This window comes from Excalfactoria chinensis, chromosome 3 (genome assembly GCF_039878825.1).
Source record: "Excalfactoria chinensis isolate bCotChi1 chromosome 3, bCotChi1.hap2, whole genome shotgun sequence".
NCBI classification, from domain to species: domain Eukaryota; kingdom Metazoa; phylum Chordata; class Aves; order Galliformes; family Phasianidae; genus Excalfactoria; species Excalfactoria chinensis.
In genome coordinates, this window is record NC_092827.1 from 76200491 (window position 1) to 76271143 (window position 70653).

A 70653-nucleotide genomic window follows, 5' to 3' on the forward strand; every position below is an offset into this window, starting at 1 on the left:
ATGTGATTGATTGCAACTTCCTTCGGCTGGGTTTTATAACCTGCATGGTAGAGTGGGCAGGATTTTATGAGAGATTGGGTGAGCCTGGGATGATCACGAGTGGTTTGTGGGAAGGGGTGGGAGGGGGAAATGTTGCAAAGAGGTCTTCAGTCATCTGTGGGAAGTGGTGTCTGGGGATGGGGAGGTTCCCTGCCTCAGACCCTAATTGCTGGGGAAGAGGAACGGTTGTTGTTTGGGTGCCTATACATTTCACTCCTTTCTGTTGCCAGAACAACTACAGTTGGCCAGTAGTGGTTCCCCAGCTTTTCACCCTAAAGGAAGAATCCATCTCCCAGATCTCCCCGTTTCATTGGAGAGAGACATTTGGGTCTTGTCATGCAGATCTGAGTGGAAGTTGGGGGAGTGCTTGCTGGCGCCGTGCCTCTGCAGCAATAATCCCCTGCTTCCTGGAGGGAGACGAGAGGTTTTTCCTACCTTTGAAGGAGAAAGAGGCTTCTGGGTTCTGGTCAAGCTTCTTGTGAGCAAAAACAGGTTTTGCCTTGAGGCATATCCACGCTGCCATCCCCGTGTCCCCACAGTTTCATCCGTCAGACTGTGAGCAGGAGGGAGTCACTCCTTGATCACACATCACTTGTTTTTTTGCTGTCTTTCTCCTTGATGTGGAGCACCAGCAACTTCTGAAAGTCGTGTGGGGCACGGGTGCAAACCACAGCTGCTGTTGCTGAGGTGTGGGGAGAGCCTCGTGCTCTTCTGTCCTGTAGCACACTGCATTTGTAGAGTTTGGCCTTTGCTGCAACTCTGAAAAGCGGTGTAAGGTGATGGAAGGGACTCGGTGGACCCGTGGCACATAGAATAGGTGTTTGGTGGGTTCCTCTGGACTGAAATCCCATTTGCCCATCCTTGCAGAGGGCCACACATGCTGACTGTCCAACTTCTGATTCAGTTGTTGCACTGCCATATTTGTTGTTCAAGTCAATATCATTAACAACCACTTGACTTGAGGGGAGCAATAGGCATGCTTTTTGTTCAGTTTTATTTTTGTTTGCTAGTTACAGAAGTGTTGAGTCCAAGTTCAAATCATACCTCCTTCAGCAAGCAACATGTGTCCAGCACCTGGGACAGACATCAAGTGACCAACCTAAAACAATAGAACAGCTTTCCTGAAATCAGCCTTTGGCTCTTCTACCCATAGCCATGAAAAACACCCACTCCCAGCGCTGTGAGTGTAGTATATGAACTCTGGGACAAATGATAACAAACGAGCCCAAATGAAACCTTCCCTCCAGGAAATGATTTAATAGGTAAGGCCGCCCCATCAGATTTCTTCTGGGACTGTGATGTAAGTGTAAGGTGAAGTACTAATGCAACAGTCGTGTGTGTGTATTCCTACCAGCTCTGTTAGATGAAGATGTATGAGTTGGGGTGACATTAGGTCCCTTAGGGTGACATTATGTGCACTTCGGGCAGGAAAAAAGCTGCTCTGGCATCTTGATGTCTCCGTAGACGTTAAAGCAATGCTGCTGCTAACTGATGAGCTGTCCTGTTACCTTCACTTCTCACAGCCTCAGCTGCTTGCTGCAAAAGGATCACACGAGGATCCAGTGAGAGACAGGAAGATGGGCAGTGGGACAAGGGGAGTGACTCCTCTCAACCTGACACAATAACAGACTATGAGAGAAGCTCCCAGCGTACCAAATGAACTCGTGAGGACAAACCAAGGGATGGTGCTGCCCCTCAAACATTTTTCTTTCATTCTTTCCAGGAGCTGAGGATCTCTGGGCAAACTCGGAGTGATAGAGGCGAGTGAAACTGCCAGTGGGTGGTGCATGGGCATCTCTAATGCTCGCAACCGCGAGCCTCGTGCTGCCCATGCCCGCTGCATGTATTCTATTTAAACCACAGCAGAGGGAGCGTTGGCAAAGCGTCTCGGCAGAGCAACCTTTTGTTATACCTGCAGCTGCTCCCTTCCCTGTCAGCACAACGGAAGCAAAAATAATCCCAATAACGGGGATCATGCAGTTTGTCAGTTCGCTGCCTTGTGATGGTGCTGCTGCCCACGTGGCCGTAGCCTGGTGGTGACTCTCCCGCCGTTGTGGCTTCTTGCAGGGAAGGAAGCACCCGGAATAGCCCCAGAATCGCTGGGCTCTGCTCACCTTGCTGCCTCTCCCAGCAGCCTGCTCTGTTACGGCCTTCTTTCCACTTCCTCACGCTGCTCCTGGGCTGAGCGCCGAGGGACCGTATTTGAAATCAGAGCGAGCAGCGTGTTAAGAAATAGCTCTGGCACTCAACTGTTTAAAATTACTCTTTGTTTCCCTGACTTCTCTCCTAATTTAGACTATCCAAACCCAGATTTCCCCCCAGACTTGCCCATGAGATGAAGTTCTAAGAAAATATTGTTTTGTTTCATTTGCTTTTTAACGTCCACATTTCTCACATTTCCCGTTCCAGTTTCAAAGTGGGGCTGAGCTCCCCCCACGGGCAGCATTCGGGCTGTTATTTTGGGGACCTGAGAGAGGGGAGGAAAATAAACAAAGCTCAGGGAACGTGTTTCTTGGAATTCCCCCTTTTCGGCCACAGGTTCTGTGAGGAGAGCTGGTGAGGTTACCTACATCCTTCTCTTTTCAGGTCAGAGGAATGGGACGGAGGGTATTACTAGCATGGGATGAGGCATTAAAGAGATGGACGCCTACATTTAGGCTCCTACGTTTGTATTTTGAGCCCCTCAGTACGGGCTGGATTGCGTGCCCTCTGAAGTCCATGCCAACGCTCCCCCTGAATCCAACCTGCAAGATGGAGTCCTCAATGATGGCCGGGTTCTGCAAAGTTCTCCACGTCTCACAGCTCCGAGCGTGCCATCACTCAGCCTCTCTGCGAACCACACGCCTTACTGATGTGCCTAAACGTGGAGCTCCTGCTTTTCGGTGTTCCATATTTAAACTCCTGCCCCTCGATTCCATCTTCCTTCCCATCTCAGGGGCTGTAGACGTGATGAGGATCCCACGGCTCCCAGTGCAGCGCGGCACAGACACGCGTTTGCTTTTTTTGGTGAGCGCTGCAGATCCTGTGGCAATGTCAGCATCTCCTGTCCCCGTATTTATTACGGTGTAACTCTAACACGGGAGGCACATGAGTGCCCACTCTCGTGCCAGGATTCGTGCAAGTGCATGACCATTTGCACAACCCTTCACACGCACCGCTCTCCTGGTAACAAGATGTTGGCAGGTGGGAAGATCACAGGATCCAGACGAAACCTAAGATGCCGTGAGCAATCCCGTAGTGGTAATTTTAGAAGCTGTGTTCTGTACATTATTTACAGTACATGGTAGCTTTAAGGGGGTAAGGCTCTCCCTCTGCACTGCTGGATTTAATCTTTTCCGTTGGGTTTCTGTGTGGGACTTTCCGAAGTGCAGTAGCTTTGGGGATTTCATCCATCCAGAGGGAGGGGGGAAACTGCAGCTTGTCTGCAGCAGAGCTACATTCATTCATAAATTGCTCACCCAATGGGAGAGGAAAAAAAAATAAGGCCCCCAGGACCCTCATGTACCACACAAAGAGGAAGCTGCTTTCTGCTGGCCCATGAGCAGAGGGCTGGCGGGAGGCAAGGCTGCTCACAGAGCACTATGGGGATGCCAGAAGCGGCCCCTGTCTCCGAGATCTCCCATCTGGCATTACCTTCAGCAACTAAACATCCCCTACACTCCTCTGGGGGATGCTTGCAGCCTCCCTATCTCTTGGAGGCTGTTTTTTGGCAATCGCGGTCCAAATACGGGAAACTCCAGTTGTTTTGGACGGATATTTGTTTCTTCAGAGACTCTTTGCAACAATTAGTTTAAAAAATAAGAGAGAGAGAGGAGAGAGCAAATGAGAAAGGATTCTTTTGCAATGCTTGAACAGCAGCCACCTCTCCTCTGTGGTCCCTAAAGGCCTAGGTCCTACTGCAGGCTGGGTTTGTCCCCAGGGGTGGAGAAGCTCAGGGGGTGGCCGCACTCGTGGCACCGCAGCCTGCACGGGGCACATGGGGCTGGAGCTGATGGGGCCGGGCAGAGCCCTCGCTCATCTCCCGGCCTTCCACGGGATGGACGCATCCCCCTGTCCCGTCCCAAGGGGAACACCTGATTCGTCTTTAAGTATGAACAAAGTGGAGAACGGGGCTGAGGTCCGCCGAAATCAAAGACTCATTTTTTGTAGGTTTTTTGTTGTTGTTGTTGTTAGCTCCGCGTGTTCCTCTCAGCCAGCAGGTGCCTCTATAGAGCCAACGCTTCGCCTGTATCGCAGAGCTGTGGCACGGCGCTGGAATACCTGCTGCTTCCCAGCGATAACACGGCCTTGTCTTTCACCGTGCCTCCCCCATCGTGCAGCCCCGGCCCCGGGTGCCCGCCCTGCGGAGGGTGGCGGCAGGAGGGACATTTCGGCGTGCCGACACGCGCGTGGTGCTGCTATATCACGTGCAGGGCAACGCCGCGGGGACGCGAGCGAAGGAGCTCGGCCGCGGAACGCTGCGGTAACCCCGCAGACGGAGCTGCCTTTTTGCCCTTCAAACGCCTTCCCAGCAAGCGGGACGGGGGGTTTGCCTCGTGGAACGCCGCGGGCGTGCGGTGCGGGCAGGCCCTCCACCTAGCGACTATCTTTGGATAAAGGGGATTCAACCCGGCCGAGGCGCCCCCTCCCCTTTAGCACATAGGTGCCGAGAAATCACCGTATCTGAACGGCGGAGGCCTTCGGGGGGGGCCGGACGGCGGCTGGGACGGCCGATCGTCCCCCGCCGCCCCCTCCCCGCAAACGGCCCCGCTGGACTTTGGAGCGATTCCCACGGACGAGGTGAATTTTGACCCGAACGCGCATCCCTCGGCGGCGGCGGCGGCGGGGGGGAGGGAGGCGGCGCGGGTAAGAGGGGCGGCACGGGAGCCCCGGGAACCGCGGTCCCGAGCGAGGCGGGCGGGGAGAACGGCGGAGGGGGCCGCAACCCCCCGCGCTCAGTCGCCTCTTCGCCCGGCGTGTAACAGGGATGGGTGGAGAGGAGGGAGGGGACCGCCGAGGAGGGTGGGACTTCTCCGGAGCGTCTCTCCCCGCGGCCGCGCCGAGCAGTTGCAGAGCGCCGGCAGCGGGCGGTGGGGCGGGCGCTGCGCGGGGAGGGGGCGCTGCGCGGAGCCGCCGCTGGAGAGCGCGGAGCGCGGCTGCCGCGGTGCCGGGGGCGAGGAGCGCACGCCGCGCCGGCGGGGGACAGCGCGCCGCGGGAGGAGCCGTGCGCGGCACCGGGACCTGCTGTTGGCTTGCCGCCGTGCTTTATCCTCTCGTTTCATTTATTTTTTCCCCACCTATACTTTGATCCGCTGGGATTTTTTTTTCCCTCCCTTTCCTGCAGAGCCTCCCCCCGCCCCGTTCCCTCCCTCTCTGGCCACTTGGGAATTTTTTTTTTTCCTTATTTTTTTCATTTTTTTTTTTTCCTCTTGCTATTCCGATTTTCAAAGCGGTGGACGCAGAGAGAGAGGCAGAGAGGGCAGGAGGCAGGCGATCCGCTCGCCCCCTCCGCCACCGTCACCCCGACGTGCGGAGCGGGCTCGGGCTCAGCCCCTTCCTTCCCCCGGGGGAGGCGACCCCGGCTCGCCGCGAAGAGGGGGCGCGGCGAAAGAGATGCATTGAAACTTTCCGCGCAAACTTCGTGGCGAGTGCGCGAAGCCGAGAGCGAGCGCGGCGCGGGTGCCTGCCTGCCCCGGCGCCGGGAGAGCGGCCGCGCACGGGCGCCGCTGTGGAGCTCGGATTGCCCGGCGGCGGGGGCCGGGCGGCGGCGGGGCGGCCGCGGAGCCTGCGCTCGGCCCTGCGGAGCGCCCACCGAGAGCGGCAGCGGGGGCCGGCGGAGAGCCGGCCGTATGGAGGGGTGAAAGCGGAGACCCCGAAGAGGAGACCCCCTTGCCCCGGAGCCCCTCGCGGCGCCCGAGAAGCGGCGGGCGCGGAGGAGGAGCGGGCGAGAGCGCGGCAGCGGGGCGGCGGCGGCGGCGCGGCGGCGAGGCGGAGCGCGGCGGGCCCCGCTCCGCGGCGTGCGCCGGCAACCATGAACTTTCTGCTCACTTGGATCCACTGGGGGCTGGCGGCGCTGCTCTATCTGCAGAGCGCGGAGGTAAGCGGCGGGGCCGGCGGCGGGACGGGGCTTTGTGCGGGAGAGACTTTTCCCCTCCTTCCCTTCTCCCTTTCCACCCCCTCACCGTCCCCCCGCTTTCCCTCGGCCTCCCACCTGCCCGCCGCTCCGGCCGCGGGGCCGGGGCGGGCGCCGGCGGCGCGCACACACGTGTGCGGGTGCGTGTGCGGGGCTGCGGCAGGGGGCGAGCGGCCGGGAGCCGCGCGCGGAGTGCCCGCGCACGTGTGCGCGCATTGCACGCCCCCGGCGCGGGGCTCCCCGCGGAGTGGCCGTGGGGCCGCGGGGCCGTGGGGCCGGGCGCGGGGCAGGGAGGCAGCGCGCTGCCTTCTTGCATCAGCCTCGCCTCCCGTCCTCCGGTCTCCTGACATTGCAAAAGGGTGTTCGGCCGTATTTGCCTTGGGTCCCGGCTCGGGTTCGTGCCGCCGAGCGGAGTTCAAAATACCTCGCTGGAAAAACAAATAAAGATCAAAGAGGACAAAATGGATCCTGATTTTTTTCCAGATTGATTTTTTTTTCCGCCCCCCCTCCAAATTCCATATCTCTGGCACCGTGATTACAAAACCCCGCGTTTTTTCCCTTCTCTTCCTCCTTGGTCACTTTTACTTTTGCCTCATTGTCATTCCTGAGCGATTAGAGACCAACTCTTCCTCCTTTTTCTTTCTCTTTTTTGTTTCTAAAAGGCGGCGCGGTGTGCAGACCTGCCCTATAAATCTGTCTGTTTCTAGAGTCCGGAGGGCTGTGTTGCCAAGAGATATTAAGGGGTTTAGACAGAGTGCCCACGTGAAAGTGGCCGTGCGCCGGGTAGGCATGGATTAGGTTTAAGGCTGTAAGAGGCCAACGCTCCCCGCATCGCTCCTCTGCTCTTGCAGGGAATGTGGGCCACATCATCTCCCACAGACATGAAAATAAAGGTCGCCTGCAAGCTGCTCGCTTGTTCACATTGTTTGTTCAGCACGGATGCTGGAAGGTAACTCCCCAATTAGGAGCCATTTCAGCTGGAACCGGAGGCAGGCTCCGCACGCTTTGTTTCTCGCCTGTTATATCTCCACTTTCCCCGGTGACAGCTGCACGTTGGGCAGTGCTGGATGGGAACCAAGGCTCAGCTCCCATCCGAGTGTGTCACGGAGCTGCGCCGTGCAGCCTGGCGGCCACGTCTGCCTCATGGGACAATTCTTTCCACCCTCCAAGAGTTTTTCCACCGTCACCTAAGACGGGACTTCTCAGCCCTCTGGTTCCTCCATAAACTTAGAGTAGCGTCTCTTCCCTGGCTGTGGGTTAGACAACTCCGTGTCCGGTGATAAAATCCTTCAACCCTCCCCTTGCTCCTTCTCCCCTCCCCTTCCTCTTCCCTGGAGACGAAGCTGCAGATCAGGTAGGGTCTGGGTCTGTCCGTGCGCAGGGGCCGTGCGAAAGCCCGTTCTGTGTCAGAGGATGGTGTGATGCAAAAAGAAAGGGGGAAAAATTATGGTGTGGTGTGGGAAACGCGGAGCGGTGGGAGGTGTTGTAGGGTAGATCCGCGTGGGACTGTGGGATGCACAGATAGCGGAGTGATGCGGGCTGTGGAAGCGCTCAGACAGACGGACGGTGAGGTCTGTCCTTCAGTTCTGTCCTTATTTGTCTGTGGGCCGCTCGGGCGCCACGGTGATGGTCGGGATGTTGGGAATGCCAGCGGGTCTCACGTAGGCAGCCTGATGGTGGCTCTGGGCACGGCGGAAAGCGCCACTCTTCACGTTGTGCTTCGGTGATAATATTTAGCGGTGCTTTAATCAGGCTGTCGTACTGAATGAAACCTAGCTAGCTAGCCAGGCGCATTGGGAAGGACTAAGGAAGAGCCGTGGAGAGGCTGGGCAGGAAGGCAGGGTCAGGCGCGTGTCGGGCGGCTTTCCCAAGGGCAAAGGAGGAGGGACGTGGGAAGCTCGGTGCTCCTCTGCCTAAGAGACGGCTCCTCACCGAGGGGTTGGCACGCTTGCTCCCGGGACGGTGGGGAGTGTGTCACGGTGTGGGCTGGGCGGTGCCGATGCTACAGGTGTCTGCCTCCACGTGTGGCCACAGCCCTTCTGTGCGGGAGAGGGAGGAAGAGGCGGTTTTGCAGTGCCACCCTCCCAGCCGCTCGCCAGCACCGAGCTCCCACGGGCTCCAGGAGGTCACGGTGGTGTCCCCGTCTCCTAGAGATAAGGGGGACGGCAGCTCCTTCCCCGTCGGCCTTTGTCCGGCTGTAGTGATGGCAGGTCCCTGCCGATGGGGCCCCGGGAACCCATCCTTTCCCTGAGACGCGGAGGGACCTGGCTCTACCAGCTGTATTGCCACGGGGAACAGGCAGCGCTCAGACACACAGGGAGGGAGAGCGCGCCTGTGACCAGACTGCTAATGATCACACACCCACCCGCCGCGCTGCCTTCAGCCTGCTTCCGCGCCAGGCCGCGCCAAGAGCTCCGCAGCCCCTCAGCTGTCCGTGCACAGCGGTCACCTTCCCCACTGCACTCCTGTGGGGAAGGAGGAGGGCCCCTCTGACAGCAGGGGAGTCCGTGCTGACACCGCAGAGGGGCTCGCCGATGCCTGAGCAACCCAAGTGGGGTCTCTTGTCCGTCCCGCTGGGTCCGTATCAGGGTGCCTGCGCTGTGCAGGCAGTTGGTGGGATTACCGACCTCTGGCTGTGTGCACAATGGGGAGGGAGCGCAGCGAGAGCCCCCTGCTTAAGTAGAAACCGCTGAGAAGAATTTCTAGCGCCTAAGACGAAAAGTGCATTAACTCCTGTCCCAGAGTCCCTCTCAGAGTGGATGGATTGTTTGTTCCAGTCCTAAACAGTTACAAAGCTCTTTTAATGAGGCTGCACAGATTAGGGGGAGGGGAAGGGAGAGAAAGAGTGCTGGTGGTGTTGGCGAGGGGGGCGATGGCTGGGGAGGAACAGCGTCATTAACCTTTTCTCTCCCTTTAGAGAATAACTTGCTCCATACTGGAACTGGGAGGAAAGGGGGAACGGGAAGGTGCAGGTACAGAGGTGTGAAACACAATTATTTCTTCGGGAGGGTTTTTGCCCTGCTTCGGGACGTGCATTCATTGTGACCTGCAAGGGGCACAAAAAGGAGCTTCCCACTCTTGAGACCAGGGCTTGTTTCCACACCTCTGTGACATGCTGAAAATCTATTGGAAAGAAACCGTGTTACAGAGCTGTTGGGTAATTCCAACAGACAGCAGAGGAGAGCGTGACCTTCAGGCTCCCACCGAAGGGCACGCTAGGCCCGCTTGTCCCTCGGAGTGCTTTTGGTTTCCCATTGCCCTTTGTGATATACAGCAGTCTGGTTTAGAGTGAGGCAGAATCCCCTGTTAGATAGGCTTTGCGAGCATTACTGAAAGGCACTGCCCAAAGGACAGAGAAGTTTCTTGCCCTGATGAGCTGACTGTGTGTTAGTGATAGTTCTGGGTGTCTGTGGAGAAGTCTGCTTTGAGCTCTGCCAAGGGGGCACAGCAGCCTCACTGCCCTGCTCTGGGCAGGCTCCGTATCCGTGTCATTTCACATCTACAGGTGGAATTGTGACCAAGGTGTAGGTGATGGCTGGAAGAGTGCTGGCTCCTGCACTGGTACACCCTGGGCAGGGAGAGGTGCTGGCCACGTGTAGATCAGCAGCGAAAGTGTGCGGCTTCTGTCTGCTTCCCAACAGCCATGCACCACGTGTGTGTGTGCGTGCAGGGAGGCAGGGGGCTTGGCAGCGGGCTGAGCAGCCTCACGCCAAGAATGGACAGCATGACCCTCAAGGTGTCTCAGAGCTAATTCTGCTCGGTCCACCACAGTCACCTGGTGTGTGAACCAGCAAGCCCTCAGCAAAAGGTCTTGGGGGCATTGTGACTTGGATAGACTGACCTGGCTCGTGATTGCTTTCCTGCTCTATGATGTGAATTGAGGCTTTTCTGCCCTTGAAGCGGTTTTCTTTTGACCCATAGATCTTCAGGAGCTGAGCCGCTCCGGAAGGCCGCTGCAGCCTCTGCTGCCTCCATTTTGTTTGTGCTGTTGCAGTGACCTTCACACTTCAGGGATGAAGCTGTTCCTAGGAACCTGCTTTTTGAACTGTTATCGCAGCACCGAGGTTAGGCACACAGGCTCTCCCCGCAGGGATCCAACAGTGGGGTGTCTCAGGCCTGGACCAGTACGCTGAGCTCAGGTGCGGAGGGTTGTGAACAGAAAGGAGAAGCGAGGAGTTTGGTCAGGGGGTCCTTAAACAAAGGGAACTGTGCACAGACACAAAGGAATGGCTGCGAGAGGGGCTCTGCCGGCTCACTTTCCTCCTCCTCTTCAAAGCTGACACTCCAGGCTGTGCACGGGGCTTCTGAGAAGGCCGTAGATGGCAAAATCCCATTGTGAACCTGGGTGGACTTTGCCTGGTCCGTTCAGTCCTGTCTCCAGCTGTGAGATCAGAAGGCCTTTTTGTAGGCTTAAATACAGCAGATTGCTGATGAAGCAGTGTTTTGTGTGTGCCTGCTTGCTGAAATGCAGCAGGTCGTGGGGCGGATGGCGTCACGCAGGTGGCAACATACCATGCAGAAGTGAAGAAACCCGAGCGTTTTGGTTCAGGTTCAGAACAGAACAGCAGGGGGAAACCTGACTTGGCTGGAAAGTTACGTCAGAGCTCCAGCCCTGGCGCAGAGCAGGAAGAGTGGAGTTTTTGTTACACCTGGAATGACAAAAAAAACACTTCCTTAGCAAAGCGGTGCAACTCTGCTCCATCTCGGTCTGGGGGTGGATCGCCTATTGCTGATCCCGCTTAGGAAATGCCCCTTGTCCCAACAGGGCAGCGAGTGCAGAGCTCGGGCCTTGTTCAGCGTTGGGGCTGGGCCCGTTAGGTGACAGTGCCAAGTGTCATACCAGCCTGTATCACAAGGGAGAGGAGGGACGCTGTGGGGTATCGCTGCACGTGGTGCCCTCGCAGCTCATCGCCTGACACGGGGCCGGGCAGCGACACCTCTGCAGCCCCCGACAGCCGGCCGTGGGTGACATTGAGAGGGGCGCAGCCGCCCTTTGGCGCCCGACAGCCCTTCTGCCACCCCCCCCCCGGGTCAGCTCTATGGCGGGGAGGCCTGGAGGAGACAGGGAGGCCGGCTGCTGGCCCAGGCCCCGCAGCAGCCCGGCGGTGCGCTCGTTCCTTTCGGCTCCCGCGGGGAGAACAAAAGGTCTCTCTGAGCCGCTGACTCGGACGGCCTCGCCCCGGGGCTCCCCGGTGGTGGCGGCGGGCCCGGAACCCCCACCCCCACCCTCCCTTCCCCGCGGTCCGGCGTGACGGCTCCGCGTCGTGACCCGTTCTCTGTTCTCTTCGCAGTTGTCGAAGGCTGCTCCGGCCCTGGGGGATGGGGAGCGGAAGCCCAACGAAGGTAAGCGCGGGGCGGCTTCTCTCGGGGGCGGGGGGCTCGGGGGGAAGGAGGCCCCGGCGGCCAACACCGCCACCTCCCGGGGAGCGGCGTGGGGCGCGGGGCGGGGGCGCCGCCATTAAGCCCCGCGCGGTGCTGGGCCCGAGGAAGCCGCGGGGCAGCGGCCGGGCGGCCTTGGAGCCGGGGCGGGCGGCGGGGCCGGCCCAGCCCTCCTCACGCCTCCCATAACTGCGAGAAGTGCGTGCGTGCGCTCGGGCACACACGCGCGCTCATTTATATATATATATATATTTATATACGCACACAAAGAGCTGAGTTGCTGCGAACAGCCTCCTAGGAATTCGCCACTGTGCCGTAGGAAGGGATTTGTCATCTTCACCGCCTGCCTCTTCCCTGCAGGCGCTGGGGGTGCCGGACCAGCCGGGACTGATCCCAAACAAAGGCCCCAGCAGCACCCAGCACGGGGCTGTGGGCCTGGGGGAGAAGGGGAGCAGCTCAGGCCCTCCTGATAGGGCCACCTACTCCCGTTCAGCCTTATTGCTGTGTGCAGAGCCAGGCTTGAAAAATACACCTTTATACTCTGGTGTGAGGCACAGAGGGGTCAGATCCCGAAGGTTCTGCTTAATGGCAGCGCAGCAGAGACCTGCTGGGGAAGTGTGCTGCTTTTTGTGTCGCTCCGGCTGCGTCAGGGCCAAAACAAGCCCTCTGCATCACTGATCTGTGCGTGTGGATAGGGGTGTGTGTGTGGGCCGGAAGAGTGGGCAGCTGCTGGGTCAGTGGGAGATGCCCCCTGCACGTCCCCTGCCCCACGTGTTGCAGCCGGTTGGCTTTCACAGCCTTTAGGCCAGCAGTAGGGTGGCAGGCAGTCCTGTTCTTAGGAATAAAATGGCAAGATGGCTGTTGTCAGAGCCCTGTCACATAGGGATGTGATCAGTAAAATAACTGCTCTGTCTCCTCCAAGAAGGAAATGCAAGCTTTCTTAGGTGGTACAGGTTTCTGGTGCATTCCAAATTACAGTCTGACTGTGGACATCGGAACCTTCAGGCTGTGGTGATCATCAGCTGCTCTCAGGCCATCCTGGCTGCGTTTTCCTCACTGCCTCCATGGCTGAGCAGAGCCCTCTCTGGTGTGGCTGTGGTGAAGGGTCTCCCCATGGGCTGTGACCTCCAGCGTTATTCCAGCCGGAGGTCAGCAGAGGGCTCTAGCAGTGTGGGCCTAGATTGGCTTTTTTTAATTTGTCGCACTCGATCTCAATTTCTGTAACTTTATTAGCGTGACAGACTGCGAGTGTGTTGCCAGAGATTTGTGGCAGCCTGGTCGGGATAGGTGTCCATTTTGCATGGCCGAAATGTCTGATTTGCTGGCGGGCTGCCGTGTGTTGTGCTTGACCCTTGCTCCTGCTGAAGTCAACAGAAGAAGGTTCAGTGACTTCAGAGGGATCAAGATGGAGCCTGCTGTGAGGCTTATTTTGGTAACCGGTCGCTCTGCTGTTGGTAGAAAAGAAGCAGTATCCTCTTCTGGCCATTTGTTGTGACCAGCTACCTTCCTGGGGACGGGATGAGTTGAGCGGGGTGTCACTCCCTGGCACAGGAAGGCGGATGGGAGCAGGAGAGAAGCTGGTCTAGCAATGTGAGCAGTAAGACTTCGGTGGTATTGCTTTGTGCTATTCCCAGCCCTGCAATGCAAATACATCAGTGAGCAAGAAGTTAGGACTCTTGGCATTACCTTCTTGGCTCTGATTCTGTCCTGCTGGATGACCTTGGAGGTCTGCTCTCAGTACCTCAGTTTATCCTGTCTGAAGAGGAGCCGTCGATGTGCCTCTGTTGCAGAAGGACAGTCCCGCAGCGCCTTTTTCCACCTGTGTTCATGGGGCCTTTAGGGTTGGCAGGAAAGGTGACTTTGTGTCTTTGGCCATTTTGTGCTCGCTCCAAGATGTCAAGCTGCAACAGGTTTTTGTTTGGGATGAACTTACTCTGGTTGGAGAGTGTAATTTTAGCTTCACCCCCCTACCCTTTTGTGCTCCAGAGAGCTTTCCACATGTTTTGTGGCACAGGAAGTTGTAGAGGAGTCAGACAAACACTCTTTGTTTGTTCCACGAGCAAAGATTTTCTGGTATAAATAAAGGAAACCACCAGCACTTGTGGCTGCACTTTTATTTTTAAAAGAACAGTGTGTCTATATTGCTGCAGAGCCATTCATGGAAAAGGAGGCAAAATGATCATAGCTCCTTTTCTAGCCTACCTTGTTCCCACTCATCTGCTGCAGATTTGGGCTCAGTCCCACCTGCCACGGCCATGTCTGCCCTGAAGAGTTAATGTGGGCCCTTGGCTGGGTTTTAACCCTTCTTTCCTCTCCATTCACAAAGATGAACCTCTGACTCAAATCTGGAGGTGTGTTTCAGGGTAGGGGTGTGTGTTAAACGCGGGATTAACTTTTAACGTGGGCTGAGGCCCGAATTGTGGGAGGGGAGCAGGCCAAACGGCGTTAGTCCTTCAGTGACCTTCCCGTTTTTCCCCGTCAAAAACAGGCGTCCTTCCGTCCCCAACACAACCAATGGAAAGGAGGCATGGACTGAATCAGCTTGGCAAAGTGTGGAATATGACTCCCGGTGCATAGGAGTAAGCGTTGCAGGGGCAGGGCTTTGAGAGATGACTGTACCTCAGTCATGTGCTCTGCTGTAGCTGTGCAAATGGACTGTGAAGCGTTGCACAGCCTACGTGTGAATTGCTCCGGTGTGCAGCAGAATCAGGGCAGTGCACCTTTTGCTGCAGGAGGTCTGACTGGCAGCCGGAGAAGGAGTCCCCGCTTCCTCTTCAGAGGCTGATTCAGGCTTTGGAAAATCATCGTGCATTAATGGAAAGGCAGAAACTCCCGCGTTGTTCATGGGAGGCGTTTGGTCCCGTCCCATCTCCCAGATCTCAAGTGCAGCTAGCAGGGTGCAGCCAAGAAACTAAAAACTCCGCAAAAAAGAGGCAAATGTGGCGTTCTGTGGCCAAGCCGTAGTGCAGATCCGATGGTATAATCCAGCTGCTTGCACAGTGTAAACATTCAGAGTGCATAGCAGACCTGAATCAGTTTCACTTTAGTTTTCTGCTTGGTTTTGATTTCTGCCTCTTTGTGTCTCAGCCAAATTCAGCCAGCAGCCTTTGATCTGCACAGGTAACCTTCACTTCCCCTCCCTCCTTTCTCTCCTCCTTCCCCGTGCAGTCAGTCTGCAAGCGTTTCTATCCAGAGCTGTGCCTTTATTGCCAGGGTTCCCAGATCCTTTCTGCTGGCACAGTGTGAATAATGAGCAGTGCAGTTCAGTGGCCGTCATTGTGCCCGCGGAATTTCCCACATATTAAATTGTTCAACTTGTTGGAACATAGGCAGTGAGTAGGGTCACTCCAAAGGGGAGCAGGAAGGAGGTAGCGTGGACGCGATGGAAGGAGGACAGACAAGAGGCATGCTGCAGTCCCAGGAAGAAGGAAGAGGGAGGGAAGGACGGGGAACAGAAGCACGCTGTCTTTTAGGCTAGGAATACCAGCAAGCAATCAGTGCCTGCCAGGCTACATTTTCTTTTCATAAGCCACTTTCTCTTTTAATAGTAGCTCACGCTCGCTGACACTTCAGGCTCCCTGGATGGGAGCTCCTCCCTTCTTGTACCCGCTCTCAGCACCGTGGCACTGTCAGCTCCGCATGACCTAGAATTAACTTGCAACAATTAACTGTGGGCTCTGAGCTCCAAGCCCTGCAGCTTTTGCTTTTCTTTTTTTTTCTTTCCTGTGGCAAAGTAACCTTTATGCCAGTTTGTCACAAGTTCAGGGCGCTTTAGAAACGCTTAGCAGAGACCATTTTTTTTCCATGATGCAAGCACTTGCGCTTATCACTCAGTTATCAATGCTGGTGCTGTAGGACTCTGTATACTGTACAGGTGGATCATTATAGTGCGTAACAGCGTGGGGCAGCTGCTCCCTCTTTGTGCGTACTGAACCATTTGAGCCATCTCCCTTTGCCTGTATGCTGGTGGAGCTCTAGGAGGCCCGGGGGGCTCCAGGTACCCACTGTTTGCAGAAGTGTGCTAGCAGCTGGGTTTTGTGCATGTGTGCTTATCTCTCCTATCTCTCATCTCTTTAAATCTCTCCAACCCTTGACCAAGCAGCAAGACGAAGCTTTGGCAAGAGACTGGGAAACATTGAGAAACGCTTGTGAAATCGGCGCAGATCGCAAGCAGTCAGTATTTGCTCCATTCAGAGGAAAGGCAGGGGATAATGGCAGATCCACCCCGTTTCCCCTCCCACATGGCCTTATTGCGGTTCGGTAGCCAAGTATGTGGTCTAGTTAATCCTGGGGGTGCTGTGGTGCTGCTTTGAGTCTCCCGGTGGGTGGCTCAGTTCCTTGTTTCGGGAAAGCGGTCGATGTAGAGACACGGGGGCTGTGACCTGCCTGCGTGTGGCAGGTGATGCTGAAGGTGGCCTCTTGGGGTGGGTGTTACGCATGGGCGAAAGAGGTGTCTGTTGGGAAGAAAGAAGCCACGTGGATGCGTTGTTCAGAACCATCTCTTCATTCTCAGGAGGATTTCTAGGCCAAGGTCTGTGAGAGGGATGCTTCTGCCTCTGGCTTATATACCCCTGCCTTCTAAAGCCCTCTGAGGCATCAACTGGCTGTTTTGAAAGGGGGTAAAAGATGAACCAATGGGGGTTCTTAATTCACATCATTTGCAGTGGCCTCTGATGCTTTTTGGCTGAGCTGATATGTTTGGTGGCAGCATATCTGAGCGTATCAGGGATGGCAGGAGAGAAGGCACCTGTGGGATGCATGGTGTCGGAGAGAGCCAGTCCAGTCAGTAAAGCTCTCTGGTCCGTCATGTCTCTGCCTTAAAGCAGTGGCAGGGAGAGGCTGTCTCCTCTTCCCCACTTCATTTGGGGTGTGGGTGGGAGGGTGTGTGGGTGTGTGTGTAGGGCAGAGACAAAGAAAGGACTGAGGCCTGCAAGACTGTTAGTGAAGAGCATAGGGTAGATGTGTTGCAACCGTCTGGCTTGTTTTAAGGGGTAAAGAACTAGACATTCTTGAGCTGAGTTTTCATTAACTTATTCCCTCCATTCCTCCCTGTAGTTATCAAATTCCTGGAAGTCTACGAACGCAGCTTCTGCAGGACAATTGAGACCCTGGTGGACATTTTCCAGGAGTACCCTGATGAGGTGGAGTACATATTCAGGCCATCCTGTGTGCCTCTGATGAGATGTGCGGGTTGCTGCGGCGATGAGGGCCTAGAATGTGTCCCTGTGGATGTGTACAACGTCACGATGGAGGTGAGGGACCAACCTGCAAGCTGGCATGCTTGGGTGGAGTAAGCAAGTCACCCATCTCAGCCACTCTAAGTCCCAGCTCCCAGCTAACCCAGAGGAAGAGCAGCCTACCCTAGGGAACTGGAAATTGTCAGATCAAAAGAGCTTACCTCTTTCCTGATCCCTGCATCCAGTATTACACCCTACAGAGGTGAAAAGTGAGCTTCCTGTCTGTATGCAAAGCTAAGAAGAGAATCTGTTTTTCAGTGACTCTGACCCTCATTAGTGCTCGAATACACAAGCTAGGACTATGCAAAGGAGGCACTTACCTTAGAGAATGCAAAGGAACATTGCTGATGCTGTTAGCTCTGAGGCCCTAGAGAAGATGCTCCCCAGGCCCTTGCTCTACCTTAACTCTGCATTTGATCCACACAGCTGTTGCTTTCAAGGCAGCTGTGTAGTGCAAAAGGGGAAAGCCTGCCAGTACTCTCTCCTGGAGGGCATGTGAGGTCAGCCTTTACCAACAGAGCAGAGGATTTGGGTCATTAGCTACATTGGCACAGCAGGGGTGGGAAGGGTCTCTAAGAAACGCTGCTTCATTGTCAAGTGGGAAAGCCTTTCTGCCTCTGGGTGTACTCCTCCTTTATTTGGAGGCTGCTGAATTTATTTGGCCAGACAGACTGGCCGTGATAGTGAAGGCTGGGCACATGGGGAAGGCTTAGAGACGCTGCTTAGAGAGCTTTGTCACTGCCTTTGTCAACCTGGATCCCAGCTTGTACCTGGCATGGTGCTTGCACCAAGTACGCTTTACTTGTAGTTCTCACACATATGTTTGTCTCTCACCCTCTTGAATGGGCCCTGTAAATATTGCCATCAGTTTTTTAAATGGATGAGAGAGACATGCAGGACTGTATGATTACTAGCCAGTGCTTTTCACTTGTGACCTTAGCTGTGTTTGAACTCCAGGAGAGAATCTGTCTGTGTCCTTCTGTGGTTCCCCTGTGTTGCTTTTCCTCTTGCAGGCTCCAGCTTGGGTCAGAGCTTACTAGCACGGCGTAACTAAGGATGGTTTTCTTACCATTCCATGCTGAATTACAGGTTTCGACTGGCATGCCCACATGCTTGTAAAGGATCAGAGGTTCTTTAGTGGCTAACTCTAGAGGTAGTGGTCCAGCCAGGTTCTGGACTGAGAGATTGTGACAGTACATGCAGAGTTTCTAATACAGTTTCCCTGGAGGAACACTAAGCTGGGGGCTGAGCGAAGTCCGGGTCTGCAGGGGTGTTTTAAGCACAGAGCACCAGATTTATTCTGTGTGTCATCTCCGAGAGAAAGCGAGATGTCAGCTGGGAGTGAGTGGTGGCTTAGGGAAAATTAGTTGGACATGGAACATTTGCTTTGGGCCTTTGCTTTAGGCTGAAGCCTGCCTCTGTCTGAGAGCAGGCTGGATGTTCCATCACTGTCTTCCTAGTATTGACCAGGGCTGACTGCTCAGGGAGACTTGCTGTGGTGTTACGCCCTCTCCCATGCCTGTCTCCAAGGCAGTCCACCAGTTCTGGCACCTTGCATGCATGAGCAAACAGAGCTTTGGCACGAGACTGGTGTTGTCGCTTGCTTGTGATCAAAGGCTTTCCCTGATTGGAAGAACAGGGCCTCAGAGCCTGTTCAAACTCTGCCATGCTTTTCCCAGGAGCACCTGGAATGCAAATGCTTTTGCTACTCAGTGGACTGATTTGGGGCCGTGAATATAAATAGTGGATGGGCAGTGACCCTCTCTGTTTCTTTCATTCCAGATCGCAAGAATTAAACCCCATCAGAGTCAGCACATAGCGCACATGAGCTTCTTACAGCACAGTAAATGTGACTGCAGGTGAGAATGGAGCAGCACTGGTTCCTCTTGCAGTTAACTTATTCCGAGCCTTTCCTTTTGTTTTGCCATTGTGTTGAGACTGTTGTCTCCACAGTTGGTTTGCAGTGGGATGACAGAGCCTGGAAAAAGAGCTCCTTTGCTTGCGAGGCTCCTCCATCTCTAGATATGACAGGTGGACAATGCTAGCCTGCGGCCTGGGGTCTTCCAGCCTTGGTGAGGTGCAACAGGAGAGCAGTCACTATGAAGACTGCTTAACTTGTGCCACAGGCATCCTGCAGTGGCAGCTGTACATGTCCTTCCTGGGACTTGAGGAATTTGGAGATAATGCTGGAAGTGTATATGGTAAACTCCCTTTTAATGATGCCTTTGTTCTCTCTTCTCCTACAGACCAAAGAAAGATGTCAAAAATAAGCAAGAAAAGTAAGTGACGAGCTTTTTCACCCTTCTCTTTTGGTGGTTGGTTGGCATTTCTTCTCCCTAACACCCCTTGCCCTTTTCCTTGATTGGTTGGAGATACTCACTTTGAGAAGGTGTTTTTGGAAATGGCGTATGGTAGTGCATGGGGCAACACTCTGAATCCGTTCCAGGTGGGCACAGAAACCCAGATCTGACGGTCCTTCCTACATACCCCAGACCTGGAGCTTGCATGACCCACAACCATGGCAATCATTCCTAATGCTTTACCCCGAGTCAGGGAAGTCCCGTCGTGTGTGTCCTACCAGAATGGATTCAAGGTGCAGCCCCCATTCTCCCTTGCCTCCTCCTGGGGTATTTCTGGTTACTGCATATCGCTGCCTTTCTTTATTAATTTTTTTTCTTGCTGCTTGAGTGAGGACTTACTCGCTTCTTTCATGGCAGCCTGGGTAGGAGCTCTGCTGGCTACAGGGAGAGGTGGCAGTGGAGGCCTGGTGGAGGCAGGACTGATGCCATGCACGATGCGATGCTGTTTTTGGTTGGGTGGGTGCCTGGGAGGGCGTAAAGGAGGTGGATGTCCTGACTGGGACTTGGTGGAGACTTTCAAGAGAGTTTTTTTGAGCTGATGGATTTGCTCTGGTGACCTGAAGAAGGTTAAGGCACAACCTTCCCTTTCCTTCCTTCCCAAAGTAAAAAAGTTGTGGAAAGGAGATTAAAAAAAATAAAAAGCTCTCGCCCTGCAGTAGTTGCAGGGACGATCACAAAACGTGGAACAGCACGGACAAAAAAGGGACCTCTCTGGACAAGAGGGTCAGCTGGACTGCGCATGGCTGGGATAGTGCCTCTGCTGTTTAGAGGTGCGGAGTTGGAGAGGAAAGGGGTAAATACTGGGAGATGAGGCTGAAACAGAGAGCAAGTGAAAGAGAAGGAACGTCATTCACCCCTTTCCTGGTGGTTGTGGATTTCTAGCTGCCTTCCAGCCTCTCCTCCTCCCCCTGGAAAACTGCTCGTGGCTGCATCAGGCTGCGTGCAGCCAACGCTCCCCTGTATGCAGGGCCGTGTTGGGGACGGTCATCTGCGTGGCTCCATGGTTTGAAGGTGTGTGAGTTGGGTCTGTGTGAGCTCTGGTGAGGATGGGGTGTGGGTGAAGCAGCCAGCCCAGACTGCGTTGCATTCCCTTTCCTCTTCTAACAGCACCTTGACTGCTCTTTGCTGGTTCTGCACTCCCTGGGGAAGGAAGGGAAGGGATGGGAGAGATTGGTACGCTTTGATTTGTTCTGGTTTGAAAGTCCTGTTATATATCTCCAGCCTTCAGATTGATTTTCCTCTTCCTCACCACTTCCCTGTGTCTCCTGACATGTAGGGCAGCAGCTGGGAGTGAGCTGATGCTCTGATACACGTCCCATCAAGAAGACTGAAGCAGGCCTAAGAAACACCTGCGGTGGTGTTCCTTTCTGTCCCCCTGCTCCCCTTTGGCTGCCCCTTCCCAAGATGGGCTGCCCTCAGGCAGAGTGTGGAAGGAGGGAGGCTGCTGGGCTGCTGTAGGGCTCACATGTCTAACAAACCCTGGTGCTTGCCCCAGGGCCTTCTCACATGCCTGTCCTTTGTTGCTATGCTGATGTAGTTCAAGGAGCAACCAAGGCTCCAGCCTCCCCCTGCTCTGTGCTTTCACTGGGCTACAGAGATCCATGGTTAGTGTCCAGGCTTGCATGTCCCAGCCCCTTCCTGTCTCGGCTCCTGCCTGAAAAATCAGGAGCAGCAGGTGAATTTTTAAGAGGGTGCTTTGGCTCCGTCCGCTTGTCTGTCTGTCAGATCTATGTGGAAAGCAAAAGTAGGGAAGGGCTGGATGGAGGAGGAAAGAAAGGAAAATCTGAAAGCTGCTTGCAGTTATCATCTCCTGGGTGTCCTGATTGGGCCAGACCTCCCTATTCATCCTCAGTTGCTCATCATGGAAGATGCTGATGGCGTGTGAGCAGAAAGTGAAGTCTTCCTGAGCCCACCAAGCCACAGGCAGTGGTAGGGTGGATGAGCAGAGTTTTCAGGCTGCATTCCCCAGCTCCCATGCAGCAGCACTGCTCAGATCAGGCCTCAAACCTTGTCCCCAGCGTAGTGAGCCCAGGGCCCCATTGCTTCCATCCCATGGCAGGATGGTTGCCATCCCTGCAGTGGGGCTGCTGGGTGTCCCCTCCTTGCCATCAGATCATGGCAGTTTCTTTTTCTCCATGTCAGCCACTGTGAGCCTGAGCTTGTCTCCAGAGCTGGTTGTCTGTGCTCGCTGCAGTTGCATGATGCTTTCACCAGACTTCCTGATTCCTTCCCCTCTCCACCGCCCTGCTGCCCCTCCTCAGAGGTGTGGGTACCCACAGAGGCCCGTGGATGCCGGCAGCCCTACACGGAGGTGGCCTCAGTGCACGCTGTGTCCCTGGCGCTGGCTTGGCTGCGGGCAGGCTGGTGGCGGTGCTGCAAGAGGGCCAGAGTGTGTGTGTGCGAGGTGGAGGTCTGTGCTTTGCTCCGGGACTTGCCTTCCAATCCTGCCTCATGTGCTTTCCCCTCCCAGCAAGGCACATGGCTGTGTTTTTTTTTCTCTTCTTCCTTGCGTTTTCTTCTGTTTTCTCTCTTGCTCTCCCTCTCTCTTTCCTTCTCTCTCTCTTTCTCTGTTTTTTTTTTGTTTTGTTTTTCTTCCAGAAAATCAAAGCGAGGAAAGGGGAAGGGTCAAAAGAGAAAGCGCAAGAAAGGCCGGTACAAACCACCCAGCTTGTACGTTTGTGTCCTCTGCTTGTAGACTCTCTTCCCTCCCTTTCCCCAACCAGTCCGCCTGCTTGCTGCTCACTCAAAATCACACCCTCCCCCCCAGTCACTGGTGGGCTGCAGGTCCTGCAGGGGCAATGCTGGCGGTGGCACCGCTCTGGCACTAAGGGTGTCTCAGGGAAGGTGGCTTTGGCTTGCTCGACTCTCTCTAACCATCACCGGTGACCATTTCCCCTGGGCACAGAAGCGCAGGCAGGTGCCCCATTCCTCTTTGCCACTCCTTTGGCTATAGCTCTGTCCCGCGCACTGTCCCCTACTTGCCTTGTGCCCTCGCTGCGACGGCTGGTGAAAGACGAGCTGGTGCCTGCCATGCATGTGTGTGTGTGCGTGCGTGCGTGTGTGCGTGTGTGTCTGGTGGAGTCACAAGCGGAGAGGAGAGGTGGGACGGTGGGAAGCCGGAGAGGGGGTGCCGGGGAACTTGGGGGGGGCTCTCTGTCTCTCTCTGCTGAATTTGGTGGCTTCTCTCCCTGCCTCTTTCCACCTGTCTCCGTCTCTTTCGCTCTCTCTCTCACGGTGGTTCACAAAATCCTGCATTGTAAATTCACAGTCCTTCAGAGCAGGCTCCTAGGTGGCAAGGTGGAGATGGGGCTCACAGAAAGGAAGGCAGTACAGACTGCAGGTGTAAGCACACGATGCTGGAGCCCAGCTGCTTTCCAGCGGGGACAGACCCTGCGTATTTAACTCATTTAGCCTCTGGCTTCTTTCTACTCCAACAGCCCACTTCAGAGAATGCCTCCCATTGACATCTCAATAGCTGGTTGGGACATCTCACCTTCCCATCCTTGCTTCTCCCTTCTTACTCCCTGCGGTGTATGTCAAAGGATCCAATGCAGCATTTGTGAATACTGTGCAGAGAGCCTGTTTTCTTTCTCTTTACGCTAATGCAAGGGGATGCTGTCCTGACCATGTCCTGGGGCTGCTGGGGTGCTGCTGGAAACCCATCAGCCCTTGACACTCCAGTGGGCAGCATGGGGGCTGCGGGAGGGGGCAAGGGGATTGCTTTGATGTTTAGGGTGTTGCATGTGTATTTTCTTTCTGCTGAAGCGCTGTAGCTTAGACATCTTTCCTTTTGCCTTTTTGCAGTCACTGTGAGCCTTGCTCAGAGAGGAGAAAGCACTTGTTTGTACAAGATCCCCAGACCTGTAAATGTTCCTGCAAATTCACAGACTCACGTTGCAAGTCGAGGCAGCTTGAGTTAAACGAGCGCACTTGCAGGTTTGTGTCCTGAAGGATGAAAGAGAAACACACAGAGAGAAAGAGAGAGAAAGAAAGAGGGGGGAGCTTGCTTCCTGCTGACTTCTGGCAACAGTGCTATGTGATCACTTCTTTTCTCTGTCCTACATGGGCCAGAGGGCAGAGGGAGGACTGAGAGGAGGACAGCGATTCTCCGTGCCAGGGGGCGGTTGTGCGTTTCTGATATGCTGTCAGGACTTGGATGGGGATGGGTGTTCATACCTAACATATCCTTTCCCCTCGAACAAGCTTGGAGTTCATACTGCTGCAGTAGCTATGGGGAGGGTCTGTAGCCTTCTGTACATTATCTGTGTGCAGTTCTAAGAGTACCATTATACAAAGCCAAATCATTCTTATCTGGCTAAGGTTTCACCACCCCTATCTTCCAAGCCCTTTCTGTGTGGCTTGTGGACACTCTGTTGCGTGCAGAGGGAGGAAGGCCAGGCCACACTCTCATTCACCTCTTTGTTCTTAAAAGCCAGGGAGAGGACCTTGTCCTCTTGCCCTGCCCTCAAAAGTTCTTTTTTCATGTCTCAGCCAGAGTCGTGGTTTGAGGGGTGAGGGGTTGCATTCAGGGCTGTGGTGTGGGATACAGCGAGGTTAAGCCTGTTGTAGGTGAAGGCATGCAGAAGTCTCTGTTTCAGACATGCGAGTTGGTAGATGGAAAAAGACACTGTGTGGTTAGTGTCTACTCAGAGATCCACTGTGAGTGTATTGCCTGGTTACTACCTGTCATGCTCCCATCTGTAACGTAGATGTGTAGAAATTGATCCCTGGTTCTCACCTGAGCTCTTTGGTGAGCTTAGCAGGATCTCTTGACTTGCTCTATCTATGTGTGCATCTCTGGTGTGTCATCATTCCACCTGTTGAAGAGAGAGGCGTAAAGATGGAGTTGCTAATGAGCCCTTGGCTGTGACTCCAAACTGAGTTCGCAGAAGTCTAGGAGCTTCCTCTTGTCGGGGAATATTACAGGAACAGTGACTGGATGATGAAAGATAAGGGAGAGAGATCCATGGTCCTTTGTTGGCTACATCCTGATGGAGAAGGCATCCATTTGCCTGCCTGGAATTGGCTAGGTGACTAGGGCTGCTTCAGGCAGCACATGCCAAAGCCAGGGAGGCATCTAGCGTTGCATGAGCAGTCCGAACTGTTCTTCATTACAAAGAAGTTTTCTGGGGTGCTGCAGTCGGAGGGGGAAAATAATTGATGGAGGGGCCAGAATACAGCAGCTTCTGGAGTTTCCCTCCTGCCAGTGATTATAGCCCCCAAAGAACGAGACCAGACTTTACCTTGTTATTTTCCACCTGCTCTTGCACCCTATCCCTAGAGTAACTGGAAATTACCTTGCAGAGTTTAAAGAGTGAGAAATAGTACAAAGTACAAAGAAAAACAAACAGTACCCCAAATAACTTGTGACGGCAGAAGGGATTTTCTTGTGTCTTTTACTAGTCCCTGTGTTTGGTGGGATGATTGGCACTCAGGCAGGTTTCCAGAGCTGGTCTGTTGGCCGGAAAGATAGCAAGGAGTCCTAAGAATGGGTAGGTTATCTCTTTCCAGACAAAAGGCTGGTTGAGTCAAAGTTCCTCCTGCTACATCTCCTTGTAAAGTTAGAATTGGGTCCTAGAAGGGAGGGCAGTTTTTTATTTCTCCCACTGCTTCTTCAGGCTGCTGCTGCTGCTGCTCTTTGGTGCTAACCCCTGCTCATGGCAGCCACTGAAATGAGAGGCACTTTCTTTTCAGCGGAACTCTTGCTTGCATGAGGCTTTGTTGTCTGCATTGCTTCCAACCCAAATAGCAGGCTTAGGTGGGGAGCTGGGGGAGTGTGTCTTTCCGCATGCGTTGCTTGGCTTTGTTTTTGTGTGTCTGTGTGTACCTATGTGTGCATGTTGTGAGAGGGTGCAAACAAGACACTCAACTCAGCTTGTGAACCAGAAGACCTTTGATCCTACCCCTAAATTTCCCTCTGTACCAGTGCTCCCCCCACACCTAGGTGAGCCTGGGGGAATAGAATTCATCGACCCACTCACGGGTTGAGATTCTCTGCTGCTCTGCCCCAACTACACAGCACTTCACCCCACCAGTGACGTCATGCCATGTCTTAACACCATGTGCTCTTAAAACATCAGCCACTTCCCTTTCTCCCCTCCCTTGCCCTGCTTGCTTCCCCACCACAAACATTAACCTCTTGTCTTTTTCTTTCCTTGCCTCTCCTCTCTGACAGATGTGAAAAACCGAGACGGTGAGCAGCGGAAAAGAAGGGGGAACAGCCCTGTTTCTGGAGCCTGATTTCTCGCCTGGACAGAAAAATACAAAACAAAACACTAATCCAAATGAACCCTAAAAATGAAGGATCGGTAGAGCACAGCACTTTCAGTACGGACGATGGACTCCGGAAGGAACATTCCCCAAGGCACCCGCCGCACAGAATTCACCTTTGGGTTTTGAACTGTTTTATTTTATTTTATTTTATTTTATTTTGTTGTTTTTTTGTTTTTTTGTTTCATGCTGCTAAATAACAGAGCCAGGAAGACTATAGGGGTGTATTTGATGGGTTTTCCCATGCATACATATATATGTGTGTATACATGCATATACATATATATATATGTATATATATTTTAACCACATCTATATATACATATATGTATATCTTAACCACACACACACACACACACACACACATATATATATATTTTATATATATATATATATATATACTGATTATTTTTTTTTAACATTGCTAATGTTATTGGTGTCTTCACTGGATAATACTCGACTGCTGTGGACACAAGCGGGCTACTTGGGGCATAAGAAACAAGCTAAGACTGGACTTGAGTAGAAGCGCTGGGTGTAAACTTCTTAACTCTAACTGACCTGTGCGGCCTCCGCTGTTTCTCTATAGAGTGTGCTGTACCACAAACCACCTTCTCCTTGCCTGGGACAGGGAGGAGAGGTGACGGAGAGGATGGGCAGGGAGTTCCAAAGAGCGGCATCCTAGGGTGCGATGGGTCAAAGGCCAAGGAAATGGCCATCTGCGTGATCAAGGATTCCTCCTCCCCTCTCTTCCCCCAACCTTCGCCCTTACTCGTCTCATAACCTGCCTGCCTTGCTGGGACACGGGATGTCAGTGTACATTTTGCGTTGACTTTATTCGCTATAGAAACTTTGCCAGAGAGAACATGCTGGCTTCTCTTAAGGATGGTGGGCAGCTGATGCGCACTAACTTTCCCTTCAAGAAAGTATCACAGGAGTCTAGATTTACCCGCCCTTGGTGGCTGCAAAAGGACACAAGGCCTGCAGTGTGATGAAGCAAGAATGGGGACCGGTGCCTAGCCACAAAATTGTTCAGCACTGTCTGCTTTCTTCATGCACAGAGCTGCCACTCAAGAGCATCCAAGATGCTTACGGAACATTTCTGGAAAGGGATATTAATCAAAAGTATATACACAGTAGGGGTGTGTGTGTGTGTAGGTGAATGTGTGCATTTGTGTCTGTGTGCATGTATGTTGTGTTTTTCTCTCTTTTTTATATATATATATTTATTTTTTATACATATATATATATAAAAAATAATATATATGTATGCCAAGATGGAAGGGGGGGACAAAGAAAGCAACTTTTGCTGCCTTCCGTTCGCACATCCGGTGCGAATGACCTTTGGGAACGTCAAGGTTCTTTTAATGACGTAGCGTAATTACCAGGCTCCTTTTTCCACTTCTTGGTCTGGGAATCAAATATGAAGGCAGCTGGAATCCCTAAGCCGTGCCTGAGAATCTTGGCTATGTGTGTAACTGCGATATACTCTGCGGTGTATGTGGAACCCACCTTACACACGCGCACACGCACACACACCCCTGAAAGCGTGTTTGTACATCTATGTGGATATATATAATCTAGTTCTGTGATTAAAATTATTAATAATAATAATCATCATCAAAAAGGTACTCGGTCTGTGTCAGAAATCTGCCAAACATCATCCGCAATTGAATTTTCAACGCCTGATAATGTACAACACGGAAAGCTTCCAAAAAGAGACAAGACAGTCTAAGAACAGACTCACAACAAGTGACTACTAACCACTAGGAACTCCCCATCCGAGTGATGACTTTCAGGAGAACACACGGGTGGGTGCTTGCATCTGCAATGTATAATACTCATGCTGCATCGTGCGCAAGACAGAGGCTTCCGATGGGGGGGAGGGAAGAGAAAGTGTTTTATATACTTATTTAATATCCCTTTTTAAATTAGAAATTAAACAGATAATTTAATTAAAGAGTAGGGATTTTTCAGTATTCTTTGTTAATATTTAATTTGAACTATTTATAAGCCGTACCTCTTTTTTTTTTTTCTTTTTCCCCCCCCTTTTTTCCCCCCTTTTTTTCCTTTTTTTTTTTTTTTTTTTTCTTTTTCTTTTTTTATTTGTACTGGTTGTGTATAAATTTAACTTTCCTGTTGTCCCATCCCATCTCTCCCCAATTGTTGGCAGAGTCAGTAGCATGTTATGGGCAGTTATTTAATTAATTTCTCTAACACCTACCCCTACACATTCCTATTGAGACAAAGGTTAGATATACATCTACATACTATATATATATTTGGCTATGTGTTTGTATATATATATATATGTTTATGTATATGTGTGATTCGGATGAAATAGACGCTACGATTTTTTTATATATGTAAAAAGAAGAGACAGGAAAAAATAGAAAATTCTACATCTTGAATCTCTCTCCTTTTTAATTTTAATATTTGTTATCATTTTATTTATTGGTGCTACTGTTTATCTGTAATAATTGCGGGGAAAAAAGATATTAACACTACATATTGTGTCTAGTGAGTTTTTTCAAGATATTCCTTAGTACATATTTATTTTTAAACAAAGAAATTACAGATATATCTTAAAAAACCGACGACGACGACGACAAACAAACTTTTTTTTGTATTAAAGAATTTAATTCTGACTTTGATTTCCTTTGCCTTCTCCTTCTACCTTGCACCCTGATTTTCTTCCGTTGTATAGCAGGCCCTCCAGCGTTGCCTCTGGAGGCTGCAGGGCACCAGCAACCTGCCAGTTGGACTCGTGGATTTGGGCCCAGAGCCTCCAAAAGCATCTAGGTACCTAAAGCCCCTTGAAATCAGTGGGAGGTAGGCGTCAAAATACTTCTGTGAAGTTCCCAGTTCAGTGAGAAGAGGGTGGTCTAATGGGCAGGAATGAGGGGGCAGGACTCCTGGGTTCCTTTCCAGCCTCCTGATACCAAGGAGTGTGGTGCCGGTCATGGCCTTGCCTCTTGTCTTACCAGGAGTCAATTCCCATCGTGCTGGGTAACTGTAGAGGTACAAGTACCCATGAGTTTGGTGGACCTTACAATCCAAGATGAAGAGTAATGCTCTGAGCCTGCCTGCCCTTCTCTGGTAATGGACTTGATGTTTGCTGTTGGAGCCGTGTAACCAGCTGCCAGTGATGGCTCGGCAAGACCTCCCCATCCTGGATGATGTTGAATGAAGAACTATTCATCTCTAACTGTATTCAGCTTTTTGTGAGGTACCGTTGAGACTTATGTGATGTGCTTTGGGGTGTTTGAGAGGAAAAGCCACTTGGAAGCAGTGTCATTTCCTCATGGGCCACGGAGGTGAGTGCGTCACATTCTGTTGGTCATCTGGCCATGCTGGAAAGGAACATACAGGATCTTCCTGGATAATGGAGGTGACTCACCCGGGCTAATATAGACCTCTGAGTTCCTGGCTGCCTCAGTCCTGCTCTTGTAAAGGATCCAGTTTTTGTTTAGTGCCAGCGTAGGCAGCTCAAGAGATGGATCTGCAGTTTTGAACTCTGCAGAGAATGGAGAAAAGTGGACAAGTAATTGAAGAGGCTTTGGTTCATCTTATTCAGTAACATCTTGTCGAATGCATTCGTGAGAGGTGTGTAGGTGAGCAGGGCCATTTGTGGATGCTGCTGTATGAAGAACCCAAGGACCCAAGGAGTTTCTGGTCAAGCATATTCACCACTGACTTTTGGCTTGTAAGGATCTATTGGCTGTTTCACAGATGGCTGTGCAAGGTAACAAAGACAGGAAGTCTATCACCAGTGCACCTGCGTTGGCTCCATATGAGCTCGGAAGGGTTTACAAGTCAGCAAATCAAAAAGATTGAAAACCAGCAGGTCAGTGGTGCTGCCATGTTCTGAGCTGAAGAGACCTTTCTGGATGTTTTATCTCAGCAGGAGAGAACCCAAGTCTAGTTAGATGTAGTGGGTCACAGCATGACAAACTCTGCCTGCTGCTGATGAGCTGAGCTGGCTGCTTCTGGGACGTGAAGGAGAACAAGACCTGCAGCCCTCTCTCCTCCTGCTTCTGAGGGCTAGGTTACTCCGTGAGACAGTGGCTGTACCTGGTGGGTTGGCATTTTTCAGCTGGGACAGCTGCACCTGCTGAAGGGATATGCTTGCACATGGCTGCTGGAGGTCTCGGGCAGTAACCTTGCACCATGCAACACATGCCCTGCAGCCGCAATGGGATAGCAGTACAGCAAAAGGTTGTCCAAGCCAGCCCTGAAGTAGGAATCTGGAAGCAGTCCAGCCCTTCAAATTTACTCTCTAGAGCAGATATGGCTGAGCTGCACCCTCCTGTGAAGAGAATGGCTGTGACACTTTGTTGGAGGGGAGTCTTGGCCTCCCTGGAGAGGCTACGTGTGGGTGAGGATCACGCTTTGCAAGGTATTCAGCCTCAGGAGCATGCTTTCCTTTTGTCCTGCATGTCCTGAGCCCATCTGTCACACCTGACTCACATGTGCCTTATCCCGGGGTGAGGTGAGGACGCATGGGGCCTGGCCAGGTTCTCTGCTGTGTGCCCAGCACAAATGGGTTTTTCTCTCAAAACATCTGGTCACGTACAGGCTTGAGTGGCTGGCTGATTAAAATGTTATCTTGAGGCAACTTTCCTTGTGCCTGCTTCGGTTGTTCTGTGGGAATCAAACCGTGGAGCCACCTGAAAAGGGAGAAAAAGGTGTCCCAGATGGAAAATCCCACTGACAATGGGAAAAGCGTGCTTTAGGTTAGAAACGCCTTCCCTCTTTCCAGTTTGACACCTATTAGCTGCTTTGATTCCTTGTTACTACTGATTTAGTTTGCAAACTGAGCCTGTCAGCCCTCCAGAAGGGAAGCAGGGAGAGAACACCTCAGAGCAAGGCTCTGCTTGGGCTTCTTAGGCCATCTCCAGTGCGTGTTATGAAGGAGGACTCAGGAGATGCGGAGGAAATCCGTCCCCTGTCAGGGAAGTGAGAGCAGCCCTCACTTCAGACATGGCCTGGTATCACATTGGTCTTGGGTATGGGAGCAGGCAGACTCTCAGAACAGGCTGTGGTGGTAAACGTTGCTTCTCTTCAGGTGTCTCAAGATGGCTCCCAAGCACCTCACCTGAGAGCAGGCCACCTTTGGGCCAGGTGCTGTAGGAATGCCACCAGAGGCAGGAGTTATGCTGGCTCTGTGCCTCATGGGCTGTGGTGAGATGTGATAACCCTGCACTAGGGGCTGTTGGCAGCCTGTGAGGAATGTGAAGAGCTCTGGTCTTTTAAGAGGCTTTTCCCCTCCATCTCTGCACCATGGTGGGGACAAGGGTTGAGTTCACCCTCAGATGTCAAGTTCTGGTGGCAGCGGTTTGACAGCTTCATGTGTTGGGAGGCATCTCCCAGAGGTGCAGGTGTGTGTGTGTGTGTGTGTGTGTGTGTATGTGTGTGTGTGTGTGTTCAGAGGTGACACACAAACTTGGCAGACAGGCTTCTTCCACATGCATGACCTGTTTATCTGCCCAAGACTGAAGAAGTCTTCCAGTTACACATCTCCTCCAAGTGCTCCTTAAGATGCCTCAATGTACACTCAGAAAGGTGATGCGGCACATTCACAGCTGAGGGACGTATTAGGAAATATCTGTGCTTCTGCACAATATCCCTATATTGTGATATGGAGCTAATCTTATTCATTTATGCTCTTTATTTTTACCTCAGTCTTTCTCACGTATGACCAATGCTTCTTTAAGAGGTAAACATATGCCTAACTCCTCCCCAAATGGAAAGCATTGGAGTGTCTCCTCTGGCATCTGCCCATTGCTACCTGCTGCTGTAGGCTCCTATGTGCCTTTAGCACAGGGGTACCCCCACTGCTCTCCCTGTGTCATGCACCTCTTGGCCAAGCCTGGCACTTGAACATGGCAGGGGAAGGAATTGAACTACAAACCTTGTGCCCATGTGGCAAGGGTTCAGCCAAGGAGTTACCTCAATATGGCTTTTGCCAGCTACTTAGTTGCCTCTTGCACATTTCACACCTGGAGTGTTTTGTAGGTAGGACCCAGGCTGGGAAAGGTATCTGTTTCTGACGGGCATTCTGCCCTCATCACTGCTGACGTACTGAAATAACCTGAGATGCAGGTAGTGATGCCTTGCTCCTGACCTGCAGGGAGATTTGCATGTGTGAAGCTTTGGCTATGGATGGCAAGAACCTGCAAATCTCAGTTGAATGTATCTGTGGTGCAGAGTTTTCCAACCCTGTTCAGTGAGAGTGTTACCTAAGCAAAAGGAGGAGAGACCAGACCCCTTCACTGCAAGCCCTGTGGAGACCTCAGGATAGGTGACACAAGATGATCATAATGAACAACACAAGCAGATAAACCACTTCCATCTCCTCTTCAGAGATTTTAAGTCCAGAAGCGGGGTATGCATGAACTGAGCAGAGCACTTCACCCATAACTCTTTTCCATAACTCTTGCCTGAGCTACAGTGTGCATTTTAGAAAGGGGCTTCCAGGCTGCTGGTTGGCTGCCCAGCTCTAATTGGCTCATTCCTCCTCAAATCCCCTTCATTATTTTGGGCAACCTGCTGGAGAGTTCTAACCTTCTTTTGCATTGCAAGGATCTCACATTTGGGAGTTGCAGCCTGGAAGCTCCTGGTCAGCTCATGTTTCTTGTGAGGTGTTGTTGCTCTTGGAGAATAAGAAGCCAACTCCTACTTATTTTGATTAATCTCACCATTGAAAGTGCGATGAATTGGGGTCAACAGCACTGAATCTGATTGTTTCCAGTCACTGTAGGCACCATAAATTATGAGTCACAGGCTCATCCTGAGTTACTTGGTGACTAATCTGAGGCCGTTCTTGAGGCTTAGGTCCAACTTCTTGCTTGCAGTACTGGCTTGTGAGAACTATGTGTTCTGAGTATACAGTGCAGACCTAGTCGATCCACGACACCCAGGAGAACTGGCCAAACTGCCAGAGGTGGTGCTGATGAGTCAGGGAGTGTCACTGCCCTATGCACCAGCACTCCACTGGGGTGGCTGGATACGCAGTACAAGATTCCGTGACATTAGTGACTCACTTTGTGGGACTGCGTGTGATCCACACCCCTGTAGAACTGTTGGGATCAGACATGAACTCAGAGACATCCATCCCAAGAGGAACAATTCCTGGTTTTCAGTTGCCCACCAGTTGCTAATGTGCTGCTGTTCTGACTGTGTCTAACTTTGTGCAGGTCATACTCCACGGCCTAATGCATTGCACCCTCTGGACTTTGTTCTGCCCTTTAACCTCTGTTTTCTGTGCCTCAGTTTCACGTTGTTGCTTTAGGTGCTCAGATGCTTGTGGAGTTTCACCATGTCTCATCTGAGGGCATTTCTTGGCCAGTGACAGCTTGTGAAGTTCTTCAAAGCCCCCTGCATCAACTCATCAAGCTCCGCACTCAATCATCTCCTGATACCTTTCATTTATAACAATAATAATCCTTTTCCCTCAGAAAAAGTCTGCTGAATGCACTCAAAGGTGGATCATTCCAGAACCACAGAAGAGGCTCTAGATAAGTTTAGAGGCACTTGTATCTCTTTCTTTAAAACCACCACTTCCCAGTTCCATGTTCTCAGCCTCTTCTGGCAGTTTCCAGCGTGTCCTCTTTCCAATGCAAAGCAGCTTTGCCCCAGATACATTAGCTTATCTTTTCTCAAGTTAAATCTCATTTTGTTTCCTGCTCATTTCTAATCTCTCTAAATCCTTTTGGGGGATTTCTCGGTTTATGCTGGAATTTGCAATCTCTTCTGCTGAAGGTGCCAGCCTGGGGAGCTCACGGGGGAACCTTCCCCATGGTGCTGCTGAACCAGGAGGATGCCGTGACTCTGGAGTTGGGGAGGTGGTGGTGGTGCCCCACAGTGTGGGTGCGGGTGCAGTCTTGCACATGGCTATATTCAATCATGCCGTGAACTATATTTCTCACTCATCATCAGATAGGAATTGTCTAGCATACCTGAAGGGCTGGAAGAAGTGTGGGAGTCAGCAGGTCCTAGTCTGTACAGCAGAGGTGTGGGAAGTGAGGGAGCTGGGTTCAGTTCCCAGCCAGCCTGTTGATCTCCTTTGCCTCCTTGCCTTGATGTCCCTGTGCACAAAACAACTGTGGTCCTTTAGTCTGAAAGCACATATTTCATTGTGATGTCTTTGACAGATGATCAAGTTCCATTCACTTCTTGTTATCTTACTGTCTGTTTGTAGAAGGATTCCCAGCTTGTTGAAATTTGTTAGAAATCTCTGTATACTTTCCCCCAAAGCAGATAAGTCATAGAATCATAGAATCATTAGATTGGAAAAGACCCTTAGATCATGAAGTCCAACCATGACCTATCACTACAAAGACCTCCACTAAACCATTCTCCTAACTGCTACAACCATGCATCTGTTCCCTGGACAGCCCATTCCAACACCTAATACTTTACATGAAGAAATTCTTCCAAATATCACATCTAAAGCTCCCTTGTCACAACTTGATACCATTTCCTTGCATTTTATCACTTGTAACCCAATAAAAGAGCCAGACATCCTCGTCACTGCACCCCTTTTTCAGGCATTTGTAGTGATGAGGTCCCCCATCAGCCTCCTTTTCTTTTAGCTAAACAGCCTCAATTCCTTCAGCCACTCTTGTAAGCCTTGTTTTCTAGTACCTTCACCAGCTTTGCTGCTCTTCTCCAAATGCATTCCAGCAACTCCTTTGCATAACGAGAGGCCCAGAACTGAGCACGGTGTTTCATTCACCACCCAGTTCCAGCTGAAGTCATGCCTTCCTGTTCCCCTCCATCTTGAGACGTAACCTCAATAGGTATTTCTGTACCAATCACACTTTTCTCCATTTGCTCATTGGGAAAGGGGTAGGAGTATTCAGAACAATAACAAGCAGGTTTAATTCCTTGGTATGTATATTACTGATATGTATTGCTCCCCCTTAGCCACCCTCTGCTCTTTTACTGTAGTAGCACATCCAAGCTTTGCTCTCATTCTCTCTTCTGCATGGTGGCTCCTTTGAAGGGAACTGCTTTCTGCCCTCATTGGAAAAGACTTGCATGGATCATATCCTTAAAACTGCAGACAGAACCACCTAGGAGACTTTGGAGTGGGAGAAACCTACTGCTCACCATTTTGCAGGACAGTAATGCTCTGACATTTATTTTGTGCTGTGAGAGGGAAGAGCTCCTGACCTCTATTTAAGAGGGATTCCCTGAAGCTGTGCTTATTGTAGTCTGGAGGCTTACATGTGTGCTTCATCTAGAATTGTTGTGCTGTATGTCAGGCACAGAAAGTGATGGGTGGAAAAAACACTGAGGCACAGGTCAGCGAAGGCATTTCTGGCTGAGACAGGTGAGGCACAGTGCAAGACCAGAGAAAGAGGAATGTACAGAATACCCTTCAGTCTAACCACGCAGGTGAATAGGCAGCTATTGGAACCCAGGCTAGCAGCGCTCCCGATTTTACCAGAAAGCTCATGCTATTTGCATTGGCACAAGAGCTGTGTGATGCATAAATCTATAGTCAGACCAAAAAGCATTCAAGCCTTCATGCTGGGTGAGTGATATACTAGCAATGACTTTCCTTCCTAGCCTTAAATCACATCGCCCAGTCCCCTTCAGCACACTTTAGACCCCATTTCCATCTCTTGCCATGTCCCTTTACAACCAGGTTCTGCCCTATTTTTAATCTGCTTCCCATCTTCTGGTGTTGTCAATCTCAGACCTTTCACAAGCCTGGAAAAAGTCTGTGTGTGCTTGTCTTGCTATGGCTCCTTTTTTCTGGTTTCTCTCTTGATTTTAAGCCACTCGAGCCCTGTTTGCCTTTTGGGTTGTAGATACACACAAACCTCAGTTGTCAAATTGGAGGTTTCCACAGCAACTGCTAAATATTTTTTTCCAGAGGGGACTTTGAGGCCCCAGTGGTGGAGAGGTGAAAATTTGGCTGTCTGGTGCCACGGTATGTCACATTGCACCTGTCCCAGCGGCTGTTTCAGAGAGCTGTTGAACTGTTTCATTCCAAATACCTTTCACATCCCTTTTGGTCTCCTCTGACACGCGAGCACCATCAGCCAAAGCCATTAGCTCCTCATCCCTGGTGTCCTGGGATCATTCAGCAGCAGCCAGAGCACGGCACCCTGTGGCTTCCCCACTAGAGGCTCTACTCTGAGCAGCGAGTTTTCACTTTTTCTTTAATCACATCTTCAAATTCTAATGCCCAGTGAGAACTTTGACCCTTATCCAGGGATTAGCTGTTATCCTTAAGAGCTTTCTGCGGCAAGCCTTATAAAAGAGCTCCAGCTTTGGAGAATGCAGGCAAATCATGTCCACCGGGTTAATTTTCTTTATTAGCTGCCTACCTCCCTTTTCCGCACACAGCCCTTGGATATTGTCTCCTCGCTCCAGGAGAAGGGCTGTTCCCATCAGTTCACAGGAAGTTCACCGCCGGGATCCTTATTACCACTGAGCCACCCTCAGCAAGAAGGCCAAATCTTGGCCTCGGTGAAATTAAAGGACAAACATTTTGTTCCCTCATTGGGCTCTTTCATATCCCCTCCCCATCCCCAGAAAAATTCAGGCTGCCAGACGGACCCTGTGAAGAGGCAAAGCATCTTCAGTAGGGGGTGCAGAAAGAGATGGGGTTAAGCAGAGGTAGTGAAACCCACTCAGCTGTTTAATAAGTTGTCTTCATGAAAAGAAGTGCCTATCTTCCCTTGTGTCTCTCTATCACAGCCTATTTCAAGCGTAATCCTGTTTACTAAGCAGTACTAAGGCATAAAAGGGGATTTTTGTTCTTGCTACTGACTGTTATTTTTCATGTGCCTGCAAGGTGCTCAGATACGGGAAAACCAGAAGCACAGTGCTTTTTGCTTAGAGTAATTAGAGGCAGGATTCACAGGTATATTCTGGCTGCTTTCAGCCTTTCCCGTGACAGAAAGCAGCTGCACACTCAGCATTAGCCAATCTGCTAATAGGCCGTGTCACAAGACACAGCATCACCATGTCTCACAAAGAAACGGCATTGTCCTCCCTAAGCTTATTGTGCGAAGTATCACGGGAACGCCACCAAATCGTGTCCCGCAGACCATTCCAGACTAAACATCGACAGCCCAGCTCCCTGACCCGGACTGGGGCCTTGAGGGAGGAGAGGAGGCTCCCAGCTCCTTCCAGGCTATGGGAACAGCCAGTGCAAGCATATGTGTGCCAGCCCCATGCAGACCTGCATAGGCTGTAGTGCAACCAGAGGATGGAGATCTGAATTAGTGCTTTTAACTTGAATGAACTACATGTGCAGCCTCTGTAGAAGATGTGCTTTTGCCAAACTCTATGTTTGGCAGAACTGTACAAGAAACTGGCTGAAAGGTACGACCATTTGCACTACTGCCTCAGTTTCTTCATCTGTTAGCAGCAATAACAGCACTGAACCACCCCAGGGGATGATCTGTAAGTGAATTAATGGCAAGTTGTTAAGGATGGATTAATTGGTAGCCTCTGTCAGGTGCTCAGAGATTCCACGATAGCAAGCAGCAAGCTGGAGCTTTGTGTGCTATGCAAAACTTAGCTTTTGCTTACGTTGCAGACTATCACTGAGCCTTTGCTTCACTTCACATTGTTCCAGCAGAAGTCATGCCTTAGTTAAGATGAGCACTCATCAGTCAAGTAATGAGGATTCCAGGTGTGCAGCGTTCTGTGTGGGCAGGATGGAGGAGCTTCCCAGCTGCAACTGTCTTCCCCTGAAGCAATGCATAAGGAGTAACATGGGTAGCACTCTCCAGGAGCCCCACGTGGTATGAGTGATGACGAAGGGAAGAGAAACAGGAGGAACACAGCAAAAGGAGGTGTTGCTTACAGCATGCTATTGCTGTGATGTTTTCCCCATCAGATGATAAAAGCAAGGGAGAACAGCTCTGGGGGAGAGAGCCTTGGGACTGCAAAACATCACTCAAAGTCTTCTTTGCTGGGAGGGCAAGATCAAGAAGTTGAGAGAAATGTCTGTTGATACTGGATTTGGCCTTTGCCTCCAGATGTAAGTGCCAGAGTGTGAGGCCTGTGTCTGTGGTGTGACCACTGCTTATTAAAGTTTTGCCAGCTTCTGAACCCCTTCCTGTCTTCCATGGTGCTCCAGAGCTCTGCAGAGAAGCCAGATGCACAGATCTCTGCAGAATATTCAGCATAGTGTACCACATGGTCAATTAATCACAAAGAATTAGTTGTTAGATTCATTGCAGAGATGCCTGGAGCACAGGCAGAATGACCTTTGACAAATCATCTTCTCCTCCCCACACACCCTAATTTCTCTCTATTAATCAGGAGCCAGCTCTCCCAGGCCATGCTGGCTGTACTCAGTTGGGATGCTCTGCCTCACCCTGCACATGCTCAGAGCACTGAGCTCCCACCTCTCTCCCCATCCCCATTCCTTCTGCCTCCAAAGATGGAGCCTCTTCCCCCAAGGCTGAGCAATGTGACAATATGCTCAGACCTTGGCTTGTAACAGCAGTAACCTCCGAGCTGCTGACTGTTGCTCAGCAATAAACAACACTTGTGCTATTAATAAACACTATCTGTCAGCCTTGGTATTTTTAATGCTTGAACACAGTGCCCTGGCATGCAGAGCTGCTCAGAGACTGAAGGCCCGATTCAGCAATGAGCCTAAACCAGAGTAAGGCAATGCATTGTGCACCCCTGCAGCCTGTGCATGTTGTGGGGTGGAAGGTCCCTGCCCATTTGAGTGTTGGGCAGGACTTGAGTTCTTCCCTGCATGGGATTTCCTCTCCCATCCACTGAAGCACTGAGGCTCAGAGGCAAGCCCTACGTGCTTTTGTAGCCAGGGATGGAGCTAGGAGGAACTCTGGACCCATGTGAGTCAGTGAAAATGCTTCAGATTTTCTTCATGATGTGCCAGTATATTTAGCTGAATCAGCAAGGGAACGCTGCCTACTTTACACAGTGTCTTTGGACTTGCGGTCCTGGAAGGGAAGGTTTCAGCATGAGGCATACTCCCCTAAGTACACTGATCAAGAAAGTCCTGAGGGGAATTGTGCACTGGAGCGTGACTCCTCCAAAAGTCTAGAAGAGAATTAGGAAGGAAAAGGAAGCATGTGTGGGATCCAGTCAAACTGTACTAAAGTTGAACCTCTCCTCAAACTGGCCTGGTCCTTACGGGAATTAGTGTAGACTGAAGAGGGCAGGTATGATGCCACCTAGGGGGGCTTCAGCCTTGGCTGCTTGAGGTCATGGGGAGGGTACTGAGAGGGCTTTGGTGGGGTGGGTGGGAGGAATGGCTGAGAAAACAGCCACCATAGTGAAACTGGGTTCCAGTTCTGGTAAAGCTCAACAAATACTGCTGCCAGCGGTGCTTACCTGACTCAGCAGGCAGAGCACTATCAGAGGGCAGATCCAGAGCAGCCCAGAGAGGCAGGGAGAGTTATGCAAGAGAAAGCTCTGGCCAGCATGACTCAACCCTCACTAGCAGTGACACACCTACAAGAAGCCCATTAAAACTGAAAGGAAGAAAATCAAGCATCTATTTTCTTTCCTTTGCTATACACCATCTATTTTACCACATCCACATCTCAGTGTCTGGACTGCTGGGTGAATGCCATGATGGCAGCGGAGATAATTGTTGTGGATCATAATTCTTGGTTCTTGGAGCTGCACAGCATTTTTTGAGAATTAGTGCCTGTCATAAAGAGCTTCCAGCATCACTGCAAGCAAGTCATTATAATGGAGTGCAAATAGCCACAAAGAGGGAGGTGGGAGAACACAGTGTCAGGGCAGATTCCTTACCCCACTGCTTTAATAGTCTTTAGTTCTTTTGCCCGCTAGCCAAACGCTGGGATCCCAGCTCTTTCCCTGCTCCATGGACTTCACCAGCCCATCCTGCCATGCTCCTCACTTATGTGGTTCAAAGCTCCACTATCTTCTCTTTTCCACTGCCTTGGACTCTACTTCAGAGCTATCCACCCTGATGACTGCAGCCTCTTCCAAAAGCTGGTATGCTTAATATACAAACCTAAGACTGTATTTTACAAGGAGATGGCTATCAGTCATCCCTTTGGGTACGTGTGCATTGTGTTCCAAAGATGGTATTGCACACATCTCAATGAGAATGGGTGCTAGTCAGAGTTTTGAACTAGTTTTCTGCCTGTTAGGTTGGGTATCAGTAGAAATGTGCCACTCACGTGCCTGGATAGGGTCAGGATGGCTCTGCCATTGCAGGCAATTGGCTGCAGTGGAAGAGACAGGTTGTCCACCTCCATCTTTTCTCCCTGTGCCCCTCCTCCCTCTCTCCTGCAGGCCTTTAGGATGGGTCTTCTCTCTCAAAAACACCATCCTAAAACCACTGTCTTTTATCTGATTCAGATTAGGTTGCTTTCTACTTTTCTCTCTATTGACACACAGAGGAGGGACCAGATGAGCTCCAAATGATGTCAGATTTGCTTAGTTATTATTTGATATCATGTTGCTTTCTGTTGCCATTGCATGGAGTTAGCTCACTTTGGGAAAAATCTCTCTTCTTTGGACAGACCGGACGGTCTGCAAAGTAATTTATTTTTGCTTACCTAATCCAAGGCAGGTTGTTCTTTCATCAGAGCTTTGGTTAGGTGAAATTTTCCCTTGGCAGAAATAGTAGGGGAGAAGTTAGGAAAGTGGGAAAGAGCAAAGGGGTAGTGAGCGAGCTCTACCGTGGTTGAGGTTTCCCAGCTTGTCTCCCTGTCTCCCCTGTGCAGAGCCCCATTTCACTCCTGCCAGCCCTGCAGACCCAGCCTCAGAGGAGTTTCCCAGTGGTCTGGGATGGGGTCAGTGCCAGACACTGTGGGGAAGAGGGCAGGAAATGCAGCTGCAGGTAACTGTGAAGTAACCTGTTCAGAGGTGTCATTTTGTCTTAGACCATGTCCATCAGGTCTGGCTTGCATCCTGAAGCAAAAAAGTTTAGATCTCTCACATTTTTATTTTATCTCGTGTAGCTCTGGATGTTCATTTTTACCCACTGAAACATCTGATCCTTCCGTGCTTCCTGCAGAGCACTTGGCCTCCCTGATGATGATAATTTCCATCTGTGCTCTCCCTCAGATCATTTCCAGGCTCCTTTTGGTGAGCATGTTGGTTCACTGGGATTCGAGCTCCTGTTTGCTGAATGAGCTCAAGGGCTTTCTGGGGTGGTTGTTGAAGCTCTTACTGCTGAGCCAGCTCCATAAAGCAGAGCATCTCGTCCTGCAGGACTCCATGGGGCCAACTCAGTGTGGATGGGTCCTCTTGTGCTTCCAACAGGTTAATAGGCCAAACTTGGAGGGCTGTTCAGAGCATGGAGAAGACTTTAGGTAGGACTAGAGAAAGGGAAGACACACAGAAGCCACATTTTTAACCCACTCCCTATATCAGTCCTAGCAGGGATGCTAGTTGACACACACTACCTCCTGCGTGCCCACTGGGCAGATGAAGAACACTACATTTGTTGCCATCACTACTTTTAGTATCCAGCTCTTAAAAGCCTAGACCTATATCATCTTAAAATGTTTACTTATTTTGTTTGGCCTGAATCCTAGAGAACATAACTGTGGGTTTCCGAATATTTAAGGCCAATGTGTTATTTATAAGCCATGTCGGAAACATTCTGAGCATGTGGATTTCTACTGAGTAGAGTCTGGGTTTGGTATGTCCGCACACTTCGGGTTTGCCATTCTGCAATGCTTTCTGTGGTGATTGCATTTGAGGTTAGCAGTGTCTGCAGCTGTACCAGTCTCATGACATTCTCTAAGTCTTTAAATCTACTGGCAAACAGAAATGAAATACAAAGGTGGGTAGCAAAGGACTGAAGGAGACCTTGCAATGCCGTATTTAAAATCCTATCAGACATCACACCCCTTGCCTCTCCTCTCCATTGGTCCCCTAACAGAGTTCTCACACTTTTCTCCTGAGACAGTGACCACAGACCTCAGCACAACCACCTCCCCAGGGAGGAACAAGGGATGAAGAAGCACTGCGTGTGAATGGAGCTCGTCTCCACGCTGTCTGCCCACGATGTCCCTTCTCAGCAGCCTCTCCTCTGGGACACATAGCCCCACTGCAGCCCATGGGCCTGGTGATGAGATGGGAGCCAGCCTGGTTCCCGGGGCTCCTGTTTTCCTCCTTCTGCAGGAGCAATTAGGCTGCCCTGAGGCTGCCTTCAGTAGACTGATGTTATCTCTACCCTGATGAAGGAGATCAGCCCTAAGACCTTCTAGCAGCCATGCCAGCGTCACTCTCTCCCTACTGCCTGTGTGCTTCTACCTGAGAGATAGGCTGGCTTCCAGGGCTCTTCAGCCTTTCCTTTCACAGCACCTGAGAATCTTCAGGAAATCCCTCTGCCCTGTGCTTGAGGTGAGCTCAGAAGGCTGTTCACAGCAGAGATGCACCCTGCAGCTCCAGCTTTCTGGCTGTGGTTCTCTAGGAGGGGGACTTAGCTTCCCACCTCCCTCCACATTTGCTGCCCCTTAATTGAGACAAGATAAAAACCTGCGTCAGGAGTGCCTGTTCCTACTGACACCATCAGATCTGCTCAGCTCAAAAGTTAATTGTGTCTAGAAGTGATCCTTGCTGCTCTGTGTCACTGCTGAGGGAGAGGCGATCTCTACCCTGGAAAGCTTTTACCTAATTAGACAAGACAGATAGAGAGGGAGACTAAAAGAAGGAAGTGGTGCTCTGCTTGCCCAGGGCCACTTGCTGGGTGAGTTGCAGCAGTGGGATGTGAAGCCAGGCCTTGTGGTGCTTGTGCTGCAGGCCCACATCACCTCCGTGGCAGGGATCCCGTGCAGCTTGGTGCTGGACCCACCCACATCCAGCCCACTGTTCTCCCTCACATGTGGGATGCAAGAGGGCAGTTTCCTTGGAGAAAAGCCTGTCTGGGCTGGAGATGTGGGTGCGAGGGCCTGGAGATGGGCAGAGCTTGGCCAACATCAACCTGAATGGAGATGCATGTTTGGAACACTGTTTGCAGCTGGGCAAACGAGATATATGTAGCCCTGGAGCCAGGGGCAGGGATATGTTGAGACTAACACTGGTAACTAACACAAGAATGATCCAGTGTACTGTTCCCATGTACCTGTGAATGGTCCACCTTGCCAAGAAGAAACCTCAGCACCGGCCACAAGCCTGGGGACACCCCTCTGAGGATGCTGTGCCTGATGCTGTGTCAGTCACCAGAGAGATGACCAGATGCCAGGCTCTGCACGGGGCACTAGTTCTATTTTACTCTGTGCCCAGAATTTGTTATGGAGCAAAGGGGCTGGACTGGACTCAAACTTATCCCCCTGATGTCTGTGTTTCCTTGATTATGGCTTTGAAGCAAAATTAAACCAGATATATGGCCTTTGTTTCACCATATACTATGGGGCACATCCTCATATTTTTGTGAGAGCCCTCAGCCCTGTCTTGTTTCCATACTGTCCAAGAATATACGCCATATTGCCCAATTTTGCTGCAGAGGCAAGGGGTCTGAGTGACAGGACTCTCAAGGAGACTGGGCCAGGCTAGAGCCCCTTCTTGCTGACCTGCTCTATTCTGATACCCACGATTATTTGGGGTACATCAAGATCTTCAGTTATACATCCTAGTAGAACATTTTATATCTTATGGTGATTACAAGTTCTTTAAACAGCAAGCCAAGGTCTTGTAAAGAATGGGAAGGACAAGGGTGAAAGAAAATGCCCCTGAACCATGAGACAGAGTGCAAGAAATCATCCTTATTTCAGCTGTTTCAGCAGACTGATTTTCCTTCAGATACCAAGAACCACTTGGGAGCTACTTGCCTAGAACCCTAAAGTTTGAATGGGAGAGGAGATGAATTAGGAATGGTGGACTTCCACTGAGCTGGGAGGACCACAGCTTCTGAGCTTCAGGTCCAGCCTGGTCTGCAGACTATTTCAGTTCATTCATGCTCACACCTTATTGCCCACAGATTAACATTAGCAGGACTCTTCATTCTGCTCATCTACTTCTGATGTTGGGGATCACCTGGCACTTTGCTCACAGGGTTTGTTCCTTGAGGATAATCAGCTGTGGCAAGCAGTGAGGTGTTTCACCTTTCTCTCTGATCAGAGGAGCCAGCCCCATGCAATTAAGAAGCTTAGCTCAAGGCAACAGAAGCCATTATTGCTGGGCTCCTCTGCTCTGCTTGAACTCTGTTATCCATGCTAAAAATGTCAGAGAAAGAAAACATTTCCTTCTCTCCCTGGCGTCTCCCTGGCGCTGGCTGAGTGGCAGGTGCATATCTGAGATACCTGTATGTGTGTCTATCTGATCACCCTTTCTCCCCACTTCAGGCTGTTTAATTTGAGGTGGGATGGTGGTTTGTCTTATGATAGAGTTAAGAACACTTGGCTAGATTCTGGGGGCTGTTGGAGTGGGTCCAGAGTAGGGCTACAAAGATGATCAGAGGGCTGAAGCACTTTCCTTATGAAGATGGGCTGAGGGAGATGGGCTTGTTCAGCCTGAAGGAGGCTGCCGGGTGACCTCAATGAGGCTTTCCAGTACCTAAAGAGAGCCTACAAACAGGAGGGGAGTCAGCTCTTTGAGAGGGTAGATAACAGCAGGACAAGGGGAAATGGTTTTAAGTTGAAGGAGGGAAGATTTAGGTTGGATATTGGTGGAAATGTATTTACTGTGAGAGTGGTAAGGTGCTGAACAGGCTGCCCAGAGAGGCTGTGGATGTCCCGTCCCTGGAGGCCAGGTTAGATGGGACCCTGGGCATCCTGGTCCAGTATTATGTATGGAGGTTGTTGGCCCTGCCTGCAGCAGGGGGGTTGGAACTTGATGAACCTTGAGGTCCCTTCCAACTTAAGCCATTCTATGACTCTCAGTCCTCCCTGGGGAATATCTCTTTGGTTTGGCAATCTTTCTACCTGTCAGGGAGTGTACTCATCTTAGATGCTGAAGACATTATGCAGAGCTCTCCACTTACCCCTTGAGAAATAACAGTTGAGAAGAATCCCCATGCTTCCTTCCTGCCTGCCTGTAAGTGCCTTGGTGATTCTCCATTCTCTGCTGGGCCTGTGAGAGAAGGAATGCAAGGTAAGGCATCCTGCTTTTGGTTGGGTAATACCTCAGCTTTTTACTCTGTAGATAAAGAGCCTCCTCAGCCTGGCTCATAGTGGAGTTTTGGGGATTTTTATTTTTTTTCCCCAGTTAGGTGTAAACACTGCAAGGATCGCTCTCTTCTGATAATGAATATTGATGTGCAGCCCATCATCCCCCTTGTCTGGGCAAAAATATGTAGCAATTAAATCAAAACACAAACATACACGTATGCTTTTATGTACATACATGTGCTATGCACAAAACTGAACCTCCTATCTAGCCTGAAACATAACTGATGCTTGAGGGAAGGTGTTTTCATTCCCGACCAAACCACAGACTGTTCCTTCATGGATGGTCCCTGTAATTTCCTACCTGCTCTCTCAGATGTCACTGAATGTTGCTCTGTTATTCAGACATACTTCCCAGTCAGGACTTACATTTTGTGGGTTTGTTTTTCCACATTCAGGCTCTATTATCAATACATGAATTGGAGATAAAAGCAATTAAAGGCCCATTTTCACAAAGAAAGCTCTTTCCAGAGAAGATTTCTCTAATCCATCTTCTATTTTGATGGTTTGTTGTCCCGCAGTCTGTTGGCACAACAACAGCTATGTTTGAGTCATAGAATCATAGAACTACTTGAGTTGGAAGGGACCTCTAAAGGTCATCTACACAATGAACAGGTCCCTGGTTGCTCCCAGTCAAACATCCCAAGGTGTCCTGAGCTTACTGGGTAGATGAGAAAGAGATACACATTCTGTTAGCACTTCAAACATCGTTTGAAGACCACTGTAGACATACTGAACTGCACAGAGATCACTCTCTTCCATTTAGGAGATGCAAGTCTCACCACTCTGACTGGGAGAAGATCAGAATGAACTGGTTTGGCTCCAAGGTGGACGGCCATGAAGGATTAGGTAGGAGTAAAGGGCTGTTATCTTTCTGAAAGGCCTGTGATTATAATTGCAGATCTCAACACTGTTCTTTAAAGAGATTGTATAGGATTTAAGAATGAAAGTCTGCTGCGTATGAGCAACAAAATCTGCTGTCACTTGAAGAAAGCTCTTCTGTGCAGGGATCAGAGCTATCTGATGGATTAGATAACCATCTGCAGGAGGGAGGGTCTATTGCAGCCTTCCCAACTTCTGTCTTATTAGTGCGAGCAAGTTATTCTCCTTTCTCTGGCTATGATATGTGGTGAGCTAAATAAACCATCTATGAGGAAAGAACGAATCTCAGAGGGCAGGCAGATGTTAGTCAGACTGCTTCAGGCACTTCTGGGGAGGCCTCCTGATATCACCACGGTATGATGAAGTAAGGAGTGGGTTAACTCTGAGGGGGCTGTGACTGTTGGTGTGGAGGTCTGACATTCGGGTGGGAGTTGTCAAAGCGTCGGAACTGGGGGAACAGTTTGGTTCTAGAGAGTGACATATGGATAAGTGTAGGGAAAGGAGGGCCTCTTCTTGTGAAGTGGCATCAGGAGAGAGCTTCATTTTCAGTTTAGAAAGTTGTACGTCACACTGGGATAGGCAGTGATGGACTCACTTCTGAAGCTCCTTGTCCCCATGTTCTTGCAGGCAGAAATATTCCCCCCGATGCTTTTACAACACAGAGAGGAAAGTGACTTCATGACATTCCTTTTCTGACTGTTTCTCTGGCGTGTGCTTTCTAAACATAGATCTAAAAATCAGAAAGCACCAGGAGAATTATGGGTTTCTACACCCTATTGTGCTTTATAATAATTATAATTATTGTAAATACGGCCCAGACACTGTAATTTTCTGCTCTCCATTGGGTCTTTCTTTTTCATTTTCTTCTTCTTTTTATGACTGTTTTCTAAGAAAGTTTTCATATGTCACCTTATAGATGGGAAATGGCAGAGTCAGCTCTTAAAATAAAAGGAGAGGAGTGGCTTGGGTGAGATGGAGAGAGGGATGAGGAGAGAGAAATGTCATATAGTCTGTAGTGAGGGCACCAGTGGGGGGCAATCAGGAGACCCGGTACTGCACCTAAGCTAATGCCAACCTGCTGCGTGATTATAGGCTCCATCTTTATACCTATTTTTGGTTGTGGGGACCTCCTCTTTTCTCTGTCACTGTTTAGCTTAGCAGCTTTCTGACCTTAAGTCAGATCTTAAGAGGTGATGAGCACTTCTTATGTGCGATGTCTGGATGATGTTATTGTGAGAAGATACAGTATAAGTACTTGAAGAGGTGTATGTTAGCTTATGTAGCATTGTTCAGGTAGTCAGAAAATACTTGCTTACACTGAGGATGGATGTTCAGTATGATACATCCATATAGCATGCTATTCCCTTTGTGTGTCCAGATACCAGATACAGCTGAGATGTGTTTTCCTGACCAGGGAACTTTGTTTCATTCTTGTAGAAACTAAGGCACGGAGTTGAGTGAAGAGTGAGGGAGAATTGAGGCTTTTCCCACCAGGAAATACAAATGTGGCCAGGATTCGGATTTAGACAGGTGAAGTGCAAAGTACACCTAGACCTCAGAGAAGAGATGAAGCTAATGTCAGATGGATATTTGCACAGGAGTGGTGAGGGAAGGAAAGATGCAGTAAGCAGAATAAGGATAAGAAAAGGACGAAATATTTAGATGCTCTGAATTCAGGTAAGAAAATCTGCATTGACTTCAGACTGAACTTACAAAGGTAGAAAGAAAACAGAGGAAAGAAAAAAGAAAGAGGTAGGATCGAACCTGAGAAAAATCAGCACGTGAAAATATGGTGGACAAAAGAAGAACGCTGATGTGGTGAAGAAAACAAGAAAGCAAAAGACAGTCAAAGTCATTCAGAATGAAAATGACCATTTTTTAAACAAGGAACTGATTTGAAACCTCATCACTAGAAACTCAGCAGAGATTTGAACTGAACCGCAACTAATTTACCCAAGTTTTGCCCAAGCACACTAGCTGAGCCTGGAGCTTAGGTTTCTTTTTCTCATGAGTCTCCACTGGAGGCTTCCAAAGCAAAACAAAGCAAGCTACTTTTCACCACAAAACAAGGGGATACATGGTTTTATAGCTTTTAAAAGCAAATGGAAGAGTCTTTGTGGCTGACTTTTTATAAAGAGTGTGGGGGTTTATGGGATGCACTAGGGGCAAGAGAGATGTAGATATTATAGTTCTAATGAATAGCAACACAGTTTAGTGATTGCAGCTGGTGTTAGGACTTGAGTTTTGACTTCTAGTTCCAGGTGTGGGAAGTGACCAGCTGTTGTCTGTGGCTTGGTGGTGTTCTGAGTTTAATTCCTGCCTTTCCTATTGACCTAAAACAACTTACAGAATCTCTCGCTTAGTACAGCAACACCAATTAATTGCCTTACAGGGGATTTCCCTGAAGCCTAAGCTGCTGTTTGCAAAGTGCCCAGAAATCTGCTGGTGAAAGGTGGTTTAGAGAAACAATGATTTAACATATGGAGCAAGAACTTCTTACAAGAAGGCTTGTGTAGTTGCCTCAGGCCATCCATAAATAAACTATTGCAGGCATTGCAATAGGCTGAGCAGAGCACCGTATGCTAAAGGAACAGCTGCTTTAATATTTGGAAGTAAGTCAAATCTTCAACTATCTGCATTTCTTACAAATACCACAAATTCTTCAGGTTTGTGGCTCCATCATTCCAAGTTGTTGCTTTGATTTGCTAATGGGTCTCTGTAGTGGAAAAAGAAAACCCAACATGTGTGTACTTCTTTTATTTACGGGTCTAACACTCAGATGTTATCTTGTGCCCACCAAGACAGCAAGAACATGGAGTGTGCTGAATTCCAGGAGGAAAGATCTTCAGGGATTCTGGAGGGTAAACTGCCAATCAGGTATTTATGAAAAGGAGGTAACCTAGTTTAATACAAGAATGTATTACAAGATAGACAATTATCTAGTGTTAATTGTCCATTTCATTGAATTAATTAGAGCTATTCTGACTTATGGCTACTGAGGGTTTGGTCAAGTCTGTGTAAACAACTCTAAACCTGTCTAATGGCAGCAAGAATTAGTACCAACAGATATATATTGGTGAGCTATGGGTCCTTACCAACTATACTCCAAACGCTGCTCCTTCTTGTTGCTGCAATGAGTGTGGAGCCCTGGGTATTGGTTTTGCAAGATTCAACATCAACTCCAGGCTCCAGGACTAGGTATGTTGTTTAAAGGACTCAAAAAGCAGAGAGTGTGAGAAACACCAGAATAGGCAGCTGGCAGTTTAATTTTGGCATGGATAAGAACAAGGTAATACAACATGAAAGACCAATTTAAACTACTTACGTAACACAACAGACCCTAAATTAATTATTAATTACTTAGGAAAACATCAAGGTCTTTTTCAGACTCCTTGAGCAGAAGCGAACGCAATAGCTAGTTAGTACTGAAAAGGTTGTATTATAATACTGTTCTATAAATCAGATATATGCTTATATTTGAAATGATGTGCTCAGATTTTGTCACTTTTCTATTCAGTAATAGATTCCTAAAGATAGACGATGCACATTATTAGAAGACCTAGAAAGATTTCACAAAGAAAAGATTGGGAGCATTAATTTAGTAAGAGGGACGTGATTTGGCAATGAAAAGAACAATAGCAAGGAGAAGGCACATGAGAGCCTGCTATTTATTCTTTATTAAAACACCAGAATGTGAAAGAAAAACCTCACGACTTACAATACTGCATCTGAAATACTAATAAAGATGCGGACTGTTTTACACAATATCTATCCTGTGGAATTCATTGTTTGAAAATATTACCGGGGCCAAGAGCTTTGGAAGACATTACCCTCACATTTTCCATACAGGAGTAATAAAAATATCATCCACCTCTACACCAGATGGGATTAAAAACCTACAAGGGATATAAATCTTAGCTTTCATGACAATAATTGCCGCGAGCTAGACGAGGGAGCCTATTGCATAACTGTCCACCATGAGGGCTTTTCCACCTCCCATGTAGCATGCAAGGCTGATTATGAGAAGAGATGAGATGCTGTGAGAGACACAGATATTCTCCCTTTCTATCCCTCCTCTCCCCATTAACATCTTTTTATTTGAAACATGTCCTTCAGCTGTCCTGCCGTGAGTCCTTGCAGTGAAGCACCAATGGGACAGACCCCTACCCTGGGCTGTGTCAACAGTGAGGGCTGTATTTGGTGTGCTGGCATTCTACTGATGAGCTGGCTGAAACGCGGCATGCCTCCAGCCTTGGGAGATGTGAAGGCTGGCATTCATCTGACTCCATGCGGCAGCAAGCTCTTGGGGTACGAGTCAGCAGCAGAGAAGACGCCCATCTGCTGCAGACATCAGTATATCTCTGGAGATGGAGAGGAGATTTTCAGGTGAATCACTGCTGTTGTGAGAAGACACGGTCAGAGAGAATGAGGCAGTTCCCTCAGGCAGCCCATGTGTTGGTGTGGAGAGGAGGACTGAAAGTCCAGATTTGGCCCAAAGTTTGGTATGAAGAAGGTGAGAAGAACCAAAGGGTCTGGTGTGTGAAGTCCGCAACCAGCTTGGAGTTAGAGGAATGACCTTGGCTGCATTGAAATTTGAACCCACTGAGGAAGGGGTGTTGTTTCCTTGCCAAAAGATTCATTAGAGCTATTCATCTGCCGCATGGTTAGGTGCCAGCCAAGAAAGGGACTCTAGTGCTCTAGGCAATGTTCATACAGAGCAGGATGTATGAATCTAACAGATGTGGCTACTTCAGTGTCTAGAAGTGATGAGGAATAATGAGAGCACCAAGGCTGGAGCTATCCTAACATCCTGAGAAACTGAGCCAATGATGTAAGATCTCCTTAGACCTCACCTGCTGTTATACAGGGAAAGACCCTCAGCTTTTCTGAAAGTCAATTCAGTTATTTTTTGGAATTTTCATGCAAAGTGGATTTTCAAATGATTCCCAGTTGGAGATTTTGCAGTTTGTAGCTCATTTACAGAACATGAGTTTTTCAAACCATCAGCTGGCAATACAAATTCATGCCCTTTTTGTGTTTTATCGTAATTACTGTCTGTTTTAGGATAAAGTGTCGTGCCTAATATGGCATGAGATTTGAAACGTTCCGTTCTTTTACTTTTAAACACAATTATAGGCAGCTGCTATATAGCGCTAATTAAAAAATCTTATCTTCCTTTACAGATCAAAGCAGCTTTTGTTTGTTTTGTAACAAAACAGCCTGATAAAAAGTCAAACACAAGAAGTGTCAAACTGGTTCATTATAAAATAAACAGGAGTCACTTTGATCTGTGAAAAAGATAAGGTGTTTTAATTAGTATTAAATAACAACTGTCCATCATGATTTAGGAAAGGAAATAAAACTCCAGTATTTCGGGTCTTTTATATGGTGACGCGCGTGCTGAAAGTAAAAGGGAAGTACAATGGGGAAATGGTTTAAGACTAAAAGAGGGGAGACTTAGGTTGGATATAAGAAAGATTTCTACAATAAGGGTGGTGCGACACAGGCACAGGTTGCCCAGAGAGGTGGTGGATGCCCAATCCCTGGAGACACTCAGGGTCAGGCTGCAGAGGGCTCTGAGCACCTGATGGAGCTGTAGGTGCCCCTGTTCATTGCAGAGGAGTTGGACCAGACGGCCTCAAGGGATCCCTTCCAACTTAAACGATTCCATTATAATAAAAATTGAGATAAGATTTTGAGATGTGTAAGTTCATAAAAATGTTTTTCCAGGGAAAATTTCTACTGACATTAATATTTTGTTATTAAAACCAGCATGTTTAATCAAAAGATTTCTTAGAATGAAAAGCTATGGATCTCTGCTGAACGCTCCCTCAGAACAGTGTCTTGTGATCTCAGGGGCGAGCAAACATCAGCCTCTGTCCACCTCTTGGGCACCATCTCTGCCCCTTGTTCTGGGATCACTGAGAGCTGCTGGGTTATGCTGCTTGCTTTTCACAGCCTCCTGTTTATCTCACCTTTGGTCCTGCTCTGTGTTTACAGTTAAGCTGTTCGCTCAAGTGCCATATACTTAGTCAGGATTTGCTGAGAGAGCAAAGTTCTTCAAGCAGAAGACAAGAGCAGAAGAAAAACAGCCCATAGCTGCTACGCTTGTCTGCAGCTTGCTTCAGAGAGGTTGCTCAAGATGGGCTGCCAGCTAATATGTACAGAAAAGATAGCAGCAGCTGTACATTGGCAGAATTTAGAAGCCTCTGAGACTCTCCTTTGTTGTCATTTTCGGTGATTTCTCGGTGCCTTTGAGATGATGGCGCAGTAATTGCAGTTTTTACTTCCAGTATATTATCAGGAATGTTTTTATGGTGGCACTAAATTCTGAAATACGGATGAGGTGACTGCTTCTGCTGCCTCACCCCAGCCCTTCACATTTACAGTTTCCCATGTTTGTCTTATAGCTGTCGTAGATAAAAGAACACAAATAAACAAGAGGTAATAAGGAGAAAACATGACTTTTACTGGGACCAAATCATGCAGCTAGGAAGAAAGAAAAGCTGCCAGGCACCCAAAGGCAGGTTTACCCTCACTCGCTCATATGCTACAAAAATATTAGACATGAAGACTTAGCACTTCAGTTCTCCAAAGAAGAAAGCCTTGGCAAGATGGGCTTTTTGATAGGATCCTTGATATCTGCGTGAAGCACAGGCCTCCAGTGAGAAGCCCTCAGTCGTTACTGCGAGTAAAATCCCATTAAATTATATGGGATACGAGAAATTCAGCCCTGTGAGTGAAAGGCAATAACCTGTTGCTTAAGAGGTAAACAAAGCAGCACAGAACTGGGAGCCACTTGAGGCAAATGTTAATTTGAACAGGGACGTGAAGATATATATGCATATTACAAGGCAGCAAAAATATTGTGTGAAAGTCATAAACAGGTGATTGTTTATATGTTTTCAAAGGAACTCTTGAAATAATATTTATGAAGGGTCGGGGAGGAAAATCCAGCCGTTTATCCAGGAAACCATGCTGAATAAAGCTGGAAATGGCAACAACACTATGCCAGGGGTCAAGACCACTCATGGGTGTAGTGTTTCTACCACATCCGTCAAGCTGGTAGTGACGTTAGTGGTCGTGCAGGTGGCTCAGACCTCAGGTTGTGACTCCTGTGGTGAGAGCTGGTCTGACAAAGCAAGATCCTATGCAGGTTTGAAATGAGCTGCCTTGGGAGGTGGTGTGGTGTGAATGTGAAGGACTAGAGCTAAGGGGCTGAGATGAGGAAGTGGCTGTAGGAGCCAAAGGGGTAAAATCACTGAAGGTGGAACTGCCTGATTTGCTGTATTTTCCTGATCTTGAGCCTGAGAAATCAAAGCAAGGGTTGCAGGATTAATTTGTAAGTAAAAATTATCCCTGTTCAGAAGGGCCACTATCATCTCACATGTGCCCCAAGAGTACGTCCACAGGGAAAGTCCTGCCCAAGAGTCTCTCTGGACTGGGTACAACTTTTTGGTGACACAGGAAGGTTCCTCTGTGTGCAGAGGGGTGCTAGCATCCCTCAGCCCTAGGCAGACTCTCTCCAGTGGAACAACTAACTTTGGCTTTTCTTCCATCCCCTTCCATCCCCACCTTCCTCGTTCCCTGGGTCATTCCTCCTCAACCACTGCTCCTTTCCAAGAGTGAGTACAGTGGTTCACTCTGCCCCAAGCCCTCTATTCCTGTATTTCCCACTGCTCTTTTATGTCCCAAAATCACAGCTCCTTTTCCCGCTAACCACTCCCCACCCAGACTCACCAAGGAAGGTCAATCACCTATCTGTGCTCCAATCAAGCTTTCTTGGCAGCGATCCCAAGGGAGGGACCTGGTATTCTTACGTAGACCACGTGTTCCTGTGGCCCTGCTTGCCTTGTGTAAGCAGCAACTGGTGGAGCCGCTGCTTCAGCTGCAGACTGCATGGCTTTTCCACAAAGGCGCTCCTTAGGTTTTCCCCTCAAGATAGTCCCGAATACGGAACAATCTGACACATGCAACACTGTGTTACAGTGTAGTAGATGCTGTGATTTCGGGGAGGGATCTCACCAGGGTCTCCTTAGTCAGTTTTCCTGTCTGTTTATTGAGGGGTAAAAAGCTCTTCCTTTTGCAACTAAGCATTGAGTGGTGAGCCATGTTTGGTGAGCCAGCCAGCAATGAAGCCTGTGAGGGGCTTGTGCACTATGCCACGTACCTGGGCAGTTTGGTGTGGATCCTATCCTCCAGTCCTAAAGAAACATTTCATGCACAGCACAGCACATGCCTTGTGCCTTTCTTCCAGGATGCTGAGCTGCCTGTCCTGCAGAGCTGTGTGCCTGGAGATGTCCCTGATGCTGTCCCCAGCCTCCATGCTGAGACCAGAGAGGGAGGAGACCAGGGTCATTGCTCTGAGCTCCGCCTTCTCTTGTGACTTGTGTCCTCACAGGATGCATGCTTTATCACGTAACCACACGAGGGCTGTGGCCTGGTGCTGGGCCCCAACATAGAGCATTTGTGGGCTGCATCCTGTTCTGTTGTGTTTTGTCCATCTGGTGGGAGATCGGCATGCATTTTGGTAACTGGATCTCCAAAGAGGTGCATCAGCCCTTGATGGGAGATGAGCACAAGCTTTCAGAGTCATGACCTCTTTTAGGGCACAGCAGGAGCTTTGGGGACGAGCCGTCTGACACTTTTCTTTCTCCAACACAAGGTCACCTCTATACAAGGTTTTGGGTCTTTGGCCTGAGTGGAACTTCCCACCTACTGATTCCCCAACTTAATTGAGAATTAGTTTTCAGTCACTTCCCCTCAACTGCCACTCTGAGAAGCTCCGGTCCATGAAAACAAAGCTCCTGCCTTGGCCTCATGCTAGAGCTGAACATGCCAAGCAGATAGCCAGTCGGCCGTTTCTTCCCATTGCTCCGGTTGGGGATGGCGGGGTCCTTTGATCATGTCCTCAAAGTGAGCATAACCGGGCTGTAAATCAGTGCCCCTGCTGCTCTGAACTCTTTCCTTTGCCCGGTACCACAGAGAGAAGGGACATGTTTTTCCTCTCTGTGCTGGGGTGAGACAGGGTGAAACCTAGACCTGGCAACTGGGCCAGCAGACATCTCTGTGCCATTCACTCTTGATTTTGGAGAAATTTTCCACCTTATAAAGTACATCTCTCTTCTCTTCTTCCAGGTGAATCATGTAGGCAAGAGGTCAGGTTCTTTCCTGTCTAAAGAACAACCACATTACACTTAGATGATAAGTTGAAGAAGTGCCAGATTTCTTTTTATAGCTTCTTTATGGCTCCCTGTCTGTGTATATAGAGTGAGGAGAGCTGTGATTTATGTGGTAACGTTAAGGCTGCTCTGTGAAGGAGCACTGTAGTTGCCGAATAGGCTGGGATCATTTTAAGGTAAGCAGGTAATAAAAAATAAACAAACAATGAGCAGCTACTAAAGCATACGTGTTACCTTTCCCTTCTTAAAAGGCACGGAGGCACTACACGCAAGGGCAAGGGCAGTGAACTGGGAGAGATATCAGAAGAAAGCTCATGAGTTCCTGCTGTTTCTGATGGTTACCCCATGTCCAGCCTGAGCTCCAGTGAGCTCATGACCTCTGTTAAACAAGCCACATCCCTGGAGGGGTTGCATTCAGAAACCAGGCTCTGAAACAACTTTCCTCTCCAGGCAAATACCCACCTGCTTTGAAGATGGAATTCAATAAATTTCTGAAATGTAGAACCTGCGAGAATTGGGGACCAGACTGGGTGAGCCCGGCAGCTCTTGTAATCTCACATTCCTCTGGCTGGAGACAGGTAGGGAATGTGTACAATTCTTGTGCGAATCAGGTCTGCCTTATGCTGGACTTTTCTCTCCTCTTCATCATCTGTCACCCTGTGTCACCCTCTTCATCTGAAGTTCCCAGGTCTCTCTTTGCAGTTGCCAGGGGGGGGTTGTCTTGCAGACAAAGTATGAGTTAGAGGCGGTGTTGATCCTATCACACTCATTTTGTGTCCTTGCAGAGACCGAGCTGGTGAAAAAACCTCCCTGGCTGTGCAGTCCCCAGAGGGCTGCCAATCCCCTTTGCATTCCTCCTGGTGCAGGAAAACATCAGGGCATTAAAAAGACACCCATCACTTTTACATCTGTGCCTGCTTCTTTACTTCTGCAAAAACACCATGCTCCACAACTGCTCCATACAGATGTGGAAGTTATGCAACTGGATTCAGGCCCAGAGAAGCTCATGCAAGATCCAAACAAGAGAAACAGGGCTTCCCTGGGAACTAGTGAAGGACATTTCATTTCCTGCAGCGTGCTCTCTGGCATCAGCCTGACAGACAGCCATTCTGATAGCTGCCATCGAACTAGCAAGGCTGGCTCTTGGAGGGTAATTTCTGCTCCTTCTATGTACTCAACAGCAGGCTAACTGACCCATTGCTTTGCTCAAGATTCTAACCCTGAACTGGATTCATCTGCTGACTCTGGTGCCTGAAGTTTCCATAAAATCTGCCTACCCTTCTTTGTGCCTCCCTCAAGGTTTACTGACGAGCAAAAGAAGGACCAGGACTAGTGAGCACTCAGCAGTGAGGTTTACTTGGCCTTCTGGGTTTCCATGAGGCACACATTTGAGTTAGGATGTCTTCTACTTGGGACCCACCACACTGACATGTTGGGTGAGAGGAGCCATTCCCTGTGTCTGTCCTGCTCCAAACACGTGCTTTTCTGGTCAGTGGTGCCAGATGTAATTGCCACTCAGGATGCTCTGAAGGAGGCTTTGATGCAACTGAGCTTGCTTTGAAGCACATAGGAGGTATTTCAGCTTGCAGTTCATAGAATCACAGAATCATTAAGGTTGGAAAAGACTTCTAGGATCATCTTGTCCAACCAACAAACCCATCCCCACCGTGCCCACTGACCACATCCCTCAGAGCCACATCCACACAGCTCTTGAATGCCTCCAGGGACAGTGACTGCACCAGCTCCCTGTGCAACCCATGACAACACCTCACCTCTCCTTCTGAGAAGAAATTTCTCCTTACAACCAACCTGAACTTCCACTGGTGCAACTTGAGGCCATCACCTCTTGTCCTGCAACTGTTTCCCAGAAGAAGAGGCTGGCCCTCACCTTGCCACAGCTCTCTTTCAAGAAGCTGTAGAGAGCGATAAGGTCTCCCCGAGCATCCTCAGTTCTTGCATGAAGATGCTGCAGAGATGAGTTTCAGAGCCTTTGGGGCATGTCAGAAATCTCAGCCCTTGACATTTACACTGAAGATGCAATGCAAAGGTACCACACAGGATTTACAAGGGAGCCAGCACCTCCCAGAAGAGTGACAACAGTAAATTCTGCCTATGCCCATCGTTCAGCACTGTGTTTTGAAGAGGCAGGAAAGCCTGTCACACTAATGCAGCTGCCCGATGACAGCAGGTGATTAGAGCACAACAGGCCGCTCTGCAAAACCGCCGGGCTGATGCCAGCAACCTGCAGTCACTGCAGACCATGGCTGAGTCATGTGCAGGGTCCAGGGACTTCCCTTGTGGTGCAGAAAATGAGTGAGGCTTTCGTTTGAGTGCTTTGTTCTTCCTGGTGCAAACAGCTACTGCGACCTCCAGGTGTGAGCACATCAATTATAAAACCACACAAATTAATGCCTGACCCTTCTTAAAAAGTGCCAGCAGAGGGAACACACAAGAAACATCCTGAGCCATGAAAGAAACTCAAAGTCATTCAACCAAGCAAAGCCCGGGCAGAGCAGTTAGACTTGGCGACAGGCACTGGAGATTGCAACCGTGCTGTTACTGTACTGTACCCCCAGGCAGCATGTCTGAAAGCGTGGACAATTTCTAAGGCATCTGCTGGGCTTGTATCCATTTAGGTGTAACAGAGTTCAGTGCACAGGACAGAACTTGCCTTCCTCTGTGCTCACATGAAACAAATATTTATTCCAGAGCTGTACGGAAGTCATTGTTGCCTAAAGAGAAATCAGAATTCGGTTTGTTGTGAAAGATGCACCCAATCAGGGTTAGTTTATTTTCAGGACTCCTCTCTGGAGGTTTTTATCCCTTACCAATGTTACTCTCAGAACTATCCAGTGGGGCACCAGGCTGCAGGGCAAAGGTGTCACTGAGCCTCTGACCACACAGATGGGACGGCTCTTCTTGCATGTGAACCAGGAACAAAACGCACTGATAGGTAGAGGGAATTCTCTAAAGCTCCTAGTCCTACCCAGGGGCTTGGTATTCCCTGAGAAACATTTGATGTGAGCTTTTATGGTCTAAGGAAGAAACCATGCTGAGCTGCCTTCCTGCAGAGTGCTGATGTGGGATGCCCATGCTGGATCTTCGCTTCAGGGACACCTGAGGCACTGCTCAGAGGCCGTGCACGGCATTCTCCTGGCAGCTGCCAGCGGGCACTGATAGGAGGCACTGACCTCAGCCCAGCTCTGAGTCAGGGAGATTAGTGAGGAGGGTGGCCTGTCATCCCATCCTGGTGTGATTCCTTCTGACAGCCAGTGTGGCAGAGGGCTGGCTGACAGCAGCACTGCATTACTTCCCAGGTGTGGCTTCTTGGGCACCACCTCCAGCCAGCAGAGCAAGTGGCTGGACAGCTTCCCACTCAGAGTCCATAGGGCACGGGTGTGGGGCTCCACGCGTGTTCTTCACGGTGCTGTGGGCATGCAGGCAAAAGGGGGAGATGCTGCTCTGCTCAGCTACGGTATGAGCAGGGTGTGGAGCTTAACTGCTGTGGACATTTTGTCATCCCCTGGATAGGAGCAGCTGCCTCAACTAACTAATGCATAGGCAGATTGACTGAAGTCACAGCGCCACGTGATCTGGACAAACATAAGATCACTCTGTGGCCTGGCTGTGTAAGCAGTTGGTGCATCAGGCACTTCATCTGGAGAAATCTGTCATCGCGTGACAGGTGAGATGTATTTGAGTTTCTGGTGAATTTACGTTCTCATCAAAGAATAAAGCAGACCTATTGAATTGCACATGGCACATAAGAAAACATAGCAGGGGCCTCACTGGCTCAGACCAAATTTCTTCTCAGAAAGAGCAGTGAGGCAGTGGCACGGGCTGCACAGGGAGGTGGTGCAGTCACCGTTCCTGGAGGTGTTGAAGAGCTGTGTGGATGTGGCACTGAGGGACGTGGTCAGTGGGCACGGTGGGGGTGGGTTGGTGGTTGGACCAGGTGATCTTAGAGGTCTTTTCCAACCTTAATGACTCTGTGATTCTACACCAAGGTATACCTGCCTCCAAAACCACCAAGAGAAGGAAGAGTTGCATGGCCAGGACTGCGGAAACAGGGCTGAAACAGGCAGGCAGCTGGTGTGGAAGGAATGGTTGGAAGGGATGGCTGGGAAGGAATCAGACTGCAGAGGCACTGGGGGAGCTGTGCCATGGCAATCGAGCATGAGGATGCTAGGGAGGCTTAGCCTGAGGATGCCATGTGCTGGTGGAACCTTGATGAGAAGTCTGCATGCAGCCAGGTGTCTTCTTCATGGGCTGCAGCCTCCATGAACACACACCTGTTTCAGGGCACTGCTTAAGCCACAGGCACAGGTAGGAAAGAATAACCTGCCAGGAGGCCAGCAACCCAGGTAACTCAGGAGCACGCACATTTTGTTATTACTGGGATGGCTTGGCACAGGGCAGAAATTCATAACTGACAGCAGGTTTGCCAGGGCAGTTAAGCAAAGCAGTATAACAATAGGAAAAAGCATTTCAAATATTTGACTTTATCTTGTAATTCCTTGCAGGCTGCTCCCAATTAACAAGGGGAATTTTGTCAGGCCTACGATGACTTTGATATGGTTGATCAATTCTGAGCTCTAGAGGTTTAAACGTTCTCACCCCCCACCTCCTTCAGAAAACAAACAAACAAAAATGTTTACTTTCTAAATGGTATGTGTGGACAGTAGAAAGCTGGAACAAAGGAGTGGTTCTTTTCTACAAGCAGCACATTGGGCTGGGACGTGGAAGGTTAACGAGGATGGAAGTTCCTCATACTCTTTGAGCTACATCTTCATGAAAACAATTTATCAGTAGTAAAATCAGTCTCGACATGATGTTTCTGATATTTCATATGGACATTTACCAGGAGCAGTCTTCATCACACAAATCCACCCTGTTTGCTGGAGCTGACTGCAGTCAGCTATGCCCTGCCACCGGCTCTTTGCTGCTGGCTGGATGGCATTCAGAGCTGCCATTCCAGTAGGATATTTTATAGACTGCAGCTGTCAGCTTGTTTAATGAAGGTGCTTTTGAGCACATTTATGTGACATGGTTGTCTGCTGTGACAGGGGTCTGGATGCAAAAGGGTCTTTCCGCTGCTCTTCCAGGCTTTTATATAGCTGCTGCTCATTCGAGCATCCCAGCTCATCTAGACTTGTTTTGTCTTGTAATACAGACTTCTGGGAAGCTTCTTTTGGAGAAACACATGGATGTGGCACTGAGGGACGTGGTTAGCGGGTGCAGTGGAGATGGGCTGATGGTTGGACGAGATGGTCTTAGTGGTCTTTTCCAATCTTAATGATCCTATGATTCTCTTCTGCACATGGATAGATGCCTTTAGAAGAATACATGGGACCTTTCTCTGTGGAGGTCCATAGTCCCAAAGCCCTAGCTACAAAAACTAAACAGTGGCAGCACCTTCCACAGGTGTAGAGCCCACACAGGAATTCTGACACAATTCCAGGTCCCCAGAAGTTCAGCCCTATTCTCCTATAGCGGAAGAATCCATGCAAATGTCAATCATTTCAGCAGGACACAAAGTAAAATGTTGCTTCTCAAAAGAGCCAGGACTCCTCCTCAGGTCCGTGCAGCAGCTAGGCTCTACTTTTAGAGATAAGTTGTATGGGGAATAGGTGTTTGGGTAAGGAGCTAGAAGGATAACACTTTTGATGGCAGATGCAAAGACAGAGGAAGGCCTGGAGATGACAGAGAATCTGTCCAGAAGAATCTGCTGTCACATGCCCCTGAGAAGATGCAGGCTGCATTGGTGCCTGTTCCCCTACCACTACCCTCCGGGACCCTGCAGTCAGGGGGCTGGCCCCTAATTTTCCACCCTGGTTGAGCCAGCAACACCCACTGATCACGGTAAATGGGGACTTCTCCAGGCTGAACAAGAGGTACTCCAGCCCTTTGATCATTTCTGTGGCCCTCCTCTGGATCCGCTCCAACAGCTCCACATTCTTCCTGTGGTATCTTCATGTTGTGGACATTCACACACTATGTGACCATGACAGCTCCAGGTTTCTTTGATGAATGGAAGGATGTCCCCACCCTCCCTTTATTTTTCATTTTCTGTGGGATTTTCCCAGCTCATCCTTCACAGTCAGGATTCTTCCCTTGTTTTTACTGAGCTGCATGAACAGGCAACAGGTTTCCCACAAGGAGGGTGTAAAATGGAGAAACCTTCATTGATGTTTGGCACTCCCAGGATGCCAGCTTGATTTCCTCAGGCTATAGCAGGGCAAATGCAGGTACACGGTCTGAAGTGTTAGATGTCACAGTCCACCTCACAACCAGCTCATCATATGGCCAAAAAGATGGAAATAGAGGGATACACTCAGCCCTCAGTGCTGTTGGCAGGCTGGAATAATTCCCTGCTAGTTATTTCCTTGTACCCAGCTTGTGCTATCCACTGCTGTCCTCCATGACTCTTCAGCTTGTGCTACAGGTTTCAGTGTCAAGACTTCAAAGCTTGACAGAGCAGAGGCTGCTCTGGTTAATTTTCCATCAAAGCGATCTTAGGAAACACTTTTTAGAAGGATCACAATCGTGGCTGTTTTTTTATCAGCAGCAAGAGCACCATTAATTTGAGGGCTCCAGCAAATGCACCATTTCCTTTTCCTGATCCAAAAAGCATCTTCACCTAACTCAAACCCTTTTCTGCTTTCCAGCTCTGCTGGGGCTCATTCTACTGCTCCCAGTGCTGCCTTCCTGCAGGAGGTCAAGGCAGTAAAAGGAGTTAAACCAACCAGCTGTCCAGGAGAATTCAGACATGTGAGAGCTGCCTAAACACACGTAGAAAGGCGACTGGCTGGCACATGACCCACTGAACAGATCAAACAGTGCAGCAAGGAGCCAAGAACAATTTCCAGTACCTGCTGCACTGTCTGCCCCCCTCCTTCCTTTTATAGCTAAATCAGGGCAAGATCCTCCAAAGTTGCTGTAGTGACATGCACCTGGTTCTGAGCACACATGCCTCACAGGGTGACACTTGTTTGTGCTTAGGCCACATGCCACTTATGTCCATGATGGCCTTTGAATCCACAGATCACTTGTGAGCATTGTGTGCACCCACTGAAACCAAAGTGTCAGAGCTGCAGGGCTATAAGTCAGTGTTTCATCTGGCACTGTAGATCCTACTCCTTTCCCCTCCTTTCCCTTCTTCTGAGGTTAGATTAGGGGTGCTGGGACATGCAACTACTGAGAGGAGTTGAATAGCATGTTATCCCCTTGCTACAGCTGCAGGAAGAGCAGCAAAGTGGATTCCTCCCACACTTTTGACCCAGCAGTTTGTCCCAGGAAAGCAGAATTATTTTTTTTTTTCCTGCCATATTGAGAAGCACTGAGCAGATTTTGTGCAAACATCCTTACGACCCCTTTATCACCTGTTATTCTGAACACCTGAGCAGCATGAGGAACATATCTGATTGTTGTCACAACACAGGTGGTTGTTTCAGGTATGTTTCCTTTCACTTTTGGTTTGTGTCTTTGAAGGATGAAGGAAGGACATAGAGTAGAAAGACACACGGCGTCTTCTTGCAGAAGATCCTTCTGTGAGTGGCTCTGGGTCTGTTCCAGCCATCTGGAAGTGAGCTCATCTTGCAGCTGAGATTTCCTGAATGCTGCAGGAGTCGAGCTGTCAGTCAAGTGCTAGCCGGCCCTTCAGTTACCTAGGCTCTTGCAGTGGGACACCCTAAAGGTAATGGCTCTGACCTTGAACTTAACTGGGTATAAAGTGGGAAGCCAGGAAAGAAAGGTAGAGAATTTGGTTGTGTGCTGTGGTAGCTCTGCACTGCAAGGCGCCCTTTCTCCTTCGATGTTTTTATGCCCTGCCATGTTGCACAGCTACGACCATTGTGTAATCAAATCACAGTAAGAAATAAGACAGAGCAGGCTCTTGGAGTCCTTTCTGTTGTGAGAGCTGGCTCTGCTGGCTGTGGTGTGTCTGCCACTCTGCATCGGTGCGGTGTCATGGCGTGCTGTGCTTCCCCACAGTGGTGGAAGTTACTCCAGTTATTATGGCTGAGGCTCTGAGCTAGCTGGAACTCCGTAGGAACCCTTTGTAGTAGTTAGGAGTTGTTCATTTTCCCTAGGCAGACGCAAGAAAGGAAGAAGAGAAGGAAATGCTGCTGGGTCTGAAGAACTTTCTGAAGGGTGATGGGCTGCAGGTGCTAAATTCTGCTCTTAGCCGCCTGCTCCAATTGTCACCATACATGGAAGTTGGGAAAAACACACATTGGCCATTTATACAGTTATTCCCTGCTTGCCCCTTTGGGTCTTGTTCTGGCAGAGTGATGGGTGAAACTGGAGAAGCAGCGTCAGGTTGCAGGAGTGATTTTGACAGGTTGAAGGGCCAGAGCTAGTGCTGGGAGACAGAAGGCAGCCCCATTTGTCTTGGCATTACTAAATTCAATGGGATTTTGGCCATAGTCTTCAATAAGGCTAGAGTTTCACTAAGCATACTTCAGAAAACACTGCACCATACAGTTATGCTGCTTGCCATGACATTTACTGCTAGTAAAACAAGTATGCCCTCTGTGTCACCAACCTCTGTCTTCATAGGTCTTCACCTGCACTATTTTTTCTCATCCAATGTCTCATCTGTTTCTATCTGTGTACCTATCTAGCTATCTAATCTATTTTTTCCTTTTATTTCAATCTGCTTGCTGCTTGCTGCCCTCCCTTGCTGTCTCCTCAGCTTGCTCTCTCATGCACTCTGCAAGGAATGTGCCTACAAGAGGTATTTTTATTTGGCAGCCTGAGTAAGCTTTCTGTTTTGGCCGCAGGTACTGAGATAAGCAGCCAATGGAGTTGAGATCTCCCATGTCACGTTTTAGCTCTTTCCATCTGATAGAGAAGATGACCTCACTGGCTGTGTTGGGGAGGTACGGTTGCAAGGGCAAAGAAATTAGAGTTAACCTTGAAAGAAGCAGCAGCACAGTGGCGCACATATATTTTTGGTCTGATTTGCTGTATAATGTAGAGGTATCACTTGGGATTCAGGCAATTGTTTAATACAGAAGGTGTGCAAAGGAAAAGAGGAATCCAGATACTGGGGTTGTAAGTGATATTTGCCCTGTGACTTTAGTAATAGGAAAGGCTTCTGACAAATATCCTCCTTGGAGCATGTCCTTCTCTGACCAGTCTAGAATCACGGAATCACTTGAGTTGGAAGGGACCCTTAAAGGCCATCTGGTCCAAATCCCCTGCAATGAAGAGGGACACCAACAGCTCCATCAGGGTGCTCAGTGACCCATCCAGCTCATTCTTGTGTGTCTCCAGGGAAACCTAGAGGTAATGTAAGATGTTACATAGTCTTTGTCTGTTCAGTTAAAGAAAAGGAACCTGTTACGTGCAGAGGTACAGCTGATCTACTGTTTTGTGCTGCTATGATATCAGGCCTCTTGGAATACTGAGGATAATTTAGTTCCAGACTGTCATGGAGGGGCTGGCCCCTCAGTATACTGTGCCATTAGCAAGACACCAGGATAAATTCTCCCATACAGAAATGTACAAAAACACTCTAGGTGCAATGTTTATACTTCCTCCTGCACTGATATATGAGACTCTCAGATGACACTGGCAAGTTGTCTGGGAGAACATTTTCAAGACAGACTATTCAATGCTGCAAAACCAGTGAAGAACTGAGGGGAAGTTGTGGTCTGAGCTGTTATGGAGCCAGGAACCAGGCAGGCATAGGGAGAAGACTGCTCTGTGTTGCTTCACTGCATGAAATATCTGAAGGTCTACCTTATTATCACACAGTACCACATAGAATCAAAACCTGTGTTGCATTAAAGCACCTGGAATTCTGGAGACTGTGCTGTCCCGACATGATTCCCAGCTTTGAAACACCTGATGCTGAGGAGAAGTTGTCCTCTTCTTCTGATCAGAGCCATGACAATCAAGTTATTTTTGGGGCATGGCTGGGAGGAGTGATGTGTTTGTGTCTCATATCACAAAGGTCCCTCTCACTTTTTGTTGGGTCCTCCATCGTGCCTTGCATTTGGAGACATTAACTCATCCTTGGTGTGACATGAAAGAAACCATGATGCTTTTACGCGTTTCCAGTAAGAGTTGTGCATACAGAAATGAGGCTAATTCTGGTCTACGTGCGTGCTAGCTCAGTGCATCCTAGCACGTAGTAGCCATGGTGTGGATGGGGGTGTGTGCTAAGGCAGCCAAACTGCTACCTTTTGACAGTTCTGCTGCATGCGTTAAAATAACATCATCCTGGTTTGTTGTCTCTTCTCTTCCACCCTCTCCCCTCACTCAGCAAAGTCTAAAGGGAACAAGCTCCAGGTATTAAAATAGCTCCTGTCTAGCTTGTTCAGTCTATTTCAGGAGGTTGGTTCCATCTTGACACAGATAGAATACAGAGACATTGTGGAAACCACAGCCACAAGGGGCCATCGGCCAAAACTAAATGATTTCCCAGCTTACGCAGAGTAGTTTGTTCTCCCCCCACCTCCTCCCATCCCCTTTCCTAGCTTAAAATAACAGTGGGAAGCTGTTTGTCTTTGCTTTGTTGGATTTTTCTACTTGCTGTACTTGGTCTGGTGTGAGGGGATGGAAAACCAGAAGGGAACTGTGAGGTGGCAGAGAATTGTTGCCTTCTGGGTTGAGGTGAGACCTCCAGAACCACCAGAAAAACCAAAACACCACATGTATTTCTGGCATGTGTTTTCAAGGAGCAAACAATCAGTGGGTGAATCGGTACATGGATTTAGCAGCTTGGACTATGGAATTAGTCTCATACCTTGTGTTAGATGGACCCAAAGGGCAATGGATATCTATGAAGAGCATAAGGCAAAAGTCACTCAGGGATAGCTACTGTCTAATTAAGTCAGCTAACTGGGAAGGACCCGTTTTCTGGTTCCTGTGATTCTTCCATTGCTAAGCTAAACCTTATCCTATGGAGCTGTACTGCTTAATACCCACTTCCACCCTGGAAGATTTGGCCCCAGATATCCTCAGCTGAAGTTCTAGCTGAGAGGACTAATTCAAAACTGCCATGAATAAGACAAAAGTGCTAACTTCTGCCAAAATTTCACTCGTCTACTTGGAGTGTGTCTACAAGAAGTCAACGTATTCTGCATTTTCTTGCCCTCAGGTTTGTAAGTCTCATTCCAGCTCCTGCTTCTGCCCGGGGTTATCTGTTTCTTCCTAGAGGTCTGTTCCATACCTGCATCAAGACTAGTAGGTTGGTAAAACTTCCTTCTTCCACTTTAAACTGCACCAGTCAGTGAATATTGCAAAACACATCTATAGATGTGAAGGTGACCCCAGCCCTTGAGAAGAAAAAAGACGAACTCTCAAATTCTCACTAAAATACAATCCTTGTTTTGTCAAGAGGCGTCAAACTGTGGGTGTGCAAATTACAGTGGGAAGCTGCAAACATGAATGGAGCTTTGGGACCAGATGGCTCGGCACCAGAAGGGTATGCAAGAAACTAGGCCTTGCGGTGAGCCTTGCTGCTTTGAAAGCAAGATCCAGGCGCTTGCTCTGAATGGTATTCAATGCCAGAATTTAATATGCAACAAATTTTATCACTTCTGCATTTCATCATTGTAAAAACAAAATCAGCATTAGCAGTGTGCTGTAGGCACTTTCACCTTTGTTAGCAGAAGTAGTGCACGGATGCAATATCCAAGCTCAAGCAGCAAAAGTTTCTTAAGAGTCATTTAAGTAGTCAGCACTGTGTAAACATGTGAATTATGTGATCTCCAGGTTGGAGCTTTTTTGTTTGTTTTAAATAGCAGCCATCAACCCTACAACTTGAGGTAGGAAAACACCACCTTTTTGGTTTTTTTCCTTGGTCTGTGTTTTCTTGCTTCATAGCAAGGAAACAGAACAGAAATCAGAATTTTTGCTTAATGAAATAGATGGTTCAGCATTTGTTTTATGACAGGACTGAGATGTGCATCTGAAATATAAAGGTTTTTGAAAGCGAAACGTTTCCTGAAACGTTCCCTAAAACTTTCATACCTGGAAATTGCTTTTATTGACAAGTCTGAGGGGAATGGCCTATGTGACTGTTCAAGGTTGCAGTGTTCTGAGTCAGTTTGTTCATTTTGCCTGAATGCTTGAGTCAGTTCAGCATTACAAAGAGTTTTTGTATGGAGGCACGTGACCCAGGCTGAGCGGTAGCCCCATTTTCTCACATGAACCAGAAGTACTATGGGAAAGAACTGCAGATGCTTAGGAGACAATGCATCATAATATGCAAATGCACTCTAAAAAGTAGTTTGGGCCAAAGTCAAAGACATAATATATCGTCATTCACACTGGATTATCTGATTTTAAATACACGGGTTTGATTTTCCTACTGGAAAAATGAAAAGCAAATCCCTTAGGAAACAAAAACTGCTGATGTCTGTAGGAAGTCTCTTTCCCTCAGGAATAAATTATAGCAGAAATTTCCTGACTAGGTCTATTTTAACATATGTAGGGCCTGCCTGTCTGTCTGTCTTTCTACCTGTCCGTCTATCAATCTTTCCATCTTTCTACCTTTTGTATTTAATGTAGGTTTAATCACTCTGCACTTAAGGACAGTTTGTCCTTAAATTTTGGTTCAAGCCTGGAGTCACCTCCATGTGTCTAACTATAAAGTATTTATCACATACCTCTCTATAGACTAACCCACAGATGTGAAACAGCAAATTATTGTCAGTAGCTGAGTAATTATCTTAATTTGAGCAAAAATAAAAAGGTCAATGAGACCAAATGTTGTCTGTAGCCATGTGGTTGGGGTGCTATACACCCACATGTTATTATTTGCTCAGTTTTCTTTCTTTCTTTCTTTCTTTCTTTCTTTCTTTCTTTCTTTCTTTCTTTCTTTCTTTCTTTCTTTCTTTCTTTCTTTCTTTCTTTCTTTCTTTCTTTCTTTCTTTCTTTCTTTCTTTCTTTCTTTCTTTCTTTCTTTCTTTCTTTCTCTCTCTCTCTCTCTCTCTCTCTCTCTCTCTCTCTCTCTCTCTCTCTCTCTCTCTCTTTCTCTCTTTCTCTCTTTCTCTCTTTCTCTCTTTCGCTGTTTCTGCTGTTTCTGCTGTTTCTTGTTGTTTATTCCCTCCCCCCCCCCCCCCCCCCTTTTTTTCCTTTCTTTTCCTTTTCTCTTTCCCCCCCCCCCCACAAACCATAAAAATAAAGACACTGTCTCTGGCTAGAAATGTGAATGGAATAAATTGTAAGTTCCTGAAATGCTCCATGTCAAATTAGCTCCTGTAAAAATGCCTTCCACTTACATTGCTTCTAAACACTGCTAGGACAGCCTGCTCTCCTCGGGCCAGACATCCCTATTTCAGGAAACAAGGCACTGGAGGCGTAGCTCAGTCAGGACAGGACAAAGTCCATGAGGCCACCTGGATGTGCTCTGCTGGAGGAGCTGCTCTGTGCTTCCTGGGCTCTCCATGGATTGTCTGATCCAAGCAGAGATGAGTGGAACATGAGTATCAGATGCTCACTTTTCCAGAAGGGGAACTGCAGCTGAAATTGTTTCCAGTGTGTCACAGAGGAAGTGTGTGTGTCTCATTGTCATATAGGGCCTCTGCAGTGGGAATTAAGCACCTATAGTGCTTAGTAGGGGTCTGCATACCTCTCCATTGGGTGTTTCTCCAGCCCCTGCTTGGGCCACGACACATCCCTTCTGCCTTTGTTCACCCAGTTCTTGATATACCAATGTGGGAAACCTTCCAGCGTGGTGAGTGGCCAGGTAACTTTCACTTTCTGTCTCAGAAACACACGAATGGCCAGGATTCTCTATGTGAAATACTCACAGAGCTCCTTCCAGGCTGTTGCCTCTGCGGTTTAAATACACTATCTTAGCTCTGTCCTCCAGACTTAGAACCCCAACCCAAGGCAGAGAGGAATTAAAAAACCATAGGTGATGTATTCCGATATCTTGAAGGTTTATTGTTTCTCCTATCCTAATAAACCCTGCTGAGTTTGGTGAGGTCTTTGAACTGCTCCTAGATTAAGGAGCAGTTGATTAAGGAGCTGTTTCTTGATTAAGTCTGTGACCAGAAGAGAATTATTGGATTCACTATATTAAATGTTCCTGGGAAAAAGTACTTACAAAATAAACTGCATTCTCCACCTCAAAAAAGAAAAAAAGAAAAAAAAGAAAAAGAGGAAAAAAAAAGTCTGGAACTATGAATGGGAACTGCAGAGCACAGTACTTGTGGGAAGGATGGAAAAGGAAGCCAGATGCGTTAAAAATCAGAGTGGAACTATTCTGACCTCTTCAGTGAGGGAAAGCCAAGAAACCAACTTGCAAGAATCAAATGCTGGCATGCTCCCACTGGACACTCTGCAAAATGTGCAGTGTTTGTTAATGACGATCTTCTTTCTATGCAACAAAAATACTTCTGGAACAGTGATTTATTGCCTCACAGACCCAAGCTCTGTGTAACGCAAGGAACCTGTGGACATTTGTAGGGATGTTCTGAACGTTTCTAGGCAGCGTGTGAATGTGCAGCATCTCATACATAGCCCAACTCTCTCTTTCAGAGAGACAGCGTATCACCCTTGGGTATATGTCTTCAGCAGTAGGCTTCAGCTAGCTGCAAGTTGCTGCCCTCAGACTTCCTGCTGTTCTACAGGTACAAAACTGAGCCTACATTTTCTTTGCTGCCCTGACTCTGTCTGTGCTGCCCCAGCTCAGGTAGGAAATGTTTACTAAGTGCTGATCTCTGCTGAAGTCATTGCTCAAATACCTGGACAGATGTTGGATTGGGTTGAGACACTCCCTGAACGTACGTGGGCAATGAGTGAGAAGCTCCTCTTGCGTGGCTTTGCTTGTTACCTTCTTATTAGTGCAACCGGGAATCCTTTGTTATCATTTAAAAATAAATATTTCTCTTGGATTGAAATCTGCTCTGGAAAGGCTGTGTCCTTCCCAGTCAGAGAAGGCATATTACAACCTCCCATATGTTGTGAAATTAGCTCTTCCATGATTTGAAAAGGCTGACTCTCCTTCTCTGTTCACCAGCCACGGCGGCTGTGCCTCCACTGGACATCTATTTAGACTTTCACTGGGAACTGGCACAGTCCAAAGTTAATTTGAGAAAAGAGATGATGGAAGCAGGAATTTTGGTTAGAGAATTATCAACCCACTTCTTGAATAATCTTGGACTACTTAGTGCCATGATTTCTAACAAGCTCTTGCCTCAGCCAAAGGTTTTCTTGCTGTGAGCTCTGGACAATACTTTCCAAGCCATGCTTGCTTTATTGTGCAGCTTCATTTTTTTCCTTCCCTGCACATGATAATTTTTGTAATCACCTGGTTAAAGATATGGTCAAGGACAAATGAACAGGAGAGGAATACTCCCTGTGGAGGCTGCCCATTGGTGAGTGTTGAGACTCTGTACAATCACAGTGCAGCAACAGCAAACAGAGCAGTCGCTATTTTGCAATATACTGACGTGACAGTGATCACTCACTGGCATTCACTTTGGCTCTTCACACTGCATTATTGTGCGAGATGTTGTTATCTGGCAATGACATTCATCTGACTGCACACACCCTACATGTTCACAAGTTGGCTCTGAAGGAGGGAGGGTTGGTTTATTTTAATATGTCATGGTGAATATTTTAGCTGTCATTCTAGGGAAAGTGTGTGCTCACACTTAAGGATGCCCTCACATAGCCTCTGCTTTTTGGCACATTACCCAGATCACACAAGAAATGGCAGGGACAATTTTTGATGTGACAGTGGTTGATGCCAACAGAGTTTATGAGACTGAGATCTCTGTTTCACAGTACAAGGTACAGCTGCACACTCTAGATAATGCTGATGGAGAAGTTATCCCAAGCGAAGGAATCCTTCTGTGGTGATAGTGACACAAATGCCTGTTGCATCATCTGCATTCTGCTTCTTCAGTGGGAATGTGTCAGGACTGGGGTCTGGGAGTGGAGCTGGTGTAAGGATAGGTCATCATTCCTATTGCAGACTATAGCGAGCCAGCTGTGCTGGAGGAACAAGAGATGCTGCAGCATGGATCTCAAGTTGCAGTATGTACTTATGGCTGTAGAGGATATTTAGATCTCCTGTTCCCAATCTGAATAAGCCCCCATGATAGCAGGAGAATGATT

The 70653-nt window shown here is 49.1% G+C and overlaps 1 protein-coding gene across 6 annotated transcripts; it reads left to right on the top strand.

Moving 5' to 3' along the window:
* The first annotated feature begins 4530 nt into the window (after positions 1 to 4530).
* VEGFA (vascular endothelial growth factor A) lies at positions 4531 to 28036 on the top strand. 6 transcript variants are annotated; one of them, XM_072332150.1, is made up of 9 exons: positions 4531 to 4818; positions 5469 to 6115; positions 11443 to 11494; positions 16586 to 16782; positions 18550 to 18626; positions 19014 to 19046; positions 21726 to 21797; positions 22932 to 23063; positions 25303 to 28036. In XM_072332150.1, the coding sequence occupies exons 2-9, from the start codon at positions 6050 to 6052 to the stop codon at positions 25322 to 25324; spliced, it is 651 nt and encodes a 216-aa protein (XP_072188251.1). In that variant the 5' UTR covers positions 4531 to 4818; positions 5469 to 6049; the 3' UTR covers positions 25325 to 28036. The 6 variants fall into 6 exon arrangements, with proteins under 6 accessions (XP_072188251.1, XP_072188250.1, XP_072188252.1 ...); XM_072332151.1 differs by lacking the exon at positions 21726 to 21797 and having other exon boundaries at positions 4532 to 4818; XM_072332152.1 differs by lacking the exon at positions 22932 to 23063 and having other exon boundaries at positions 4533 to 4818.
* The last annotated feature ends 42617 nt before the right edge of the window (positions 28037 to 70653 follow it).

Coding starts and splice junctions, on each gene's coding strand:
- VEGFA (XM_072332149.1), top strand. CDS start 6,050: ATGAACTTTCTGCTCACTTGGATCCACTGGGGGCTGGCGGCGCTGCTC. Junction 6,116..11,442: donor TCTATCTGCAGAGCGCGGAG/GTAAGCGGCGGG, acceptor TTCTCTTCGCAG/TTGTCGAAGGCTGCTCCGGC. Junction 19,047..19,213: donor GTCAAAAATAAGCAAGAAAA/GTAAGTGACGAG, acceptor AATCCGTTCCAG/GTGGGCACAGAAACCCAGAT.